Here is a 72089-nt window from a genome sequence, read left to right as displayed (position 1 = left end):
ACCTGTGTGATCCTCCTGTCTCAGCCTCCCAAATGCTGGGATCACAAACATGCGCCACCACACTGGGCTCCTGCCCTATTTTTTATTCTTTAATTTGAAACAGGGTCTCACTAAGTTGTGGAGGGCCTCGCCAAGTAGCTGAGGCTGTTTGTGAACCACGATCCTCCTGTCTCAGCCTCCTGAATGCTGGGATTACAATCATGCGCCACCACGCCCGGCTCTGTTCTCTTCATTTTTAACTAAAGAAACAATCTAGATATAACTTGCCATGTTTTCAGAGTCTCCATTTACTAAGGATCTCTCCCCATGAGCCCATTTCCATTTACCTATTTCATTTTCATCGGATTTGTTTATTAATAGATAGAAAATTGGCATTTTTGTAATTGACTCTTCCCATACTAAATATAGATTTTAATGCTTATCAGAAAGCGTTTATTATTTTCTTCAAAAGAACTTGTACATGTGTGTGTGTGTTGCTGGGGATGGAACCCAGAAGCATTCTACCTTGGAGCTACATTTCCAACCCTATTTTTCTTTCTTTTCTTTTTTTGGTGATACTGGGGTTCCTGGACAGCCTTCTACCTCCAGGCTACATTCCCAGACACCTATTTTTTATATTTTTATTTGTAACAGGGTCTCTTAAGCCAGCAAGGCTGGCTTCGAACCATGTGATCCTCCTGTCTCTGCCTCCCAAGTGCAGGGATTATAAGGGTGCACCACCATGCCTGGCTTCTATTTTTTATTTTTTATTTTGAAACAGGATCTCACTGACTGGCAAAGGACCTCACTAAGTATCTGTTTCACTAAATTGTAGAAGGCCTCGTTAAGTTGTTGAGACTCCAACCTGTTATCTTCCTACCTTAGCTTCTGGAATTATAAGCATGTCCCACCATGCTGGGCTTGAATTTGTGTATTTTTGAGCTGAAATTGGTGGCATGCACTCGCAATCCCAATGCTTGGGAGGCTAAAATAAGAGGATCACAGGCTTGAGGCTAGCCTTGGCGACTGAGTAAGGTCCTGTTTCAGAATAAAAAATAATAAGGCTGAGGGTGTTGCTCAGAGAATGCTGCGGGTTCAATCTCCAGTGCCAAGAAAAGGGTGTGGGGGCTGGAGCCAGGCGTGATGATACACATTTGAAATCCCAGTTCTTTGGGAGGCTGAGGCAGGAGGATCCCGGTTTAAGGGTAGCCTCAGCTACTTAATGAGGCCCTTCCCAACTTAGTGAGATAATGTGTCAAAAATAAAGAATGAGACAGGAGGGGTGGTTCAAGGAACAGTTTTAGCTACTTAGTGAGGCTGTTTGCAACTCAGTGAGACCCTGTTTCAAAATAAAGAATAAAAATAGGCTGAGGGTGTCGCTCAGAGGTAGAATTCCCCTGGGTTCCATCCCCAGTAGTGAAAAAAAAAGAAAAGAAAGAAAGAAAGAAAAAGAAAGAAGGAAAGAAAGAAAGAAAGAGAGAAAGAAAAAAAACTGTGATTTTTTTTTTTGTGTGTTACTCAGGGTGGAACCCAGGGGCTTTTCTACCTCCAGGCTATACTCCCAGACCTGTTTTATACTTTATTTGGAAACAGGGTCTCACTAAGTTGCTGAGAGCCTCACTAAGTAGCTGAGGCTGGCTTTGAACCTGTGTGATCCTCTTGTCTCAGCCTCCCAAGAGCCAGGATTGCAAGTGTGTGTGAAACTGTGATTCTTTTGTCTCAGCTTTCCAAGTACTAGGATTACAAGTGTGCACCATGACGTGCTGCTCCTTCCCTTTTCTTTCTTTCTTTTTTCCTTCCTCCTCCTCCTCCTCCTCCTCCTCCTCCTCCTCCTCCTCCTCCTCCTCCTCCTCCTCCTCCTTCTTCTTCTTCTTCTTCTTCTTCTTTTTTTGGTGGTACTGGGGATGGAACCCTTCTACCTTCTACACTCCCAGACCTATTTTATATTTTATTTGGAAACAGGGTCTCTTAAGCCAGTGAGGCTAGCTTCGAACCTGCGCGATCCTCCTATTTACGCCTCCCAAACGTGGAAATTAAAAGCGTGCACCACCACGCCCGGCCTTTTTTTTTTTTTTCTAAGGTCTGGATGGAACCCCGAGGCATTAGACCTCTGAGCTATAGACCCTGCCCTATTTTTTATTTATTTTGAAACCCGATCTCACTGAGTTGCAAAAGGCCTCACCAAGTAGCTTAGGCTGTCCGAGAACCACGATCCTCTGGTCTCAGCCTCCCAAATGCTGGGATTACAAGTGTATGCCACCACGCCCAACTACAACCGGCTTTTTTTTTTTTTTTTTTTTTTTTGGTGGTACTGGGGATGGAACCCAGGGGCCTTCTACCTCCGGCTACACTCCCAGACCTATTTTATATTTTATTTGGAAACAGGGTTTCTTAAACCAGCTGAGGCTGGCTTTGAACTTGTGTGATCCTCCTGTCTCAGCCTCCCAAGCATGGGGATTTACAAGCCTGCGCCACCACGCCCAGCTTGCTTGCTTGCTTTTTTCTTTTCTTTCTTTCTTTCTTTTTTCTTTCTTCCCTTCTTTCTTTCTTTCTTTTTTTTTTTTTTTTGTGGTACTGGGATTGAAAACAGGGGCATTCTACCTTTGAGATACATTCCAGCCCTATTTTATTGTGGAAATGAGAACTGAACCCAGGGGCATTCTACCTCCTAGCTACAGCCCCAGCCCTATTCTGTATTATTTATTTTATTTTATTATTATTATTATTATTTTTGGTGGTACTGGGGTTCCTGGAAGCCCTTCTACCTCCGGGCTACACTCCCAGACCTGTTTTTACATTTTTATTTGGAAACAGGGTCTCCTAAGCCGTGGCTGGCTTCCAACCTGCGTGATCCTCCTGTCTCTGCCTCCCAAGTGCAGGGATTACAAGCGTGCGCCACCATGCCCGGCTGTATTATTTATTTTTTAAACAGGGTCTCACTAAGTTGCTGAGGGCCTCACTAAATGTTGAGGCTAGCCAAGAACCTGTGATCCTCCTATCTCAGCCTCCCGAGTATTGGCATTACAAGTATGCACCACCATACCGGGCTCCTATTTATATATATATATATATATATATATATATATATATATATATATATATATATATATATGGTGGTACTAGGGGTGGAAGCCAGGGGCTTTCTACATCCGGGCTATATTCCCAGACCTATTTTATATTTTTTATTTGGAAACAGGGTCTCACTAAGTTGCTGAGAGCCTCATTAAGTAGCTGAGGCTGGCTTTGAACCTATGCCATCCTCCTGTCTCAGTCTCCCAAGTGCGGGGATTACAAGCGTGCACCACCACACCGGGCTTCCTATTTTATTTTTGAAACAGGGTACTACTGGGTGTGGTGGCATACACCTGTAATCTCACTATTTGAGAGGCTAAGATAGAAGGATCACAAGTTCAAGGACAGGCTTAGTAACTTAGCCAGGCTCTCAGTCACTTAGTGAGACCCTATTTCAAAAAAAAATTTTTTTTTTTTTTGGTGGTACTGGGAATGGAACCCAGGGGCCTTCTACCTCTGGGTTATAATCCCAGACATATTTTATATTTTATTTGGAGACAGGGTCTCTTAAACCAGGTGAGGCTGGCTTTGAACCTGTGTGATCCTCCTGTCTCAGCCTCCCAGGCACAGGGATTACAAGCGTGCGCCACCATGCCTGGCTCTATTTCAAAATTAAAAATAAAGGCTGGGAAGCTGGGCTTGGTGGCGCACACTTGTAATCTCCACCCTGTTTCCAAATAAAATATAAAATAGGTCTGGGAGTATAGTCCAGAAGTAGAAAGGTTTCATCTCCAGTACCACCAAAACAAATAGAAAGAAAGAAAGAAAGAAAGAAAGAAAGAAAGAAAGAAAGAAAGAAAGAAAGAAAGAGAGAGAGAGAAAGACTGGGCATGGTGGTGCATGTGGAGGATTTCAGGTTCGGAGCCAGCCTCAGTAGCTTAGTGAGGCTCTCAACAACTTAGTGAGACCCTGTTTCCAAATAAAAATATAAAATAAGTCTAGGGGTATAGCTCAACGGTAGAAGTTCCCTAGGTTCCTTCCTCAGTACCAGAAACAATTTAAAAATAAAATATGAATGGAATGTACCTCAGAGGTAGAATGCCCCTGGGTTCAATCTCCAATACCCCCCAACAGTAAAGAAAATGAACAGGGTCTCACTAACTTGTTAAAGGTTCAGCAACTTAGCAAGGCTTTCAGGAACTTAGTGAGACTCTAATTCAAAATAAGAAATAAAAAAATACGGCTGAGGTTGTAGCTCAGATAGAATGCTCACACATCCTGGGATAGCTGCGTGTTATTCAAATAGTAACTGATGTTTAGCTTTGGAATATTTATTTATTTATTTATTTTAATTTTTTGGTGATACTGGGGTTCCTGGAAACCCTTCTATCTCCGGGTTACACTCCCAGAACTATTTTTTTATTTTTATTTTTATTTTTTTGCGGGTCTGGAGATGGAACCCAGGGGCATTCGACCTCCGAGCCACACCCCCTGCCCTATTTTTTATTCTTTATTTTGAAACCGGGTCTCACTGAGTTGCAGAGGGCCTCACTAAGCAGCTGAGACTGTCCGCAAACCGCGATCCTCGGGTCTCGGCCTCTCAAATGCTGGGATTACAAGCGTGTGCCACCACGCCCGGCTCCAGACCTATTTTTTAATTTGGAAACAGGGTCTCTTAAACCAGCAAAGCTGGCTTCAAACCAGTGCCATGCTCCTGTCTTCACCTCCCAAGCGCGGGGATTACAAGCGTATGCCACCACGCCTGGCATATTTATTTATTTATTTATTTATTTATTTATTTATTTAATTTTGTTGTTGTTACTAAAGGTTGAACCCAGAGGGATTCTACCCTTGAGCTATACTACAACACTATTTTTTTTTTTTTTTCGTGGTGCTGGGGATTGAACACAGGAGCATTCTACCTGTGAGATACACCTCAACTCTATTTTATTTTATTTATTTATTTATTTTATTTTTTGTGGGTCTGGCGATAGGACCCATGGACATTCGACCTCCAAGCTACACTCCCAGCCTATTTTTTATTCTTTATTTTGAAGTAGGGTCTCACTAGATTGTGGAGGGCCTCAATAAGTAGTCGAGGCTGTCTGCGAACCGAGATCCTCCAGTCTCAGCCTCCTGAATGCTGGGATTACACGCGTGTGCTAGCATGCCCGGCTTCTATTTTACTTTTTATTTGGAAACAGGGTCTTGCTAAGTTGTTGAAGATCTTGCTAAGGCTAACTTTGTTGAAGTTACTGGAATAGTTTTGAACCTGCAATTCTCCTGTTTTAGCCTCCTAAATATTGGGATTACAGACGTGTGCTGCTACACTGGCATTTATTTGGTTTATTTGTTTGTTTGTTTGTTTGTTTGTTTTTGGTACTGGAGATTGAACCCAGGGGCATTCTATCTCTGAGGTATACTTCCCAGCTTTTTTTTTTTTTTTTTTTTTTTTTTGGTGGGTCTGGTAATGGAACCCAGGGCCACTCTACCTACAAACTACACCCCCTATCCTATTTTTTATTTTTTACTTTTCGGGTCTGGGGATGGAACTCAGGGGAATTCCACCTCCAAGCTACACCCCCTGCTCTAATTTTTATTCTTTATTTTGAAATAGGGTCTTACTAAGTTGCGGAGGGCCTCACTAAGTAGCTGAGGCTGTCTGAGAACCATGATCCTCCTGTCTCAGCTGATAAATTGGGTCCTGCATTCCTGTGACTTTGTGTCACGTGACTTCTGCATGGGTGGGGGGGGACCCCGCGAGAATTGGGCGTTCCTGCGAGTAAACCCCCCATCTCGCGAGAGGCATACCTTGAAAAAGAGAACCCACGGTCCTCTAGCTTTGGACAGGCGCGCAGGCCCCACGGTGCCTTGCCCTGACCCCCGGGAGAGCCGTGCCATTAAAACTTTACCTGCCACGTGTACCGGACCTCTCTCTTGTTTTTCACACTCTGCCGTACTCACATTATTTTTTATTTACTTCACATTTTTTATTTTACTTAACATCAGCCTCTCGAATGCTGGGATTATAAGGGTGCGCCACTATGCCCAGCTGTCCAGCACTTTTTTTTGTGTGTGTGTGTGGTACTGGGTTTCCTGGAAACCCTTCTACCTCCGGGCTACACTCCCAGACCTATCATATATATATTATTTGGAAACAGGGTCTCTTAAGCCAGCAAGGCTGGCTTCAAACCAGTGCAATCCTCCTGTCTCCGCCTCCCAAGCACTGGGATTACAAGTGTGCGCCACTACGACAGGCCAGCCCTTTTTTTAATTAAGTTTTTTTGTGGTACTGGTGATGAAACCCAAGGGCATTCTACCTCTAAGCTACATCCCCTCCTGTCTTCTCCTCCTCCTCCTCCTCCTCCTCCTCCTCCTCCTCCTCCTCCTCCTCCTCCTCCTTCTTCTTCTTCTTCTTTTTATTTATTTATTTATTTTTGGTGGTACTGGGGATGGAACCCAGAGGCTTTCTATTTCCAGGCTATACTCCCAGACCTATTTTATATTTTATTTGGAAACAGGGTCTCACTAAGTTGCTGAGAGCCTCACTAAGTAGCTGAGGCTGGTTTTGAACCTCTGTGATCTTCCTGTCTCAGCCTCCCAAGTGCAGGGATTACAAGCCTGCACCACCACACCCGGCTTTATTTTATTCTTTTTATAAATATTTATTTAGTGATGGGCGTGGTGGCGCAGGCTTGTAATCCCTGTGCTTGGGAGGGGGAGACAGAAAGATCAGCTGGTTTGAAGTCAGCCTCTCTGGTTTAAGAGACTTTGTTTCCAAATAAAATATAAAATAGGCCCGGGAGTGTAGCCCGGAGGTAGAAGGGCTTCCAGGAACCCTGTTAAGTAAAATTAAAAATTATGCGAGTAAAGTAAAAAAAAAATGTGAGTACGGCGGAGTGTGAAAAACACATGGCAGGTAAAGTTTTAATGGCACAGTTCTCCCGGGGATCAGGGCGAGGCAGCATGGGGCCCTCGCGCCTGTCCAAAGCTAGAGGACGCAGGCTCTCTTTTTCAAGGTATGCATCTCACGAGATGGGGGATTTACTCGCGAGAACGCCCAATTCTCACGGGGGTTTCGGCCCCCCCTTGCCCGTGCAGAGGTCATGTGACACAAAGTCACAGGAGTGCAGGACCCAACTTATCAAACCCCAGTACCACCAAAAATTTATTTATTTATTTATTTATTTATTTATTTATTTATTTATTTATTTATTTTTGGGCCTGGGGGTTGATCCCAGAGGCATTCTACTCCAAGATACATCCCCAGTCTAATGTTTATTTCTTATTTGAAAACCGGGTCTCACTAGTTTGCTAAGGCTGGCTTTGAACCTGCAATCCTCCTGTCTTAGCCTTCTAAGTACTGAGATTACAGCACCACCATGCCTGGATCAATTGTTTCTATTTTATTTTATTTTATTTTACTTTTTGTGGAACCAGGGATGGAACCCAGGCATTCTATCTCCGAGCTACACCCTCAGCCCTATTTTTGATTCTTTATTTTGAAATAGGTTCTCACTGAAGCTGTCCATGAACCTGTGGTCCTCACTTAGTTGCAGAGGGCCTCACTGAGTAGCTGAGGCTGTCAATGAATGGTGACCCTTGATCTTCCTGTCTCAGCCTCCCAAATGCTGGGATTACAGGCGTGCGCTGCCACGCCAAGCCATTTTTATACATTTTCTATGAACAACTCTGTTGGATTGTGAATGTCACATCTTCACTTTTCTTTTTTGCTAGAGTTTTTTTTTTTTGTTTGTTTGCGGTACTGAAGATGTAACCCAGGGGCATTCTACCTCCAAGCTATACCTCCAGCCTTATTTTTTATTCTTTGTTTTGAAACAGAATCTCACAGAGTTGCAAAGGGCCTCACTAAGTAGTTGAGGCCTTTCCTTAAACCGTAATCCTCCTATCTCAGCCTCCCAAATTCTGGGATTACAAAAGTGCACCACCATGCCTGGCTTCCAAGAGTAAACAAAATCAAATCTAACAGTTTCTCCAGCTAATGGAAATTTAGTTGTAACAGTGTTTAGTCTATAGCCAATGGTGCTATGACATTTTATTTGAAACCTGATTTTGTATGGTTAGTTATAGTGACACAGTCTTTGGGGATTCAAGCCTTTAGGAAGGAAAAGGTCACGCTGTTTGTTGGCTATGGCTCTCCTTGCCCCCCCCCTCGCTTTTTTTTTTTTTTTTTTCTTTTCCTTTCTAACCCCTTACCTCTGTGTCAAATGTGAATCAGCTTCCTAAATCCACAATTAGCCAGGGAAGAAATGGAGCAACCTGGAAGATAATGCCAGAACTAATCTTTGTCATTTAACTGACATTCTTAAGGCGTTTTTTGTTTGTTTTTGTTTTTTTTCTACACCAATCAGATCATTCTGAATCTACAACCTTAGTTTTGACTTGGGGTTGGTTCTTTCTTTTTAGACTGGGTCTTGCTATGTTGCCCAGGATGATTCAAACTTCTGGACTCAGGATCTTCTTGCCTTAATTTCCTGAGTATCTCAGATTCCAGATGATGCTGGCTTCACTTGGTGATTTAATTGTTTTTTTTCTTTTTTCCCTGCGGGTCTAGGGATGGAACTTGCCTTATTATTTTTTTTTGAATATTCTTTATTTTGAAACAGGTTTTCCTAAGTTGTGGAGGGCCTCACTAAGTAGCTGAGGCTGTCCTTGAACCATGATATTCTGGTCTTAGCCTCCTGAATGCTGGGATTATAAGTGTGCACTACCACACCAGGCCCCCTTTTAGTTTTAGAACAGGGTTTCTCCAGGCATGGTGGTGGTGAGTCAGGAGAATTGAATGTTTGCAGCCAGTCTCAGCAACTGAGTGAGACCCTGTTTCAAAATAAAGAATAAATATTAGGGCTGGGGGGGTAGTGTGGAGGTAGAATGCTCCTGGATTCTATCCCTAGAACCTACAACAAAAAACAAAACAATGGGAGTCTGAGACAGGAGGATTGCAGTTCGCAGACAGCCTCAGCTACTACTTAGTGAGGCCCTTTGCAACTGAGTGAGACCCTGTTTCAAAATAAAGAATAAGCTGGGCGTGGCGCAGGCTTGTAATCCACGTGCTTGGGAGGCTGAGACAGGAGGATCACGCAGGTTCGAAGCCAGCCTCAGCTGGTTAAAGAGACCCTGTTTCCAAATAAAGTATAAAATAGGTCTGGGAGTGTAGCCCGGAGGTAGAAGGACCCTGGGTTCCATTCTCAGTACCACTACCACCAAAAAAAAAAAAAAAAAAAAAAAAAAGAATAAAGAATAGGGCTGGGGGTGTAGCTCAGAGATAGAATGCTGCTGGATTCCATCCCCAGCATGGGAAAAAAACCAAAAACCAAAAGCCAAAACAAAACAAATAAAAAATAAACAGAAATAAACAAATAAAAACCACAAGCAAGCCAGGTATGGTGGCTCAGGCTTGTAATCCTAGCATTTGGGGAGCTGATACAGGAGTATCTAGGTTCACAGCCAGCTTCAGCTACTTGGTGAGACCCTGTTTCAAAATAAAGAATAAGCTGGGTATGTTAGTGCATGCTTGCAATCCCAGCATTTGGGAAGCTGTGATAGGAGGATCTTGGTTTGAGGACAGCCTCAGCTAATTTCTGAGGCCCTTTGCATCGCTGTAAGACCCTGTTTCAAAATAAAGAATAAAAAATAGGGCTGGGGGTGTAGGTCAGAGGTAGAATGCTCTTGGGTTCCATCTTCAGTACCGCACAACAAAAACAAAACACACACACACACACACACACACACACACACACACACACTCAGGATCTCACTAAATTGCTGAGTCTGGACCAGAACCTGTGAACCTCTCATCTCAGCCTCCCAAGTACTGGGATGACAGGTGTGTACCACCTCTACCAGCTAAGCTGAATTTCTAACTTAATTCTCAAGGAGGATAATTATGAGATTGTGTGTGTGTGTGTGTGTGTGTGTGTGTGTGTGTGTGTGTGCAGATCTGGGGATGGAACCCAGGGGCATTTGACCTCCAAGCTACACCCCCTGCCCTATTTTTTATTCTTTATTCTTTTTTTTTTTATTTTTGGGTGGTACTCGGGGTGGAACCCAGAGGCTTTCTACCTCCGGGCTATACTCCCAGACCTATTTTCTATTTTATTTGGAAACAGGGTCTCACTAAGTTGCTGAGAGCCTCACTAAGTAGCTGAGGCTGGCTTCGAACCTGTGCGATCCTCCTGTCTCAGCCTCCCAAGTGTGGGGATTACAAACGTGCGCCACCACGCCCAGCTTTATTCTTTATTTTGAAACCGCTCTCACTGAGTTGCAGAGGGTCTTACTAAGTAGCCGAGGCTGTCGGCGAACCGCGATCCTCCAGGTCTCAGCCTCCGGAATGCTGGGATTACAAATGTGCGCCACCACGCCCGGCTTCAATTATGAGATTTAAGCGCACCCCACTTGTATGCTTAAATGTTTTTTTTTTTTTTTTTTGCAGACCCGCAAAAAAAAAAAAGTTAAAAGAATTATTAGAGTGAGTAGGGTGTGGTGGCATCCGGGAGGCTGATACAGGAGGATTTCAGATCTTGGCCAGTCTCAGATACTTAGTGAGGCCCTTTGCAACTCAGTGACACTGTTTCAAAATAAAGAATAAGCCCCAAGTGGTGGCCACATTTGTAATCCCCCAAGCTTGGGAGGCGGAGACAGGAGGATGGCGCAGGTTCGAAATCAGCCTCGCTGGCTTAAGAGACCCTGTTTCCAGTTAGGCCGGTGTCGGGGCCTGTGAGGCTGAGATTGGAGCCTGCCAAGGGGTTAGGCCGGTGCTGGGGCCAGCAAGGCCGGGATCAGAGCCTGCGGTGAGGCAAGACCAGTGCTAGAGCCAGCGAGGCCGGCATCAGATTCTGTCAGGTGGCCAGGCCAGTACTGGGGCTGTCAAGAGTAGGATGGGAACTTGCAATGCGGCACACACAGAGAAATATCACAGAAAATAAAAAACCAGATGCTTTCCCTAATATGCAAAAACTAGGAAGAAATAAGTAATAGGAGGAGATCTAGTTGAAGAAAGGGCCCTATAGAGGAGCAATTAAGGTGACCAAGCAGAGGGGATGGGATGGGTAAGGATGGAATCTCTTTAAAACTCATGATGTACGTAAACAAATGTATCAAAGTTAATCACCAATCAAGCATGGGATTGAGGGAGGGGGAGCGAATGGGATGGGGATTGGATAAAGGCTAATTGGATGATGTGTGCTTGTATATCCTCACAAGTCTTGTATTCCATTGTGATGTATGACTACAATGCACCAATTAAAAAAAAAATATATATATATATATATTTTTTTTTAAAAGACCCTGTTTCCAAATAAAAAGTATAAAATAGGTCTGAGAGTGTATCCCGGAGGTAAAAAAAAAAAAAAAAAAAGAAAGAAAAGAAAGAAAGAATAAGCTGCATGGCAGTGATCGTTTGTAATCCCAACATTTGGGAAGTTGAGACAGGAAGATTACAGCCTCAGCTACTCAGTGAGACTCTTTGTAACTCAGTGAGATCCAGTTTCAAATTAAAGAATAGGCCAGGTGTGGTGGCACGCTTATAATATCAGTACTTGGGAGGCTGAGATAGAAGGATTGCACAGGTTCCAAGCCAGCCTCGGTTACTTAGTGAGGCTCTCAGCAACTTAGTGAGACCCTGTTTCCAAATAAAGTATACAATAGGTCTGGGAATATAGCCCGGAGGTAGAAAAGCCCCTGGTTTCCACCTCCAGTACCACACACTAAATAAATAAATAAATAAATAAATAAATAAGAAAATATAGGACTGGGAAGCCTGGCATGATGGCGCACACTTGTAATTCCAGCACTTGGGAGCTGAGATAGGAGGATGGAGCAGGTTTGAAACCAGCCTCAGCTACTTAGTGAGGCTCAGCAACTTAGTGAACCCTGTTTCCAAATAAAATACAAAATAGGTCTAGGAGTATAGCCTGAAGGTAGAAAGCCTCTAGGTTCCATTCCCAGCAACACACACACACACACACACACACACACACACACACACACAAAAGGTATGTGGGTGTAGCTCAGAGGTAGAATGCCCCCTGGGTTCCATCTCCAATGCCGCAAAAAAGAAAAAATTAAGAGTAACATACTAATATTTGTTAAAAAAATAAAAGATAAAATCAAAGTTCCCGTTTACCATGGCTTTTATCACTTTTCTTTCCGAGGCAAAACTATTACCAGCCTCTTGCGGGCTCTTTCCCAGTATTTTTCCTATGCATTTTTTTAAAACTCTACATACACCTATAGTTTCTTTGTATGTAAATAACATCTCCTTGTTTTAAAGGCAAGGAAAGTAAGACTCTCGGGAGACAGGTGCTGACAACTTTTCTGAAGCCCGCTGTGTCAGACCTGCACCCAGCGCCTTCTGGGCTGCGGGTTCCGAGCTCCGCGCTTTCTCGGTGGGTTGCCCACGCAGGCTCTGAACTGAGCTGATGGAGGTTGGGAGCCGGTACCACAGCAGCCTCCTGACGAGGATGCAGGATTTGTATTTTGAGGGGAGCTGCAGGAAATCTAGCAGAGCGCAGCGGAGTCGCAAAAAAGGAAAACAAAAATTGTTCACTGGCAGTTGGACCTGATAGTAAAGCTTGTAAGGTTGAAGTGCCAAAGAGCCGACCAGGCGCCCAGCCGGAAGCCGCCTCGGCCCCGCTGAAGGCGCGAGCTGCGAGCCGGGGCGCCGGGGGCGGCGCCGCGCCGAGCGCCGGGCCTGGTGCGCGTGCGCGGCGCGGGCGGGGGCGGCGGGCGGGGCCGCGGCCGGCGAGCATGCGCGGTGCGCGCGGCGCGGTGGGGGAGGGCGGGCCGTGTGTGTCTGTGTTGTTGTTCGGCGGCGGCGGCGGCGGCGGTAAGATGGCTGCCCACGGGGGCTCCGCGGCGTCCTCGGCGCTGAAGGGGTTAATCCAGCAGTTCACCGCCATCACCGGTAAGAGACGCGGTTACGGGAAGAGTGGGGTCCGGGGTGGGCGGCGGGCTGCCCGACACCCCCGCCCTTCGCGCCCGCCTCCCGCGGGCTTTCCCCACCGCTCCCGTCCTCCCTCCCTCCCGAGCGGCGACGACGCGTCGGGGTCTCGGGTTCAGGCGGGCGACAGCCCCCCCCCCGGCGCCCCCCGGCCCTGGCGCTCGGCCCCCTTGCCGTTCTGGGGGAGACCCCCACGCCCCCTGCCAGCCCAGACCTGGGGATGGGCCGGGCCCGCCCGCCCCCGCCGGCCCGGGGACCTGGGGCGGGAGGAGTGGGGGCCGCGCCCGGGCCGCCGCCCTCCGGCTCCATCACCTCTCGGCCCCGTGCGGCCCGCGGAAGGGCGCCGCTGCCCCTCGCTCCCCGGCCCGCCGCCCCGGCGGCGCGCCCCGGCCCCGGCCCCGGCCCCGGCCCCGGCCCCGGCCCCGGCCCCGGCCCCGGCCCGTCCTTCCCCTCCCGGGGCCCCTCCGAGCCTTCGCCGCGGCCCTGGCGCGCCCCGGCCCCGCTGCCGGGACGCCGGCGCCGGTGGGTTCGGCAGCGCCTGTACACGTCCCCGGGGTCAGGCCGCCTGAAAAGGGGTGCAGAGGAGGTCCTTAGGGGCTGAGGCTTTACGAGAAGAACGAGGGGTCCCCCAAGCTTAGCCGGGAAGGCCTGGAGGAGTCCTGGTTGGCGTTTTCCACCTCCCATAATATGTCATAAAGACCGAGATCACGGCGCCAGAGCCTCCTGGTGCTAAAATAGGCATGGCGGTAGAAACTTACTTGAGTGAAATCTGTTTCTGGGTGTCAGTATCCCCCAAACCTTAGGCCTAGGTTTTTCTTTCCTTGTGGACCCCAGTGAAGGGCACATGTAGACTCTTACTGCCTGGAGGAAAGGCCCTAAGCCATTCTATGAATCGTCTATGTCTTGTTTCTCTCTGGTGGTGCTGAACTTTTTTTGCATGAGTTATTAGAGGGCGGAGCAAATGATGAAGTTCTCTGTGGAGTGATTTGAGAGAAGAGTACTCCATGTGCCTGAGTGTAATTTTGCCGTTCTAGTTTGTCATTTTGGAAGGAGGTCAGAATGTTAGTTCTTCTCGTAACAGATCTATATTTTCTCTGGTAGTTTATTATATACAGAGAATTTCCACTGTTAAAATTCCTAGAGTTTGACATGCAAGATCTGATTAAGTACATTTTTCATTGTTTGAACCATTACAGGTTCTATGCGAGTAACCGTTTTATAATTAAAGCTAGTTTTATTTTTTGCTTTGCAATGATAAATAGATGTTTGAATTATCTGTTTTGTGGCATGAAATATGATGACAAAGTTAGTAAGGTAAAATCAGGATGAGGAATGTAATGTTAACAGTATTTTGAAAGTTTGTGACTGGATTATTGAATTTAAGATATAGTGGAATTCGGATATAGGCTCCTATCTGTAATACCATTTATTGCGAAGCTGAGACAGGAGGATCACTGTTTTGTTTTGTTTTTTGCCGTACTGGGGATGGAACCCAGGGTTATTCTACCTCTGAGCTACACCCTCAGCCCTGTTTTTCCTATTTTTTTATTTAGAAACAGGGTCTCACTGAGTTGCAAAAGACCTCACTAAGTAGCTGGGGCTGTTTGTGAACCCCTGATGCTCCTCTCAGCCTCCCAAATGCTGGGGTTACTAGGGGGGGCTCAGGATTGCTGTTTTGAGGAGAGTCTCAGCAGCAAGCGGTAATCAGGCAAGCTAGCCAGACCCTGTGTCAAAACAAAACATAAGGGCTGGGGGTGTTTGGGGGGTTGGGTGTGGTGGTACACAAACCGTAATCCCAGCGCTTGGGAGGCTGAGACAGGAGGATTGCACGGGTTCAAAGCCAGCCTCAGCTACCTAGTGAGCCTCTCAGCAACTTACTGAGTCCCTGTTTCCAAATAAAGTATAAAATAGATCTGGGAGTATAGCCTGGAGGTAGGAAAGCCCCTCGGTCCACCCAGGATACCACCCCCCCCAAAAAAAAGAGGATCATAGATTAGAGAACAGACTCAGCAAGTAGTGAGAATCTTGAAACTATTTCAAAAAATGAAAATAAAATAGGTCTGGGTCTGTGGCTTGGAAGTAGAAAATGTCTCTGGGTTCAATTCCCAGAACCGCCATCAATCAATCAATCAATAGTCTTAAGCCTGATGTGGTGGTGCACACTTGTAATCCCAGTATTTGGGATGAGACAGGAGGATTGCGGTTCAAGGACAGCCTCAGCTACTTATTAAGGCCCTTTGCAACTCAGTGAGACCCTGTTTTATTTATTTATTTATTTATTTATTTATTTATTTATTTATTTATTGCGGGTCTGGGGATGGAACCCAGGGGCATTTGACCTCCGAGCTATACTCCCTGCCCTATTTTTTATTCTTTATTTTTTTTATTTTATTTATATTTTTTTGATGGTACTGGGGTTCCTGGAAGCCCTGCTACCTCTGGGCTACACTCCCAGACCTATTTTTACATTTTTATTTGGAAACAGGGTCTCTTAAGCCAGTGCGCGCAGCTGGCTTCGAACCTGCGCGATCCTCCTGTCTCTGCCTCCCAAGCGCGGGGATTACAAGCGTGCGCCACCACGCCCGGCTATTCTTTATTTTGAAACTGGGTCTCACTGAGTTGCAGAGGGCTCACTAAGTAGCTGAGGCTGTCCGCGAACCGTGATCCTCCAGGTCTCAGCCTCCTGAATGCTGGGATTACAAGCGTGCGCCACCACGCCCGGCAGACCCTGTTTTATAATAAAGAATATAAAAGTAAAGCTGGGCGTGGTAGCGCAGGCTTTTGTAATCCCTGCTTTCGCTTGTAATCCCACCTTTCAGGAGGCTGAGACTGGAGGATCCAGTTCAAGGACAGCCTCAGCTACTTAGTGAGGCCCTTTGCAACTCAGTGAGACCCTGTTTCAAAGTAAAAAAGAATAAAAAATAGGACAGGGGGTGTACCTTGGAGCTTGAATGCCCCTGGGTTCCATCCTGTAAAATACCTGTAAAAAAAGAATAAAAAATAGCGCTGGGGCAGCCAGGCGTGGTGGTGCACACTTGTAATCCCAAAATTTGGGAGGCTGAGACAGGAGGATTGGGGTTTACAGACTCAATGAGACCATTTCAAAATAAAGTGTAAAAATTGGGGCTGTGGTGTCATTTGGAGATAGAGCCCCCCTTGGTTCCATTCCCAGTACAAAAAAAAAAAAAAAAAATTAAAGTCTGAGTTTGCAGCTAGCCCAGAGGCAAAATGCTCTGGGTTCCATCCCCTACCATGTGAGTCTTACTTACTTACTTTATTTATTTATTTATTTATTTATTTTTTATTTATTTATTTTTGAGGTACTGGGTATGGAACCCAGAGGCATTTTACCTCTGAGCTACACCCTCAGCCCTATTTTTTATTCTTTATTTTGAAACAGGGTCTCAGTGAGTTGTAGAGGGCCTCACTAAGTAGTAGCTGGGGCTGTCCTCAAACTGATCCTCCAGTCTCAGCCTCCCAAATGCTGGGATTACAAGTGTGTTCCACCATGCCCCGCTACATTATTTATTTATTTACTTTTTTTTTTTTTTTTGAGGTTTGGGGATGGAACCCAGGGGCATTCTACCTCCAAGCTATACCCCAGCCCTATTTCTTATTCTTTACTGGGATTAAAAGCATGCACACCAAGCCTGGCTCCTAAAAGCAGTTTTTAATGTTTATTTTATTTATTTATTTATTTTTGCAGTACTGGGGATGGAACCCTGGGGTATTCTACTACTGAGCCCTCAGCCCTATTTTTTTATCTTTATTTTGAAACAGAATCTCACTGAATTGAAAAGGGCCTCACTCACCAAGTAGCTGAGTAGTTGAGGCTGTCCCTGAACCTGTGAGCCTTCTTGTCTCAGCCTCCCAAATGCTTGATTACAAGCATGCACCACCACGTCCTATCTATCTATGTATCTATCTAATCTATTTGCGGTACTGGGGATGGAACCCAGGGGTATTCTACCGAGCCACACTCCCAGTTTGTTTCTTTTCTTTTCTTTTTTGGTGGTACTGGGAATGGAACCCATGGGCCTTCTACCTCCGAGCTACACTCCCAGACCTATTTTATATTTTATTTGGAAACAGGGTCTCTTAAGCCAGCTGAGGCTGGCTTCGAACCTGCATGATCCTCCTGTCTCAGCCTCCCAAGCGTGGGGATTACAAGCATGTGCCACCATGCCCGGCTTTTTTCTTTCTTTCTTTCTTTCTTTCTTTCTTTCTTTCTTAATAATTTCTTTTTTTTTTTTTTTTTTTTTTTTGCGGGTCTGGGGATGGAACCCAGGGGCATTTGACCTCCGAGTTACACCCCCTGCCCTATTTTTTATTCTTTATTTTTGAAACCGGGTCTCACTGAGTTGCAGAGGGCCTCACTAAGTAGCTGAGGCTGTCCGCGAACCGCGATCCTCCAGGTTTCAGCCTCCCGAATGCTGGGATTACAAGCGTGCGCCACCACGCCCGGCTTCTTAATAATTTCTTAATTTCTTAATAATTTCTTAATTTCTTTGTGGTACTAAGATGGAATCTAGGGGCATTCTACCTCTGAACTACACCCCCAGCTCTAATTTTTTTTTTTTTTTGAGGGTCTGGGTATGGAACCCAGGGGCATTTTGACCTCCGAGCTACACCCCCTGCCCTATTTTTATTCTTTTATTTTGAAACTGGGTCTCACTGAGTTGCAGAGGGCCTCACTAAGTAGCTGAGGCTGTCCGCAAACTGCGATCCTCCAGGTCTCAGCCTCCAGGAATGCTGGGATTACAAGCGTGCGCCACCATGCCCGCCTTTATTTTTTATTTTGAAAACAGGGTCTTACTAAGTTGTGGAGGGCCTCACTAAGTTACTGAGGCTGGCAGCAAACCTGTGATCCTCCTGTTTTAGTCTCCCAAGTACTGGGTTTACATAGGTATGCCCCACCATGCCCAGCTTTAGAATGTTAACTTTGTACATACTAGAGCTTGAAAACTTTTGGTTCAGCCTGAGTATTTAGAGAGAGATAACTGGGATGAGAAAAGTAAGAACAGGCCAATTCAATGAGTTTGAGTTTGCAAGACAGCTGAGCTGGCAGAGATATGGAGAAATTAAGAAGTCAAAGAGAATAAATATCCATTACCCATTCCTAAACCTTGAGGGTGAGGAGGGAGGGGAGGCCAAGAACTTTACAGAAAGTTGGGTATTTGGTATTTTGTCAGCAAAAATGAAGGGACTGATTTGACTAAATTTGTCATTCAAATCCTGCAGATGATGACATCAGGAGGTACTACCAAAGGACCTTCCTAGATCACATAGACCCTTGTAGCTGGGGTTGAGTTAAGAGCAGAGAAATGTCAAATAGGAGAGGTAAATAAGGCCAAATTTTGTTTGCAATTGAAGGGAGATTAAGACTTTTCCAGTTGGCAATATAGAACTGTTGAAGTAAGGGAGACAAGCAAATTATTATTCTTTGTTGTTATTATTAGTGGTACTGAGATTTGAATTCAGGGACATTCTACCTCTGACCTCTAGCCCTATTTTTTAATTTTTTATTTTTTTATAGGTCTGGGGGTGGAACCCAGGGTTATTTGCCCTCCAAGCTACACCCCCTGCCCTATTTTGTATTCTTTATTTTGAAACAGGGTCTCACTAAGTTGCGGAGGCCCTCATTAAGTAGCTGGGGCTGTCTGTGAACCTTGATCATCGGGTCTCAGCCTCCCAAATGCTGGAATTACAAGTGTGCGCCACCACACCCGGCTTATTTTTTAGCTTTAAAATAGGATCTCAAGCCGGGCGTGGTGTCGCACGTTTGTAATCCCAGCATTCTGGAGGCTGAGATTGGGAGGATCGCGTTTCACAGAGAGCCTCAGCTACTTAGTGAGGCCCTCTACAACTTAGTGAGACCCTGTTTCAAAATAAAGAAAAAATAGGGTAGGGGGTATAGCTCGGAGTTCAAATGCCTCTGGGTTCCATCCGCAGACCCACAAAAAAAAAAGAAAAAAGAAAAAAAACCCCAGTAAATTGCAAAGAGCTTCACTGAACTCACTGAATTGGTAAGGCTGGCTGCAAACCTGCCATTCTCTTGTCTCAGTTTCCCAAGTACTGGGATTACAAATATACACCACTACGCCTGGCCAATCACATTATTACATTATTTTGTAGTACAGGAAGTGTATCAAGGGGACCATGATTAAGAGCAAGGATGTGCAATAATTCTTCAAAGAGATGTTGAAGCTGGGTACAGTGGCACATGTCTGCAATCCCAGTATTTGGGAGGCTGAGCTAAGAGGATTGCAGGTTCGAGGACAGCCACAGCAATTTAAGGAGATTTCTATCAAGACCCTGTTTCAAAACAAATAAAGGGGTTGGGCATTTAGCTCTGAGGAAGAATGCAATAACACCAAAAATAAAAAAAAAAAAGGAAGAAAGAAAGAAAGAAGCTGTTGAAGGTTCGTACTGAAGGTTTTATATTGAAGGTTTGTAGCATGACCAGAGAGAAGAGGTCCAATAAGAGGTAGTAAGAGTTAAATTGTTAGATGTGTGGATTGTTTGATATCATGTTCTTAGTTGGGGAAGAGAAGAATCTAAGAAAGTTTCTAGCTGGGCATGGTGGCGCACGCTTGTAATCCCTGTGCTCGGAAGGCTGAGATAGGATCACACAGGTTCAAAGCCAGCTTCAGCTATTTACGGAGGCTCTCAGCAACTATTTTTTATATTTTATTTGGAGGATCGGGCAGGTTCAAAGACAGCCCCCCTGGCTTAAGAGACCCTGTTTCCAAATAAAATATAAAATAGGTCTGGGAGTGTAGCTCAGAGGTAGAAGGGTTCCATCCCCAGTACCACCAAGAAAAAAAAAAAGAAAGAAGGAAAAATGGAAACTATGCCAGTTAAACAAAACTCCCCATTTCTCATTCCTCCCTTCCCTAATCCCTGGTTTCTGTCTCTATGATCTTTGACTAATCTCACTACCATATTCAGAATGTTTGTCTATTTATGACTTTATTTTATTTAGTGTAAGAGCCTCAAGCTTCATCCACATTGTAGCATGTCAGAATTTCCTTCCATTTTAAGGCCACATGCATAATATTCTATTGTAATGACTACATTTATCCATTTTTCAGTCAGTGGATAATTAGGTTGATCCCATGTTTTAGCTACTGGGAATAATGGTGCTTGAAAATGGAAACATAAATCTCCTTGAGATTTTGCTTTCAACTCTTTTGGGAATCCTCAGAAGTGAACATTTTAGGCCAAATGATAATTTCCTTTTTAATTTTTATTAGGTACTGTCACACTGTTACTCATGGTGACTCTGCCGTTTTTATATTTCCAACATTAGTATACTAAGGTTCCATTGCTCCACACATCCTTCACAGTATTTGTTATTTCTTTTTTTTCCTTTCTTCATTTCCTTTGGATACTAATCATCTTAATGGATGTGAGATTTTACCAAAACAAGGTTTTTGGCTAACATAAACATGTAAATTTTCTAGAGATTTGACTTGGCAAGCTGAGTCAGGAGGATCATAGTTTGGGAAACTTAGGCTCTGTTTCAAAATAGAAAATAGAGCTAGGAGTGAAGCTCAGAGAACCTGGGTTCAATCTTAGTACCATAAAAAGAGTTAAGTGAAATGATTAGATTTTGGAGGGGATTTATTAATTTAACATTAAATTACACACTATTGCATATAATAGTTTTCCACTGATGTTTCATGGAATCATTTCATTCTTTTTCTTTTACATCTTAGTTACATGACTTTGTTAGCTTATGTGAAAAAGTGGCAGCTACTCTGTCATCTACAGACATTTTTGGAACATGCCATTTTTATTTCTCTTTCTATTGAGATATAACCATTTAAATTTTTTGATGCTGTTATTGAAAGTTTTTTTTTATTAAGTCTATTTTACCCAGATTCCCATTTGCTGTTTGTGATTTTCACAGTATAACTATATTGCTTTATACATTATCTTTGTGTGTGTGTGTGTGTGTGTGTGTGTGTGTGTGTGTGTGTGGTATGAGATGGGGGTTGAACCCAGGGATAGTCTACCTCTGAGCTACACCCTCCAGCCCTATTTTTATTTTTAATTTTGAATCAGTGTCTCACTTAATTGCTGAGGCTGGTCTTGAACCTATGATCCTCCTGTCTCAGCCTCCCAAGTACTCGGATTACAAATGTGCACCACCATGCCTGGCTTATGAATTAAATTTAAAATACAAACATATGCACATAAAATATATAGAAGTGTTTCAATGGTTCTGACCCCCTGTCCCCTTGTGTATTATCTAGCAAGCTAAAGTACTATGAGATGTTGCTAAGTGAGTTTATTAGTCATTGATCATACACAAGCACAAATGTGAAGCTAGTTGCCAGGGATACCAGGACAAGATAATCAACTCCTGTGTTTAAGAAATTTCAGTTCTTGGTGGGTATGGTTACATAAACTGATAATCCCAGTAGTTGGAAGGCTGAGACAGGAGAATATCAGGTTTGAGGCCATCCTCAGCAATTTAGCAAGATAGTGAGATCCTTTTCAAATAAAAAAATACCAAAAGGGATAGGGGTATAGCTCAGAGGTAGAATGCCCCTGGGTCCAGTCCCCAGTAACAAAAACAACAAAAAAACAAAAACAAAAGTGAGTAAGGTTGTGCATGCTTGTACTTGTACTTGGGAGGCTGAGACAGGAGGATCACAGGTTTGTGGCCAGCCTTAGCTATTTAGTGAGGCCCTGTGCAATTTAGTGAGACTTTGTTTCAAAATAAAGAATAAAAGTGGTGCATTGAGGCAGAGGCAGAAGGATCATGCAGATTCGAAGCCAGCCTCTCTGGCTTAAGAGACCCTGTTTCCAAATAAAAATATAAAAATTAGGTGTCTGGGAGTGTAGCCCAGAGGTAGAAGGGTTTCCAGGAACCCCAGTACCACACACACACACACACACACACACAAAAAAAAAAAAAAAAATAATAATAAATTAAAAGGGCGTGGTGGTGCATGCATGTAATCCCAGTACTTGGGGGGACTGAGACAGGAAGATTGTGCAGGTTCGAAGCCAGCCTCAGCTACATAGTGAGGCTCTCAGCAACTTAGTGAGACCTGTTTCTAAATAAAATATAGGTCTGGGAATGTATCCCAGAGTTAGAAGGCCCCAGGGTTCTATTGCAAGTGCAAAAAAAAAAAAAAAAAAAAAATAGGGCTGGGGGTGTAGCTTGGAGGTAGAATGTGCCCGGGTTCCATCCCCAGTACTGGGGGTGGGGGAAGAAGAGAGAGAGAAAGAAAGAGGAACCAGAAATTAAACCAGCATCTATCTTTATCAGTATATCCCATGGATATATTAGAACATTATCACAGGATTGTGTTTAATACACAAATTTATAGATTAACACTTCTGGGGATTCTCATTATGCCTGAATTAGGTGAGGAGGGAAAGGTAAGTGTGTAATTTAGGTTTTTGTATTGTTTTAGTACAGGAGATGAATCTAGGGGTGGTCTACTTTCCTAGTTATATCCCCAGCCCTTTTCAAATAGGGCTGAGCCTGGCCTTGAACCTGTGATCCTCCTTTCTCAGTTCCTAAGTACTGGGATTATAAGCTTGTGTCACCATGCCTAGCTGCATGTAATTTGGTTTAACATAGTAAATTGTGTAGGATGGAGAAGGGGAGAGTCAATGCCAGAGAAGCTGAATCATTATAAAGGACTTTGGAGATCATAAAGACTTTTTCATCTATAGATGTCAGAAAGCCATTGAAGAATTTCAAACCAAGGTGGAGGTGAGTGGGTGATACAATCACCCTTGTATTTTGGAGCATATGCTAGCAGCATGGTGGAAGATAGAATGACCATCATTTAAGAACCTAGTATAAGCCGGGCTTGGTGTGGTGCATGTTTGTAATCCCTAGCATTTGGGTGGCTGAGACAGGAGGATCACAGTTCGCAGACAGCCACAGCTAATTAGTGGGGCCCTTTGCAACTCAGGGAGACTCTGTTTCAAAATAAAGAATAAAAATAGAGCTAGGAGAATAGCTTGGAGGCAGGTTCCATCCCCTGTACTGCAAAAAAAAAAAAAAAAAAAGAAAAGAAAAATGAACGGGACCTGACGTGGTGGTGCATGCTTATAATCCCAGTAGTTGGGAGGCTGAGACAGGAGGATCACAGGTTTGCAGCCAGGCTCAGCTACTTAGGCCTTCTGCAACTTAGTGAGACCTTGTTTCAAAATAAAAAATAAAAAAAATAGGGCTGGGGACCTAGCTCAGAGGTGGAATGCCCCTAGGTTCAATCTCCAGTAATGCAAAAACAAACAAAACCAAAAAACAGTACTTTTGCAATGTACTATTAGGCTGCTGGCAAGAGACTAAGATTGGAACTGAAGTTGGAAATGAAGATATTAGCTTTTATGTAAACCTTCATCCTGCCCAAATTGAATAGTTTTGAGTTTGTTTGTTTGTTTATTTATTGGTACTGGGGAAGGAATCCAGGGGCATTCTACTTCCGAGTGACACTCCCAGCCCTATTTTTTATTCTTTTTTTTTTTTTTTTTTTGCGGGTCTGGGGATGGAACCCAAAGGGCATTTGACCTCCGAGCTATACCCTCTGCCCTATTTTTTATTCTTTATTTTGAAACCGGGTCTCACTGAGTTGCAGAGGGCCTCACTAAGTACCTGAGGCTGTCTGCGAACCGCAATCCTCCATGTCTCAGCCTCCTGAATGCTGGGATTACAAGCGTGCGCCACCACGCCCGGCTCTATTTTTTATTCTTTATTTTGAAACAGGGTCTCACTATATTGAGTTTTCATTTTTATAGTCTTAGAAGGCACAGAAAATAAGGCCTAAGGGCCTTCCAAAGGCAAGTAATCTAAAAGGAAGTCCCTTTCTTCATGAAACAGATTTTGATGTTTTAACTTTACAGGGATGTGAATATGGGTGGAATATCTGTTTGAATAGATATCTAATAAGGGTTGTTGCAGGTTTACATTTCCTGGGCATGGTGGCACACGCTTCTAATCCCAGAATTTGGGAGGCTAAGACAGGAGGATTGCACAGGTTCAAAGTCAGCCTCAGCTACTTAGTGAGACCCTGTTTCCAAATAAAGTATAAAATAGGTCTGGGAGTATAGCCCGGAGGTAGAAAAGCCCCTAGGTTCCACCCCCCCATGCCACCCAAATAATAAACAAGTAAAAAAATTAAAAAATAAATACATTTCCTTTTTTGTTGTTGTTGATGATACTGGGGATGGAACCCAGCTGCCTCCAACCTCAGGGCTACACTCCCAGACCTATTTTATGTTTTATTTGGAAATGGGGTTTCACTAAGTTGGAGAACACCTCACTAAGTAGCTGAGGCTGGTTTTGAACCTGTGCTATCCTCCTGTCTCTGTGCGCTGCCACACCTGGCTTCCTGTATGGCTTTGGAAAACCTTTGAAGTAAAGAATTTTTTTTTTTTTTTTTTGGTACTGGGGGTGGAACCCAGGGACTTTTCTATCCCAGACCTATTTTATACTTTATTTGGAAACAGAATCTCACTAAATTGCTGAGAGCCTCACTAAGTAGCTGAGAGCCTCATTAAGTAGCTGAGGCAGTGCGATAACTCCTGTCTCAGCCTCCCAAGTGTTGGGATTACAAGCGTGTGCCACCATGCCCGGTGAAGAGAATACTTTAAGTGATCCCTTAGCCAAGCATGTCTGTAATTGTACTTAGGAGGCTGAAACAGGAGGATTGCAGGTTTGAGGCCGACCATAGCAGTTTACAAAGACTCTCAACTTGGGTTCAATCTCCAGTACCACCCCAAAATAATAATAAAATAGGGCTGTGGCGCGCGCGCACGCGCGCGCGCGCGCACACACACACACAAATTGACAGAAGATGTAAGGCCCTGGGTTCAAAAAAGGAAAGAATAAAACATAATCTCAGGTAGAAGAAATTCATTGAATCCCAATGTAGATTAATAAAAGCAGTCCTAATAAATCAAAGTGTGAGACTTCAGAAGCCCAAAGACAGAGAAATCTTAAAAGCAGCTTGAAAGAAACATCAGATTGCATAAAAATCTTTTTCTGTGGTGTGACAGCTGATTTCCTGGCAGCAGCAACAGAAGCCAGAGGACAGTGGATGCTGTCTTGAGTGTACTCAGAAAATAGCTGTCAGCTTTGAAATGGAATGCCCAGTAAAACTGCCTTTCAGGAATAACAGCAAAATAAAGACAATTTTAGACAAAAACTTAGAAGAACATTTATACCAACAGAAGAATCTAAGGAATGAAGAAAAATCATCCCAAATGGGAGCCTGAGGTGCTTTAGCCACTAAGTATTAAATCAGAAAGATCCTATACTGTACTTTCTATTATTAGACATTTATGTTTCCAATTTTTCCATAAACTGAAGCTACTCTGGACATACATAAGGACATGTTTATACATGTAGTATTTTATTTAAAGTAAAATTTTGATTAGAAGCCCACATTACTGGAGTTTTTTTTTTTTTTAAAGGATGAGTATTTTTGTTTCTTGGTACATGTTGTAGTTTTTTTTTTTTTTTTTTGTGGTACTGGGAATGGAACCCAGGGGCATTCTACCTCTGAGTTATACCTCCAGCCCTATTTTTTATTCCTTATTTTGAAACAGGATCTCACTGAGTTACAAAGGGCTTCACTGAGTAGTTGAGGCTGTCCACTAACCGCGATCTTCCGGTCTCAGCCTCCTTAATGTTGGGATTATAAGTGTGTGCCACCATGCCTGGCTTTGGGGACCCTATTTTTTTTTTTTTTTGGTGGTCTTGGGGGTGGAACCCAGAGGCTTTCTACCTCCGGGCTATACTCCCAGACCTATTTTCTATTTTATTTGGAAACAGGGTCTCACTAAGTTGCTGAGAGCCTCACCAAGTAGCTGAGGCTGGCTTCAAACCTGTGCGATCCTCCTGTCTCAGCCTCCCAAGCGCAGGGATTACAAGCGTGTGCCACCACGCCCGGCTTTTTGAGACCCTATTTTAAAATAAAAAATAAAAAAGGTTGGGCGGGTAGCTTAGAGATGGACTGTCCCTGGGTTCAGTTACCAAGTATAAAAATTCATTCTGAAAGGGAAAGAATTAATTTGCTTGGGAATTCTATATCTTAATAGAAGGCGAATGTAGTAAGGTTCTTTTGAGGAGGTACTGAAAGTTGAACCCAGAGGCATTCTACCTATGTGCTATACCCCTAGAACTATGTATGTATTTATTTAATTTGGAAAGTGTCTTGATAATTTGCTGAGGCTAGCCTTAAACCTGCAATTCTCCTTTCTCAGCCTTCAAAGTAGTAGGATGATAGGCATGTACCACCAGCTAAGAAGGTATCTTTTTTTTTTTTTTTAATTTTATTTTTGGTGGTACTGGAGTTCCTGGAAGCCCTTCTACTTCCGGGCTACACTCCCAGACCTATTTTCTTTTTGGAAACAGGGTCCTTTAAGCCAGCGTGTCTGGCTTCAAACCTGCGCGATCCTCCTGTCTCCGCCTTCCAAGCACGGGGATTACAAGTGTGCACCACCACGCCTGGCCAGAAGGTATCTTTTTAACTTTTTCCCCCTTTCCTTTTGCTCTTTCAGGTGCAAGTGAGAGTGTTGGGAAACATATGCTTGAAGCCTGCAACAATAATCTGGAGATGGCAGTCACTATGTTTTTGGATGGGGGAGGAATTGCTGAGGAGCCCAGTACCAGTTCAGCAAGCGTCTCCACTGTCAGACCACACACCGAGTATGAATTGTTTGTTTATTGCTAGGCGCTACCCCTTATCTAAGTTAACTAGTAGCAATTTTATCAATGTTAGATCACTTTTCTGGTTTTGAAAAAAAAAAGGTTGAAAGCCTCTGGAAAAATGTTTTTGTACTTATATACTTTAATTCTCTAGAGCACTGTCATATCTATTATTTAATATTCCCTTATCAAAGAACTGTATGGGCTTCATGTGAAGTCTGGGAGGCTAAAAGCAGGGTAGAACTGCTTGGCCAGGATGAGTCTGTGACCAGGGGCCAGGCAGGAGTGCTCCACAGTAGCCAAAACAAAAATGTTTGTTCTTTACTCTTTGTAAGCCATTAAACTATCTATTAGGTGGTACTTTATTTCATTTAATCTGTTTATGGAAGGACTTGGAGATGTAGTTAGTGGTAGAGCACTTGTATAACATGTGAGACTCTGGGTTTGATACTCAGCACTGGAAGAGAGAGGTTAATATCTATGTGGACATCATCAAGAATACATTTATCATGATTACTGTGAGTCCTAAAAGCCATTAAGTCTGGTGCTCATTTTACTTGTTATTTTGAAATGCATTCACAGTAGTTAACAAAAAGAAAATAGGGATCAGAAAACAAATAAGAAAATTGATTTTGCTATCATTCCACCATTTTTTTTTAATAGAGAAGAAGTCCGTGCCCCAATTCCTCAAAAGCAGGAGATATTGGTGGAACCAGAACCTTTGTTTGGTGGTAAGTCCACTCATTTCCCTTATTTAACCTTTTTCTTTAAGGTTTTAACTAAGTAATCAAGAGATAAGAAGGCTTTCTCAGAGATTACTACTTCAAGTATAGTTAGTTCTTATCTTGTACTTTTCTACTACTCTCTGGAAAGTTACACAATTAATTCACAAAAAACGAAGCAGATTAAATAATTTATGTTTTTAAAGGCCAAAAGGAAGAAAATTAGTAAAAGGAATTGATGCCTTGTATGTAATAGGAGCAAATCTATTATTAGATTAGAGACATTTTTTATTTTCTGAATACCTATTTGACTGCCATAGTTTTTTTGGTAGGTAAACTAGGATAGAGAATTTTTTGGGGGCGGGGGTGCTGGGGATTGAACCCAGGGAGATTCAACCTCTGAGCTACAACCCCAGCCCTATTTTTAATTCTTTATTTTGAAACAGGGTCTCCTAAGTTGCTGAGGGCCTCACTAGCTGAGAGGCTGGCCGCAAACCTGCAATCCTCCTGTCTCAGCCTCCCAAGTACTGGGATTACAAGCATGTGCCACCATGCCCAGCTGAAGAAATGTTTTAAGAAAAGGATGAAAAAAATGATATAAAACATATCTTTTAGCCAAGCCTGGTGGTGCATGCTTGTAATCCCAGCATTTGGGAGGCTGAGACAAGAGGATCACAGGTTCTGGGTCAACCCAGCTACTTAGTGAGGCCCTTTGCAATTCAGTGAGACCCTGTTTCAAAATAAAGAATTAAAAATAGGTCTGGGAGTGAGGCTCAGAAGTAGAATGCCTCTGGGTTCCATCCCCAGTACAAAAAAAAAAAAAAAAATCTCTTTTTGTGTGGGGGTCTGGGGATGGAACCTAGAGGCATTTGACCTCCAAGCTACACCCCCTGCCCTAATTTTGTATTCTTTATTTTGAAACAGGGTCTCACTGAGTTGCAGAGGGCCTCACTAAGTAGCTGAGCCTATCCTTGAACTGTGAGCCTCCTGTCTCAGCCTCCCAAATGCTTGAATTCTTTATATCTTTTGTTTTGAAAAAGCACTTTAGAGCTGGATATGGTGGTATCTGTCTTTAATTCCAGTACTTGGGAGGCTGAGACAGAAGGATTGTAGGTTCAAGGCCAACCTCAAAAACTCAGCAAGACCCTGTTTCAAAATACAAAATCAAAAAGGTTGGGAGTATAGCTTAGGTAGAATATCCTTGGGTTCAGTCCCCAGTATTCCCTACCCCCCCCAAAGAAAAAAGTGAAAAAGCACCTTCCTGAGTGTTTCTATAAGATAGGTCTTTAACTTGGTATCTTTGGAGTTTATGGTATCAAGAAATAAAATAATATACATTTATCCCATGATATCTACAAGATATTCATTGCAGGACCCTCACCCTCATAATTTCCCCCTGTTATGCATACCAAAATCTGTGAATGTTCAAGTCTCTGCTGTAAAATGGCTTAGTGTTTGAAAATAATTCTTTGTGCTATCAAAGAATAATTAATAATAGTATCAACAATATTAATAATACTGATACTATTAATTATTATTTAAGTTATCACTAGATTACTTGTAATACCCCATACAGTGTAAATACTTTGTGAATAGTTGTATTGTGTATGGAATAATAAGGAAAAGGTCTGTGCATGTTCAATACAGAATGAACCCTTTTTCTCCTTGTTTTTTGCTTTTGGTTGATTCACTGGAGACAGAGGGTGCCGATTCTGTTTCTAGATCAAGAAGCCAGATGTTGTGCTGTTTGTCTGTAATCCCAGTACTTGGGAGGGTGAAATAGGATTGAGGTTTCAAGGACAGCCTCAACAACTTGGTAAAGTTCTCATCAACTTAGAAAGGCCCTGTTTCCAAATAAGAAATAAAATTGGGCTGGGGATGTAGCTTAGAGGTAGAATGCCTCTGAGTTTGATCCCAGTACCACAATAAAAACAAATAAATGGAGAGGGAAACAATAAAGCCTAAATAGTGTAATAATTCTTTCTGAACTATGCAGTCACTGTGCTGTTGATATTACCAGAGGTAATAAAGTACTGTTCATATTTTTTCATATAAATGCTATTAATTGATTTTGGAGCTAAAGAGTAATACTCTTAGAAGCTTTATCTTTTTATTGTGAGGAATAAGAATCTTTGAGCAGTAAGACTATAGGAAGTGAATTCTTTGCTACCTTGGTATTGAACTGAGAAACCAAACTTATTTTTTATCTCTAAATTGGCATACAGTGAGGTAGAAGAGAATGACTTAGGAAGTCAGTCTTTACCTTTCATTATTAGACCATATTATAACTTGATAAGAATCTTTGGAGAACTGTTTTCTTCTTAGCATAGTACTGATTTAGAACATAATTTTTGTTTTTGTTTTTGTGTATGTGTGGTACTGACAATTGAACCCAGGGACATTCTTTCTCCAAACTATACAAATACAAATGGTCTTGCTAGATTGCTAAGTCTCACTGTGTTGCTAAGGCTGTCCTCGAACTTGTGATTCTTGCGATTCTTTTTTTTTGTTTTGTTTTGTTTTGTTTTGTTTTGTTTTGTTTTGCAGGTCTGGGGATGGAACCCAGGGGCATTCGACCTCCAAGCTATACCTCCTGCCCTATTTTTTTTATTCTTTATTTTGAAGCCGGGTCTCACTGAGTTGCAGAGGGCCTCACTAAGTAGCTGAGGCTGTCCAAAAACCAGAATCCTCCAGTCTCAGCCTCCGGAATGCTGGGATTACAAACATGCGCCACCAGGCTCTGCCACCACACCCGGCTTTCTTGCGATTCTTTGTCTCAGCTTCCCAAGTACTAGGATTGCAAGCTTGTGACACCCTGACTAGCTAAAACGTAATATATATATATATATATTTTTTTTTTTTTTCTTTTCAGTACTGGGGATGGGATTCAGGGGCATATTACCTTTGAGCTACACTCCCAGCCCCCTTCCTTCCTTCCTTCCTTCCTTCCTTTCTTTGTAGGTTTGGGGATGGAACCTAGGGGCATTTGACCTCCAAGCTACACCCCCTGCCCTATTTTTTATTCTTTATTTTGAAACAGGGTCTCATTAAGTTGCAGAGGGCCTCACTAAGTAGCTGAGGCTGTCCATGAACCAATCCTCCAGTCTCAGCCTCCTGAATGCTGGGATTACAAGTGTGCCCCACCACGCCCGGCTACCCAGCCCTATTTCCTATTTTTTGTTTTGAAATGGTCTCATTGAGCTGCAAAGGGCCTCACTAAGTAGCTGAGGCTGTCCTAGAACCACGATCCTCCTGTCTCAACACTAATGCTGGGATTACAAGCGTGGGTCACCACACCTGGCTCAAACATAGTTCTTAAATTGTGGTCTCATACTTGATATTGTTCAGGAGTCTTCAAGGTCAAAACTGTGTGTGTGTGTGTGTGTGTGTGTGTGTGTGTGTGTGTTTGTGTGTGTGTTACACTGGGATTGAACCCAGGAGCATTCTATCTCTGAGCTACACCCCTGGGCCCTTTTTTTTTTTTTTTTAAATAGGGTCCCACTTGGTTGATGAGTCTTGCTACTTGCTGAGGCTGTCCTTGAACCTGTGATCCTCCTGTCTCAGCCTCCCAAATACTGGGATTATAGGCCTGTGCTACACTACCTGGCCCCCAAACTTATTTTATTTTTTTAGAAATAAATGAATACAGCTTGTCTTTATTTGCAAATGACATAATTATTTCCTTAGAAAAATCCAAAGAATACAAAAAAGCAATAATACAAAAGCACCCTGAAACTTATAAATGAGTTTACTACGGCCACAGGATATAAGAGCAATACACAAATTTCAACTGTACTTCTGTATATTATCATAATTTAAAACCAAAATTTAAAATACCAGATTTATAGTGGTTCCAAAAATCTTAAATACTAAGTATAAATGTAACAAAATAGGTATAGTAAAAACTACAAACCACTAATGAATCAAATATCTAAATAAGTAGATAAAATAGCATGTTTATGGATTGAAAGACTCAAAGTAAAAATAGCAGTTCTTCTCCAACTGGTCATTGGGTTTAATGCAGTTTCAATCAAAGTACCAGCAAGATTTTTTTTTTTTTTTTTTTTTTTTTGGTGGTACTGGGGATGGAACCCAACCCTTCTACCTCTGGGCTACATCCCAGACCTATTTTATATTTTATTTGGAAACAGGGTCTCTTAAGCCAGCTGAGGCTGGCTTTGATCCTGTGATCCTCCTGTCTCAGCCTCTCAAGCTTGGAGATTACAATGGTGCACCACCATGCCCGGCCCAGCAGGATTTTTTGTATAGACAAGCTGACTCTGAACTTTATATGGAAAGGCAAAAGAACTAGAATAGGTAAAACCATTATGGAAAATAAATAAACTTGGAGGAAATTATACTGCCTAAGTATAAGTCATTACTGTAAAGCTACATTAAGAAAGTGTGGTATTGGCAAAGGAAAAGATACATAAATCAGTGGAACAGAGCTCAAAATAGATTTAAACAAATGTAGCCAATTGATTTTGACAAAGGTGCAAAGCAATTCAATAAAGAAAAACCATCTGGGTATGGTGGTACTTGTTTGTAATCCCAGCACTTGGGAGGCGGAGACAGGAGGATTGGGATTCGCTGATGGCCTCAGCTACTGAGTGAGGCCCTCTGCAACTTAGTGAGACCCTGTTTCTTTTTTTCTTTTTTTTTTTTTTTGCGGGATTGGGCATGAAACCCAAGGTCACTCGACCTCTGAGCTATACCCCCTGCCCTATTTTTTTATTCTTTATTTTGAAACAAGGTCTCACTGAGTTGCAGAAGGCCTCACTAAGTAGCTGAGGCTGTCCATGAACCGCGATCCTCTGGTCTCAGCCTCCCGAATGCTGGGATTACAAGCATGCGCCACCACGCCCGGCATGAGACCCTGTTTCAAAATAAAGAATAAAAAATAGGGTAGGGGGTATAACTTGGAGGTCAAATGCCCGTGGGTTCTACCCCTAGACCTGCAAAAAAAAAAAAAAAAGAAAAACCAGTTTTTCAATAAATGGTGACGTATAAATTGGGCATCATATGCAAAAAAGTAAAGGTTCATCTAAACTTCACACCTAGCCGGGCGTGGTGGCATACGCTTGTAATCCCAGTGCTTGGGAGGCTGAGACAGGAGGATCACACAGGTTCGAAGCTCTCAGCAACTTAGACCCTGTTTCCAAATAAAGTATAAAAATAGGTCTGGGAGTATAGCCCAGAGGTAGAAAAGCCTGTGGGTTCCACCCCCAGTACCACAAAAAACAAACAAACAAACAAAAAGATTTCACACCTTATACAGTTACCTCAAAATGAATCACAGATGTAAATGTAAAACTATAATTTGTAGCTGGGCGTGGTGGCGTACATTTGCAATCCCAGTACTTGGGAGGCTGAGACAGGAGGATCACAGGTTTGTGGCCAGCCTCAGCTACTTAGTGAGGCCCTCTTTAACTTAATGAGACCCTGTTTCATTTAAGAATAAAGTCGGGCATGGTGGCGCATGCTTGTAATCCCCGTGCTTGGGAGGTGGAGATAAGAGGATCCTGCAGGTTCAAAGCCAGCCATGCTGGCTTAAGACACCCTGTTTCCAAATAAAAAAGTATAGCCAGGCGTGGTGGTACACGCTTGTAATCCCTGTGCTTGGGAGGCTGAGACAGGAGGATCGCACGGGTTTGAAGCCAGCCTCAGTTACTTAGTGAGGCTCTCAGCAACTTAGTGAGACCCTGTTTCCAAATAAAATATGAAAAAGGTCTGGGAGTATAGCCTGGAGGTAGAAAGCCCTCTGGGTTCCACCAAAAAAAACACACAAACAAATAAAAAAAATATAAAAATAGGTCTGGGAGTGTAGCCTGGAGGTAGAACGGTTTCCAGGAACTTCAGTACCACCACCAAAAAAGAAAAAAGAATAAAAAAAATATGACTAGGGTGTAGCTTGGAGGAGAATGCCCCTGGTGGGAGGGGGGGGGATAACTTTACATACTTTACAAGAACATTTCTAGAAATAGAAAATCTTGTCAACTTGGAATTAGGCAAAAAGTTCTTCAGACATAATACCTAAAAACACATAAAAAAAAAAACTGATAAACCAGTCTTCATCAAAATCAAAACATTTGCTGAGCATGGTGGTGCACACCTGTAATCTCAGTACTTGGGAGGCTGAGATAGAAAGATCACAGATTCAAGGCCAGCCTCAGCAACTTAGGAAGACTTTGTTTCAAACTAAAAATATAGTAGAGCTGGTGGTGTAGCTCAGAAGTAGACTGTGTCTGGGTTCAATCCCAGTACCACAAAAAGTCAAAACATTTGCTTTCTGAAAGACACTGTCATGATAGTGAAAAGATAAACTACAAAATGGAGAAAACATTTGCAGAACATGTATCTGGCATACAATTTTAACCAGAATATATAAAGAACCTTCAAATCTCAACGGAAAGCCGGGCGTGGTGGCGCACGCTTGTAATCCCCAAGCTTGGGAGGCTGAGACAGGAGGATCGCACAGGTTCGAAGCCAGCCTCAACTGCTTAGTGAGGCTCTCGGCAACTTAGTGAGACCCTGTTTCCAAATAAAATATAAGATAGGTCTGGGAGTGTAGCCCGGAGGTAGAAAGCCTCTGGGTTCTACCCCTAGTACCACCAAAAAAGGCACAAATCTCAACGTAAGTAATCAGATAACTAAAAAATCAGGCAAAAGGCTTGGCTAGATTACCTTACCAAAGAGAATGCATGGCAAATGGACACATGTAAAGACAGTTGACATGTTTGCTTTAGTTAAAGGCATATTAAAATCCCATTGAGATATCAATACACATCTAACAAAATTGCTGTTAAAAATATTGACAAAAGCCAGGCATGTCACAACATACCTCTAATCCTAGATACTCAAGAGGCTGAAGCAAGACTGATTACTTTGAGGCCAGCTTGAGCGACATAGTGGCAACTGGTCTAGGATGTATGCAAACCCCCTAGAGGTGGCGGCCCTGAGCCCTGGCCACCTCCCTGGCTCCTGATGGGGTCCTCCCGCTCACCCCAGCTGTGGTTCCCCAGCCCTATTTTTTATTCTTTATTCAGAAACAGGGCCTCACTGAGTTGCTGAGGCTGTCTGCGAACTGTGATCCTCCTGTCTCAGCCTCCCAAATGCTGGGATTACAAGCATGTGCCATCTCACCCGGCTAAATATTATTTATTAAGTGAGCAGTATATGATATTACCAAATTGTACATTGGTTAAAAGATCTATTCATAGTATAAGATGGATTGTATTAGGTATTTATTGCTGTGTAACAGATGGAGACAGAATTAAGGCGCTGGAAATAAACCTTTGTGACCTCACAATTTCTTTGGTTCAGGAATCCAAGTGTAGCTTAGTGGATGTCTTTGGTTAGAGTTCCTCAAGAGAGTGCAGTCAGGGTGTCATCCAGAATTATAGTCATCTCAAAGTTTGAGTGCAAGAGAGGATCTCCTTCAGAGCTATTTATTAGTGTTATGACTTTCTTACACAGCAAATGAGAAAGCAAGAGAGGGCTAAGCTGGAAGCCACTTTCCGTTTGTAATGTAATTTTGTAAATGACATTTTATTTATTTTTGGGGGGTACTGGGGATGGAACCCAGGGGCATTCTGCCTCCGGGCTACACCCTCAGCACTGTTTTTTTTTAATTTTTTATTCTTTGGTTTGAAACAGGGTCCCACTGAGTTGCAAACGGCCTCAGTAAGTAGCTGAGGCTGTCTGCGAATCCCGATCCTCCTGTCTCCGCCTCCCAAGTGCTGAATCCAGCACTTGGATATCATATCCCATCTATCTATCTATCTATCTATCTATCTATCTATCTATCTATCTATCAGTACTGGAGATGGAACCCAGGGGGCATTCTACCTTCAAGCAATACCCCCAGCCTATTTATTTATTTATTTATTTATTTATTTATTTATTTATTTATTGTGGTTCTGGGGATGGAACCCAGGGGCATTCAACCTCCAAGCTACACCCCCTTTCCTATTTTTTTATTCTTTATTTTTAAACGGTCTCACTGAGTTGCGGAGGACCTCACTAAGTAGCTGAGGTTGTCCGCGAATTGCGATCCTCTAGTCTCAGCCTCTCAAATGCTGGGATTACAAGCTTGTGTGTCACCATTCCTGGTGTGTTTTTAGTGTGTGTGTGTGTGTGTGTGTGTGTGTGTGTGTGTGTAATCCAGGGGCATTCAACCACTGAGCTACACCCCTTGCCCTAATTTTATTCTCCTTTTTTTTTTTTTTTTTTTTTGGTGGTACTGGGGTTCCTGGAAACCCTTTTACCTCTGGGCTACACTCCCAGACCTATTTTTATATTTTTATTTGGAAACAGGGTCTCTTAAGCCAGCAAGGCTGGCTTCAAACCTGCGCAGTCCTCCTGTCTCTGCCTCCCAAGTGCGGGGATTTTAAGCGTGCACCACCATGCCCAGCTTTATTTATTTTGAAACAGGGTCTCGCTGAGTTGCAAAGGGCCTCACTAAGTAGCTGTGGCTGTCCACACACTTTTTTTTTTTTTTTTTTCAGATCTGGGGATGGAACCCAGGGGGCATTGCACCTCCAAACTATACCTCCAGCCCTATCTTTCAGTCTATTTATTTGTTTATTTTGATGGTCCTGGGGGTGGAACCCAGAGGCTTTCTACTTCCAGCCTATACTCCCAGACCTATTTTATATTCTATTTGGAAACAGGGTCTCACTAATTGCTGAGAGCCTCACTAAGTAGCTGAGGCTGGCTTTGAACCTGTGCGATTCTCCTGTTTCAGCCTCCCAAGCGATGGGATTTCAAGCGTGCACCACCATGCCCAGCCAAACTGTGATTATTTCTGTCTCAGCCTCCCAAATGCTGGGATTACAAGCATGTACCACCACACCCTGGTTTGGAAATTACATTTTATCAAATCACCTGCCACATTGTATTTGATACTACTCATACTCAGGATATTCACACATAGGTTACAAACAATGGGAGATAGAAATTTGTTGGTTAAGTTTGTGTTACTATAAAAAATACTTGAGGTAATTAGTTTAAAAAGAGGAAGAGGTTGAGAGGCTGACACAGGAGGATTGTAGGTTCAAGGACCTCCTCATTAACTTAGTGAGATTCAGAAACCTAGTGAGACCTGGTTTCAAAATAAAAAATAAAGCTGGACATTGTGGCACATGCTCGTAATCCCAGTACCTGGGAGGCTGAGACAGAGGATCACAGGTTTGTGGCTAGCCTTGGGTACTTAGCAAAGCCCTCTGAAATTTAGTGAGACTTGTTTCAAAATAAAGAATAAAAAATAGGGCTGGTGGTGTAGCTTGGAAGTAGAATGCCCAATTATCACAAATAAATACATAATACAAAAATAATAAAATTAAAAATAAGCTGGGCATGGTGGTACATGATTGCAAACCTCTCTGAGAGAGGAAAATCACAAATTCAAGCTCAGCCTTAGCAACTTAGGTCCTCTGCAACTTGGACTCTGTTTAAAAAATAAAAATAACACTGGATGTGGTGGCACACGCTTATAATGTCAGTACTTTAGAAGCTGAGACAGGTGGATTGCAGGTTTGAGGACAGCTTCAGTAAGTAGAGAAACTTAACAATTTATTAAGACCCTGTTTTCAAATAAGAAAATCAGGCTGGGGGTGTAACTTGATAGTAGAATGTCTCTTGTTTCAATCCCTGGTACCACAAAAGTAAATAATATAGTTGGGTGTAGTGGTACATGTCTGTAATCCCAGTACTTGGGAGGTCCAGGCATGAGGATTGCAGGTTTGAAGACAGACTTATCAAGTAGTGAGATTCTCAGCAACATAGCAAGACCCTGTTTTAAAATAAAAATAAAACAAGGCTGGGTATGTGTAGTTCAGAGATAGAATGCCCCCCTAGGTTCATTATTCCCCAGTACCACAAAAAAAAAAAAAAAAAACACAACAAAACAGAAATAAAATAGGACTGGAGTTATATCTCTAGAGTTAGAATGACCCTGGTGTTCAATCCTCAGTACCACAAAAACAAAGAAACAAAAAAGAGGGTTTTTTTTTTTTTTTTTTTAATTACAGTTTTGGAGATTTCAGTCCCTAGGCATTTGGCCTTGTGGCAAAGCAGAATATCATGGAGGGAGTTCATGGCAGAATATCCTGCTTATCCAGTGGTAGTCAGGAAACAAAAAGAAAGGAATAGAGTGGAGTCCCACAATCCTCTTCATGGGCATACCATTCAATGGTCTAACTTCTCTTTCTAAGATCGCACCTCTCAAAGGATCCATCACCTCCCCGTTAGTGCTGTGGGCTGGACAGGTGTTTAACATGTTGGCCTTTGGGGGACATTTATCTAACCCATAGCAAGGAATAATTTTGGCCCATTTTAGAGACTGTCTACTACCTAGAACAATGAATTTTAATGGGTCAGTATGAAAAGCTCATTGATAAAAATTTTAGATTGCCCTTTGCCATAGATCTTCAGGAAACTACCAGTAGTTGAGTTTTGGTGTAGTATCAAGGAAGAATATCCACAATTATCTAAAAATATTATTAAAATACTCACCTTTTTTACAACTACATATCTTTGTGGGGGTTTTAATTTTCTTCCTATACTTGAGCTAAAAGAATTATCAGTAGATTAGCCAGGCATAGTGGTTCACTCCCATAATCCCAGTACTTGGGTGGCTGAGATAGGAGAATCCCTAGTTTGAGGCCAACCTCAGCAATTTAGTAAGGCCCTATTTCAAAATAAAAATAAAAGCTGGGCGTGGTGGCACATGCTTGTAATCCCAGCATGTGGGAGGCTGAGACAGGAGGATAGTGGTTCACAGACAGCCTCAACTATTTAGTGAGGCCCTTTGCAACTCAGTGAGACCCTGTTTCAAAATAAAGAATAAAGAATAGTACTGGGGGTGTAGCTTGGAGGTAGAAAGCCCTTGGGTTCCATCCCCAGTAGTGCAAAAAAAGTAAATAAAAATGAAAAAGTAATAAAAATAAAAATAGAATTGGGCTGTAGCTCAAAAGTAGAATGTGCTTGGTTTCAGTCTCTAGTTGTGCCCTCCCCCCTTTGCAAATAGCAGTAGAGATCTAAAATAATGCAGAAGATAATCTAAAAATCTAGGGTTTTTTTTCTTTTCAGTATTAGGATTAAACTCAGGGCTGCTCTGCCACTAAAAATTTTGAGATAGGGTCTTGCTAAGTTTCTCAGTGTGGTCTTTAAATTTTTAATCCTCCTGCATTAGTCTCATGAGTAGCTGGGATTATAGGCATATGCAACCACACCTCATCACTTTCCCCAACTTTTTGTTGTTGTTGTTGTTGTTGTACTGAGGATGGAACCTAGAAGCCTTATACCTCTGAGCTATAACCCCAGATCTATTTTATATTTTATTTGGAAACAGGGTCTCACTAAGTTGCTGAGAGCCTCACTAAGGTTCATTAGGGCTCACTGTTGAGGTTGGCTTCGAACTTGTGATTCTCTTATCTCAAGTATTGGACTGATACACTTTTTAAAGCAGCTATTCTCTCTCTTAACCTAAAACATCCTTGCTTTCTTAGTTATGGGTGAAAACTATCAGATGAGCCGGGCATGGTGGCACACACTTGTAATCCCAGCATTTTGTTTTTGTTTTTGTGGTACTGGTAATGGAACCCAGGGCCATTCTACCTCTGAGCTACACACCTGGTCCTGTTTTTTTATTCTTTATTTTGAAACAGAGTCTCACTAAATTGGGAAGGGCCTCACTGACAGCTGAGGCTGTCCACAAACTACAATTCTCCAGTCTCCACCTCCCGAATGTTGGGATGATGATGATGATGATGATGATGATGATGATGATTTTGGTGGTACTGGGGGTGGAACCCAGAGGCTTTCTACCTCTGGGCTATACTCCCAGCCTTTTTTTTTTTTTCTTCAAATTTTATTTTATATGGAAACAGGGTCTCACTAGGTTGCTGAGAGCCTCACTAAGTAGCTGAGGCTGGCTTCGAACTGGGAGATCCTCCTGTCTCAGCCTCCCAAGCACGGGGATTACAAGCATGCACCACCACGCCCAGCCCGAATGCTGGGATTATAAAAGTGCGCCACCACGCTCAGCTAATCCCAGCATTTGGGAGGCTGAGACAGGAGGATCTAGGTTCTCTGACAACCACAGCTACTTAGGCCCTTCCAATTTAGTGAGACCCTGTTTCAAAATAAAGAATAAAAAAATAGGGCTGGGGGTATAACTTGGAGGTAGAATGACCTTGGCTTTCATCCCCAGTACCCCACCACCACTATCAGATGACTAGTTTTGTGTGTGTGTGTGTGTGTGTGTGTGTGTGTGTGTGTGTGTGTGTGTGTGTTACTGGGGGTGGAACTCGGGCATTTCTGGGCTATATACTCCCAGACCTATTTTATACTTTATTTGGAAACAAAGTCTCACTAAGTGGCTGAGAGCCTCACTCAGTAGCCGAGGCTGGCTTTTATTCTAACCTGTTGGATCCTCCAGTCTCAGCTTCCCAAGCACTGGGACTACAAGTGTACACCACCACACCCTGCTCAGATGACTAGTTTTAAGAAAGCATTAATAAAGAGGCTACAGTACTTCTCCTAGAAACATGTATTTCAAATAAGATTGCTTAATCAAAAATAGTTTCAGGGTTGAAAAGAATAACATTTCTAAATTTTTTGAAGCCAGGCGTATTCTACCTCCAAGATGCACCCCCAGCCCCTTTTTATTTTTTATTTTAAAACAGGATATAAGCTGGGCATGGTGGCACATGCTTGTAATCCCCATGCTTGGGAGGCAGAGACAGGAGGATCGAGCAGGTTCAAAGCCAGCCGTGCTGGCTTAAGAGACCCTGTTTCCAAATAAAAAATATAAAATAGGTCTGGGAGTGTAGCTGGGAGGTAGAAGGCCCCTGGGTTCCATCCTTAGTACCCCCCCCCAAAAAAAAAAAAAAAAGTACTGGGATTACAAGCATGTGCCACCTGGCCCAGCTAATTAAACCCAGGGGTGTTACACCTAGCAATAACCACAGCTTTATTTATTCACTTAATTTATTTTGGTGCTGGAATTTGATCCTAGGGATATTCTACCTCAGAACCATACCTCCAGGTAGAGAGAGAGGGAGAGGGAGAGGGAGAGGGAGGGAGGGGGAGGGGGAAGAGGAGGGGGAGGGGGAAGAGGAGGGGGGAGGGAGAGGGAGAGAGAGAGGGAGAGGAAGAGAGGGAGAGAGGAAGAGACAGGGAGAGGGAGGGGGAGGGAGAGAGGGAGGGAGAGGGAGAGGGAGAGAGGGAGGGAGAGAGAGGGGGAGGGAGAGGGGGAGAGAGAAGGGGAGGGAGAGGGAGAGAGAGAGTGAGAGTTTGTTTTACTAGGGATTGAACCCAGGGTGTTTTACCTCTGAGCTTCATCCCCAGCCCATTTTTTTTATTCTTTAGTTTGAAATAGGGTCTAAGTTGCAGGGGGCTTTACAAGTTACTGAGGCTGGCCATGAACTATGATCCTCCTGTTTTAGCCTCCCAAGTACTGGAATTACAGGCATGCACTATGCCCTGGCTTCCTCAGTTCTTTTATTTTTATTTTTTTATTTTGGAGATTGCACCCACAGACATTATACCTCTAAGCTGTACCCCCATACTGATTTTATTATTTGGCAACAGGTCCCACTAGGTTGCTGAGATCTCTTTAAGTCCTCCTCAATTTTTTTTTTTTTTTTTTTTTTTTTTGGTGGTACTGGGGTTGGAACCGAGAGCCATTTTCCTCTGAGCTACACCCCCAACCCTATTATTTTTTTCTTTATTTGAAACAGGGTCTCACTGAGTTGCAAAGGGCCTTACTAAGTAGTAGCTGAGGCTGTCCTTGAACCACAATCTTTCTGTCTCAGCCTCCCAAATGCTGGGATTATAAGCATGCACCACCATGCCTGGCTCCTCAATTCTTTTTAAATAGGAAAAAAGAAAGGAAGGAGAAAAAGAAGGGAGGAAGTAAGGAGGCAGGAAGAAAGGAATTTATTTTTGTACTGAGGATTGAACTCAGGTGCATTCTACCTTTGAGCTACACCTCCAATCCTATATCATTTTTTATTTTGAAATAGGATCTCACAAAGCTGTTTAGGTTGGCTTTGAACATGTTCAAAGCCTGTTCAAGCCTCCCAGGTATTGGGATTGTAGGTGTGCCACCAGACCTGACTCTTAGCTAAATTTTAATTTTTTTTTTTTTTTTTTTTTTTTGGTGGTACCAGTGATGGAACCCAGGAGCTTTCTGCCTCCGGGCTATACTCCCAGACCTTTTTTTTTTTTTTTTATTGTGGTACTGGGGGTGGAACCCATGGGCTTTCTACCTCCGGGCTACACTTCCAGACCCATTTTATATTTTATTTGAAAACAGGGTCTCACTAAGTTGCTGAGAGCCTCACTAAGTAGCTGAGGCTGGCTTCGAACCCGTGCGATCCTCCTGTCTCAGCCTCCCAAGCGCTGGGATTACAAGCGTGCGCCACCACGCCCAGCTCCAGACCTATTTTTTGTATTTATTTGAAAATAGGGTCTCTTAAGCTAGAGAAGGCTGGCTTTGAACCTGCGTGATCCTCCTGTCTCAGCTTTCCCATGGGCGGGGATTACAAGCATGTGCCACCACACCCAGCTTTAGTTAAAATTTTAAAACAAGGCTGGGTGTAATGGCACACACATAAAAAAAAATTAAAACATTCAATTTAAGTACAAATATTCGGTGTAAAACTAAAACATGGATTTTACAAAATCGTTTCTTCAAGAGATAAAATTGTGATTTTTTTAAACATAAATACTGACACATGATGCTAGCTGTGGTGGTCCACACTTGTAATCCCAGTACTTGGGAGGCTGAAACAGGAGGAGCATTGTACTTTGGCAGCCAGCCTCAGCAATTTAGTGTGACGCTCCCCATCCTAGTGAGATCCTGTTTCAAACTCAGAGGTAGAATGCCTCATAGTTCCATCCCTGGTACCACAAAAAAAAAAAAAAAGAAAGGAAAGGGATAAAAATGAAATTTACACCTGGCAATAAAAATGAAAATTTTAATACATAGTTTGCATTTTTTATTGTTCTGCTTTTTATTTGCTTCTTGAATGTAATATCCCATGTAATTACAAATGCAGGCTATTGGAAAAGATGCTTTGACATGAAGGGACCATTATATTCTCTATCTTATCCTGTTACTAATCATCCTTTACTGATGGTAGTGCCTTGTTCTGGTTACAAGCTAGCCAGTCAGTTTTATCATAGCTGACTTTATATTAATTATATTGAAAGAATTATTAAAAGTTCTTAATTAGCCAGGTGTGGTGGTACATGCCTGTGATACTGGTACTTAGGAGGCTGAGATAAGAGGATCTATAGGTTTGAGGCCAGCTTCAGCAATTTAGCAAGGCCCTCAGTAACTTAGACTGTGTTTCATGAAGAAAAAAAAAGGATAAAAAAATAAAGCAAGATGTGGTGGTACATGCTTGTAATCCCAGTACTTGGGAGGCTTAGACAGGAGGATCACGTTTCATGGCCATCCCCAGCTAAGTAGCCCTCTGAAATTTAGACCCTGTTTCAAAGTAAAGACTAAAAAAAATAGGGATAGGGTTGTAGTTTGGAGGTAGAGTGCCACTGAATTCAATCCCTAGTACCACAAAATAAATAAATTAAATAAAAAATAAATAAATGGTGTGGAGGTGTAGATTACAGATAGAATGTCCCTGGGTCTATTCTTAGTTTACCCCTCCCCAAGAAATTCTTATTTCTTATGGACATTAGTGATTTGGTAATTTTTTTAGGTTTAGAATACTTTCATATGGAGGGTAACATTTTGATTGTGGCATTCTAGATCTTTATCTGCAAAATACTTGAAGACTGGATAGGAAATACTATACAGGAGTAGCAGAAGATCCTGGTTCTATTTTTTTTTTTTTTTTTTTTTTGGTGGCGTTTCTGGGGATGAAACCCAGGGGCATTTGACCTCCGAGTTACACCCCCTGCCCAATTTTTTATTCTTTATTTTGAAACAGGGTCTCATTGAGTTGCAGAGGGCCTCACTAAGTAGCTGAGGCTGTCCACGAACCGCGATCCTCTTGTCTCAGCCTCCCAAATGCTGGGATTACAAGCGTGCGCCACCATGCCCGGCTTCCTCTATTTATTTTTCTGTCATTAAACAATTATGTATTTGTGGGGAGACAGTTGTTTTTGGTATTTATAATTCTGCTTTTTTTTTTTTTTTTTTTTTTGGCGGGTCTGGGGATGGAACCCAGGGGCATTTGACCTTCAAGCTACACCCCCTGTCCAATCAATTTTTTATTCTTTGTTTTTTTTGAAACCGGGTCTCACTGAGTTGCAGAGGGCCTCACTAAGTAGCTGAGGCTGTCCGTGATCTGCGATCCTCCGGTCTCAGCCTCCCAAATGCTGGGATTACAAGTGTGGGCCACAATGCCCGGCATAATTCTGCATTTCTATCCACTCATTAAGAGATAGTGACATTAAGACATTATGATAAGACATTATGGTTCAGAACTTAGTTACTCAATGTGTTATACCAAAGAATAATAAAATCCCTTAGGCTGTCTTGAACCTGGGTATTTGCAGCATGTATGTTACTTCATCTCAATGTGAAGTCATTCTAAAAATCTTTCTTCCTAATATCACCATTGGATTTTTAGCTTTTTATTTGATCAGGTTTCTCTTAAATGATTTTTTTTTTTTTTTTTTGGTGTACTGGGGGTGAACCCAGGGGTTTTTCTACCTCTAGGTTATACTCCCAGACCTATTTTATACTTTATTTGGAAACAGTGTCTCACTAAATTGCTGAGACCTTCACTAAGTAGCTGAGGCTGGCTTTGAACTTGTGGGAACCTCCTGTCTCAGCCTCCCAAACTCTGGGATTACAAGCATGTGCCACCACTCCTGACTTTAAATGGATTTTAATTTACTCATTTGAGGCTGGCTTTGAACCTGGGCGAACCTCTTGCCTCAATCTCCAAGTACTGGGATTATAAGCATGTGCTACCCCGGCTTTATTCTTTATTTTGAAACAGTGTCTCACTGAGTTGTAAAGGGCCTCACTAAGTAGTAGCTGAGGCTGTCCGTGAACCGAGATCCTCTTGTCTCAGCCTCCCAAATGCTGGGATTACAAGCATATGAAACCACACCTGGCACCCCTAGTCCTTTTAATTTTTTGTTTTGAAACAGTGTTGCTAGGTTGCTTGAGGCTTGTCACAAACCTGAGATACTCTTCTCAGCCTTCCAGTTCTGGTATTATAGGTGTGTACCACCTGTATTTTATTTTTTATTTTAAAACAGAGTCTTCCTAAATTGCTGAGGCTGGCCTCCAACCTGAAATCCTTCTGTTTCAACCTCCCAAATGCTGGGATTATAGGTGTGTGCCACCATGCCCAGCAAAAAAACATTTTTTTTTTCTTGTTGGTCCTGGGGATTGAACCCAGGGACATTCTATCTCTGAGCTGTACTCTCAGTCATGTGTGTGTGTGTGTGTGTGTGTGTGTGTGTGTGTGTGCGCGCGCGCGTGGGTGTGGTTTTTTTTTTGGTGGTACTGGGGTTCCTGGAAACCCTTCCACCTCCGGGCTACACTCCTTGACCTATTTTTATACTTTTTATTTTGTAAACAGAGTCTCAGTGTGTCTGTCTGTCTGTCTGTCAGTCTATCTCTCTCTCTCTCTTTTTTTTTTTTTTTTTTCCTGGTGGTACTGGGGTTCCTGGAAGCCCTTCTACCTCCAGGCTACACTCCCAGACCTATTTTATATTTTTTTATTTGGAAACAGGGTCTCTTAAGCCAGCTCAGCTGGCTTCAAACCTGCATGATCCCCCTGTCTCTGCCTCCTAAGCGCGGGGATTACAAGCATGAACCATCACGCCCAGCTTTATTTGTGTTTTGAAATAGAGTTTTGCTAAATTGCTGAGGCTGATCTCAAACCTACAATACTCCTGTCTCAGCCTCCCAAATACTGAGATTATAGGTGTGTACTACCATGTCCTGCTTCCAACAAAAGTGTTTGTATTTTTAGAGAAAGCACCATTCTGAGTGTTTTCAAACAAGAAATAAGCCAGGCAGAGTGGTACATTCTTATAATCCCAGTGACTTGGGAGGCTGAGATGGGGAAATCTCAGGTTTGTGGACAGTCTCAGCAATTTAGTGAGGTCCTCCACAATTCAATGAGACCCTATTTCCTCTCGGGTAGAATGCCCTTGCCTCTGGGTTCAATCCCCAGTACCACACATACAAAAAAAAAGTATAGTTAAGGAAATTTTTAGAATTAAATTTTAAAATGTTTAAATTTTTTATCAATTTTATTTTTCCCTCTAAAGCTCCTAAAAGACGACGGCCTGCACGATCGATATTTGATGGTTTCCGAGATTTTCAAACTGAAACTAGTAGGTATCTATGGACCAGTTTATCATCTCTTTCTTCCCCTCCCTATTAAAAAGAAAAAGATGAATAATATTAGGCCTGATTACTTTGAGTATTATCTTTAAAAAGTGAAATTGTGAATTCAGTCTATTTCTGATTAATTCATTCTGAAGTGAATTGCTTCGAATTCTAACCTATTTGGATATAGAGGAGTAATAATGGAGATGGAGATAATGTAAAAAATATGATAATTACCCACTTAATCACCTTTTCAATGAGCACTTAAAAGCTGACATAAATAAACTGATTTCCTTCAGAATCCTGTCTATTGATGGAAAAAATGACTGTAACGAAAATAGTTGTCATAGATTGAAAAAGAGATGAAAAAGCCACACCAAAGTATCACTGTTAATATTTTGACTATAGGTGTTTGGAATAAGGGTGTGTGTGTGTGTGTGTGTGTGTGTGTGTGTGTGTGTAATAGTGAATGGTACTGGGATTGAACCTAGGGATATTTTACCTTTGAGCCACACCCCCAGCTTTGTTTTATTTTGAAACAGGTCTCTCACTAAAGTCTATCCTCGTGTGTGTGTGTGTGTGTGTGTGTGTGTGTGTGTGTGTGTGTGTGTGTGTCTGTTGAATAGTGTATGGCACTGGGATTGAACCTAGGGACATTTTACCTTTGAGCTACACCCCCAGCCTTATTTTATTTTGAAACAGGTTTCTCACTAAGGTCTATCCTCAAATCTCTGGTCCTCCTTCCTCAGTCTCCTGAGTAGCTGGTATTATATTCTGCACCAGGAGGCCCATCTTGGAATAAGTTTATCTTTTTGTGGAATAAGTTAGGAGAATCTTGGTCTTACACTTTTTGAGAATTTAGTGTTGAGTTGCCATTGGAACACTTAAGTTTACAGAATACATGAAAAATTCTTTGGACTTTGCTTGAATTTTTTAGTTGATTTATGAGCTCTTTGAGACATAAACAGGTCTTGTATCTTTGGAAAGATTTGAAGGAAAACCTAAACTGACTCAGCCCATCAAGGGAATTTGTGCCCTTCCAGTAGAAGGTAACAGCAGTGATCATTATCCCTGCTGCCAACATCTTTAAAGATTGGAAGTGTGGTTAGAAACAGCAAACAGAGCCGGGCGTGGTGGCGCATGCTTGTAATCCCAGTACTTGGGAGGCTGAGACAGGAGGATTGCAGGTTCAAAGGCAGCCTCACCAACTTAGAGAGGCTGTTAACAACCTCGTAGAATCTGTTTTCAAATAAGAAATAAAATTGGAGCCAGGCATGGTGGTGCATGGCTATAATCCCATTACTTGGGAGGCTGAGATAGGATTTCAGGTTCTCCATCCAGCCTCTGCAACTTAGAGCCTGTTTCAAAATAAAAGAATAAAATAGGACTGAGATATACATCAGAGGTAGAATGCCCCTGTGTTCTACCCCTAGTACCACAAGAAGAAATAAAATTGGGCTGGTTGGGAAGCTTGGCAGTAGAATTTTTTTTGGGTTCAATCTCCAGGACTGCTACCCCCCTCCCCATAAAAAGGACAAAAAATGTATTAAGAACTAGAAAAATGAGGTTGAATGCTTTCATTTACTAAAGTAAGTATCTGAATTTGTTAAAGAAATTATTTTGATCAGGTGACTTTGGTGGTGGTGGTCCTGCAGATTAAACATGTGCCTTGCATGTGCTAGGCAATTATTCTATCCCTTGCTACACTACCCCAGCCCTAAGTGATTTTTTTTTTTTTGTACTAGGGCTTGCACGCAGGACCTTCTACCTCTGAGTTATACCGTAGCCCCTTTTATTTTTTGTTTTAAAACAGGGTCTTGCTAGGTTACTGAGAGTCTCACTTGTTGAGGCTGGTTTCATTTTTTTGTTTTGTTTTGTTTTGGTGGTACTAGGGGTGGAACCCAGAGGCTTTCTACCTCCGGGCTATACTCCCAGACCTTTTTTATATTTTATTTGGAAACAGGGTCTCACTAAGTAGCTGAGGCTGGCTTTGAACCTGTGCAATCCTCCTGTCTCAGCCTCCCAAGCACGGGGATTACAAGTGTGCGCCACCATGCCCGGCTTGAAGTTGGTTTCAAATCTATGATCTTGTCTCAACTTCCAAGTACTGGGGTTATACGTTTCTACCCACCATGCCTGGCTCCCAAGTAAAAATTTTTAATTTTCTGCTTTTATCCTTTGGATAAGGAATAACAAGTCTTAATTCTCCATTCTCAGCCTCCTCATTGGTATTTCTTTTCAGAATCAGCACTAGATATTTGCATTTTAGGTCAAGCATTGTTCAGTAATTCCTTCAATTGATAAAGGGGTTTTTATTTCACAGTTAATGTTTTTTTTTAATTTTACAGCTAATTGAAACTTTCTTCATCCTTCTGTGTTGCAGTTCGGCAAGAACAAGAATTAAGAAATGGAGGAGCAATAGATAAGAAACTAACTACTCTTGCAGATCTCTTCAGGCCACCCATTGACTTGATGCATAAAGGCAGCTTTGAAACAGTAAGTTATTGGCAATTCTATGTTTTAACTATGAATCCCTTTGCTTTTTAGGGGGAGGAGGTACTGAGGATGGAACCCAGGGGCAGTCTATCTCCAAGTTAAGCCTCCAGCCGAATTTTTTTATTCTTTATTTTGAAACAAGGTCTCACTAAGTTGTAGAAGGCCTCACTAAGTAGCTGAGGCTGGCCATGAACCTGGATCCTCTTCCTCCTGTCTTAGCCTCCTGAATGCTGGGATTACAAGTGTGTGCCACCATGCCTGGCTTCTTTTTGCATTTTTAGTGCTTTTTTCTTTTTTTTCTTTTTTTTCTTTTTTTTTTTTGCGGGTCTGAGGATGGAACCCAGGGGCATTTGACCTCCGAGCCACATCTCCTGCCCTATTTTTTTATTCTTTATTTTGAAACAGGGTGTCACTGAGTTGCAGAGGGCCTCACTAAGTAGCCGAGGCTGTCCGTGAACTGCAATCCTCCAGTTTCAGCCTCCCGAATGCTGGGATTACAAGTGAGCGCCACCACGCCTGGCTTTTTTTTTTTTTTTAAGAGCAGAAATAATCTGTTTTTAGTATATAAGGAAGTGGGATCTTTTTTGTGTATATGGTACTGGGAATGGAAACCAGGGGCATTCTACCTCTGAGCTATATATATCCCCAATCCCTATTTATTCTTTTATTTTCAAATTATTTTATTTATTTGATTTTGAAACAGGACCTCACTGAGTTACAGAGGGCCTCACTAAGTAGTAGCTGAGACTGCGAACCGCAATCCTTCTGTCTCAGCCTTCCAAATACTAGGATTATAGGCATGCACCACCATGGCTCTAGTGTGGCATTTATTTATTTATTTAGGTACTGGAGGTGGAACCCAGGGGCTTTTCTACCTCCGGACTACACTCCCAGACCTATTTTATACTTTATTTGGAAACAAGGTCTTACTAAGTTGCTGAGAGCCTCACTAAGTAGCTGAGGCTGGCTTCAAACCTAAGCATTCCTCCTGCCTCAGCCTCCGAAGCGCTGGGATTACAAGCATGTGCCACCACGCCCGGCTTCTAGTGTGATTTTTATTTTTTTTTAAATTTTTTTGGTGGTACTGAGGGTGGAACCCAAAGACTTTCTACCTCTGGGCTATACTCCCAGACCTATTTTATATTTTATTTGGAAACAGGGTCTCACCAAGTTGCTGAGAGCCTCACTAAGTAGCTGAGGCTGGCTTTGGACCTGTGTGATCCTCTGTCTCAGCCTCCCAAGCGCAGGGATTACAAGCTTGTGCCACCACGCCCGGTTTCTAGTGTGATTTTTAAAAAATATATCTGAGCATATCTAAACTAGGTGTGGTGGTGCACACTTGTAATCCCTGTACTTGGGCCTGCCTTTCTTTCTTTCTTTCTTTCTTTCTTTCTTTCTTTCTTTCTTTCTTTCTTTCTTTCTTTCTTTCTTTCTTTCTTTCTTTCTTTCTTCAGTACTGGAGATGGAATCCAGAGGCATGCTACTTCTGAGCCCAGCCCTTATTTTATACTTTTTTATTTTGAAACAGAGTTTCTAGACAGCTGAAGCTGTCTAGAATGCTGGGATTATAAACTTGTGTCATCATGCCTGGTTTGTAATCCCTGTATTTGGGAAGCTGATATAGGAGGATCATAGGTTTGAGGCCAGCCTCAGCAAGTAGTGAGACTTTCATCAATCTAACAATATCCTGTTTTAAAATTAAAATAAAAAAGGGCTGGGGGTGTAACACAGAGACAGAATGCCCCTGGTTTCAGTCCCCAGTACCAAAATAGAATAATATCTCTGAAGTTATAGAATATAGTCTCCCTTTTAGCCTTTTTGGTTTCATCTTGGCTAAACACAAAATAAAACTTCCCAGAACAGGTCTCCGTGGTTTCTGCTAACTTATAGGCTTAATGAGGGCAAGAGGAATGTGTTTCTTTTCATTTTGGTACTCCTTGGCATCTAGTTGCTGGCATTTAATAGGAATACATTATTTTAAATGAATGGATTCAGTTAGGATTTGGGATACTCTTGAGGTGTTCATGCAGATGGCTTTTGTGCACTGAGTAGCATGTTAATACTTTTTTGAATCAAATAATATTTGATTCAAAATAACATTTCCGCTGATGCAAAACACTAAATTTAGCCGGGCGTGGTGGCGCACACTTGTAATCCCCGCACTTAGAAGGCTGAGACAGAGGATCGCGCAGGTTCAAAGCCAGCTGCACTGGCTTAAGAGACCCTGTTTCCAAATTAAAAAAAAAAAAAAAGGTCTGGGAGTGTAGCCCGGAGGTAGAAGGGCTTCCAGGAACCCCAGTATCACCAAAAAACAAACAAACAAACAAAAAACCCTAAATTTTCTGGTAAAGCTGAGCTTGGTAGTGCATATCCCTAGCCTCTTTGTTTTGTTCTGAAACTGGGTCTTGCTAGGTTGCTAAGAGTCTCACTACTTCTTGCTGGGGCTGTCCTTGAACCTGATCCTCTTGCTTCAGCCTCTCAAGTACTGGGATTACAGGTATGCACTATCCCTGGTTCAGCCACAAATTTGAAAATGAGCTTTGCTTATGTGTTTAAAAAAATTGTCAGCTGGGTATGGTGGTGCACGCCTGTAATCCCAGTAATTGAGAGGCGGAGACAGGAGGATTGCAGATTGAAAGCCAGCATCAGCTATGTAGTGAGGCCCTTTGCAACTCAGTGAGACCCTGTTTCAAAAAAATAGAGACTAAAAAGTAGGGCTGGGGTTGTAGCTTGGAGGTACAATGCCTCTGAGTTCCATACCCAGTACTGCTCAAAAAAAAAAAAAAAAAAAAAGGTAGGGAGCTGGGCTTGTAGTTCAGAGGTATAATGCCCCTGGGTTTCATCTTTCATCCCCAGTACTACCAAAAAAAAAAAAAAATTGGGCTGGGGATGTAGCTTGGAGAGCTTGGAGGTAGAATGCCATTGAGTTCCATCTCCAGTTCTGCAAGTAAATAAATAAATAGTCATTTAACACACTCTTATGCTAGCATAAACTACTTAGAAAAAGGAATTGAGCTGTAAACTTGTTATTCAACTTTAATTTTCTGGATTATAAACCGTGAAAATGTTGACTGCATATAACAAAACTCAAATATTGGTAATTTCACTATATAAGGTTTATTTTTGTCATGTAACAAGCCTGTAGCTGAGAAAATCATTGATGTTCATTAGCTCAGAGGGTCAGCTTAGCCATCTCAGTTTTATCTTTTCCTGGTGGTCTTAACATGAGAGCTGCCAATCCTTTGTAGTGTTTTGATTATAATACAAGCATCGAAGAAAACTGCAGAAATGGCATATTTTCTGTTTTTATTAACTTCTGAGTTGCCCTAGGGTTACTCTAGTAACTATGAGCTTGATTTAATTTGGTTATTTTGGACTAATAAAAAACACTTGCTCTTTTGTTTTTCATTGAGGAAAATTGTAAATTTCTTTTGTATTGTCCTTTGAATTTTGTTATAGCAGTTTTTACTTTGCATTTCATAACCTATATTGTTTGCAACAATATTCTTTTTAAAAAGGTATACTATAAATGTAGCTATATATAGTTTTTAAATGATAAAAGAACTTCAGAAAAATCAGACATTTTATTTTGATTAATGGCAGTATATCTATTAGTTTTATAAAAAATAGGGGAATAAATTTGGCATGGTAGCATGTGCCTATAATCCCAATACTTGGAAGGCTAAAATAGAAGAATCATGTGTTTGAGGCCAGCATGTGGTAATTTAGGGAGCCTGTATTTCAAAATAAGAAATGGAAGCCAGACATGGTGGCACATCCCAGTAATTCCAGTACTTGGGGAGGCTGAGACAGGAGGATCGCACAGCCAGCCTCAGTTGGCTTCAATCAGGATTACAATCGTGTACCACCATACCTACCTGATTTTACTTTTTGTGGTACTGGAAATGGAGCCCAGGGGCATTCTACCTCTGAGCTACATCCTCAGCCCTATTTTTTATTCTTTATTTTGAAACAGGGTCTCACTAAATAGTTGAGCCTGGCCACAAACCGTGATCCTCTTGTCTCAGCCTCCCAAGTACTGGGATTACAAGTGTATACCACCACACCCAGCTTTGTAAGCCTTTTTTTTCTTTTTCTTTTTTGCGGGTCTGGGGATGGAACCCAGAAGCATTTGACCTCCAAGCTATACCCCCTTTCCAATTTTTTATTCTTCATTTTGAAACAGGGTCCCACTGAGTTGCGAAGGGCCTCACTAAGTAGCTGAGGCTGTCCGCCAACTACAATCTTCAGCCTCCCAAATGCTGGGATTACAAGTGTGTGCCACCACGCCCGGCTCTGTAAGCCTTTTTTTTTCTTTTCTTTTTGGGTTTGGGGATGGAGCCCAGGGGCATTTGACCTCCAAGATACACCTCCTGCGCTATTTTTTTTTTAAATTATTATTCTTTATTTTGAAACCAGGTCTCACTGAACTGCACGGGGCCTAAGTAGCTGAGGCTGTCCGTGAACCTTGATCCTCAGGTCTCACCCTCCCCAATGCTGGGATTACAAGCATGCGCCACCATGCCTGGCTCTGTAAGCCTTTATAAAACAGAAAATATTTGTAGTCTTACATTTTCTAGTACACCTGTAATGATGTATGTTCAAATGTTATTATATATAATTTATTGATTCTTAATTGGTTTTTTATTTTCCCTATGCCAAATTGATATGAGAAGAATATTGTTCAAGAAAAAATTAAAACTGTCTTTTATATCATGGTTCCTATACACAATTTTGGGATAGAGTTTTCCCATTACTTTTCTGCCATTTCTTCCACATTGAGGAACATTTCATCAGTCTTTGTGATGATGAGAGAAGAGGGGTCAACAACTTTACATTTGTGACTGATGTTTGTGCTTTATTTATTTATTTATTTGGTGGTACTGGGGTTCCTGGAAGCCCTTCTACCTCTGGGCTACACTCCCAGACCTATTTTTACATTTTTTTTTTTTATTTGGAAACAGGGTCTCCTAAGCCAGCGCGCGGCGGCGGGCTTCGAACCTGTGCGATCCTCCTGTCCCTGCCTCCCAAGCGCGGGGATTACAAGCGTGCGCCACCACGCCCGGCCGATGTTTGTGCTTTAAATTAATCATATGGAGATCATTCTCAGACATTCTGTTTTAAAATCTCCTCCTAGCCATGCATGGTGGTGCATGCTTGTAATCCTAGCTCTTGGGAGGCTGAGACAGGAGGATCGCACAGGTTCGAAGCCAGCCTCAGCTACTTAGTGAGGCTCTCAGCAACTTAGTGAGACCCTGTTTCCAAATAAAATATAAGATAGGTCTGGGAGTGTAGCCCGGAGGTAGAAAGCCTCTGGGTTCCACCCCCAGTATTAGCAAAATAAAATAAATAAAATCTCCTCCTAGGAAAACAGCTTGTAAAAGGAAAGAATGTTCAACTGGTTTTACTAGAGTGTGTAGGATGATTTTATAAAATAGTATATGTCTAATAATTTAATATGATACTTGGAAGTGTTATAGAAAATGATGTTAATAAGTAACAGCATTAAGTAATATACACACACCAGTTACATCAATTAAAAAGGAGAGGCATATTTGTTTATAGAGATTGGAAGAGAATAGAATTAGTGACTTGTTGGTATTAATTTTGTGGAATCCTTTTCTGGTAAATATATTTAAACTTACAGGACAAATTCATCCCTTAAAACAACAGTGGTTTAAAAAGAAAATAGTTGATTTTAAACTTGAGAAGTTTTGAAATAGGAATTTTAATCATGTATGCATATGCAAACTAAATAATGTAGAAATACTGAAAACTCTAGATGGCATACTTTTTTAGAAAGCTTAGTATTTATATGGCAAGGACAACTTCAAATCTTGTAACATATCAATCACCAAGTAGAAACTATTTTTAACAAATTTTGTGTATAACTCTTACAGGCCAAAGAATGTGGTCAGATGCAAAACAAGTGGCTGATGATAAACATTCAGAATGTACAAGACTTTGCATGCCAGTGCCTCAACCGTGATGTGTGGAGTAATGAAGCTGTGAAGAATATTATCCGGGAACATTTCATTTTCTGGCAGGTGAGAAGTGTTAATCAAGATTATAGTATTTCAGCTGGACGCAGTGGCGCATGTTTGTAATCCCAGCATTTGGAAGGCTGAGACAGGAACATCATGGTTCGTGGACAGCATCAGCTACTACTTTGTGAGACCCTCTTTCAAAATAAAGAATAATATTTATTTATTTTTTCATTTAAAAAAATTTTTTTGCGGGTCTGGGGATGGAACCCAGAGGCATTTGACCTCCAAGCTATACCCCCCTGCCCAATATTTAATTCTTTATTTTGAAACAGGGTCTCACTGAGTTGCAGAGAGCCTCACTAAGTAGCTGAGGCTGTCTGCGAACCGCAGTCCTCCAGTCTCAGCCTCCCAAATGCTGGGATTACAAGCGTGCGCCACCACGCCCGGCAAGAATAATTTTTAAAGTTATAGTATTTAAGCTGGGTATGGTGGCACATACTTGTAATCTCAATATTGGGAGGCTATGGCTGGAGAATCGCAGGTTCAAGGCCAGCAGCAGTAACTTAGTGTGGACCTCAGCAACATAAAGAATCGCTGTTTCAAAATGAAAAAGTAAGGGTTGTAGCTCAGGGATTGAACATTCCAGGCTTTAACCCTATACCAAGCCCAAACAAATAATTTTATTTTTGTGATGTGGAACCCAGGGGCATTCTACTCTGAACTATACTTCCAGTCCTATTCTTTATTTTGAAACTGGGTCTCACTGAGTTGCAAAGGGCCTCACTAAGTAGCTGAGGCTGTCTGTGAACTGCGATCCTCCTGTCTCAGCTTCTCAAATGCTGTGATTACAAGCGTGTGCCACCATAGCTTAATAGAGAACTTTCAATGGAAGGAGTTTTTACAAACCACTTAATACTCATATCCCACAGTGTCTTGATAGGGTGCATATATAGCTATACTCTTCAACAAAAGTATAATGTTAGCAGTGGACAGAATTTAAAATTTTCTAGAAGCCACATTTTAAAAGATTAAATAAGCCAGGCATGGTGGCACATGCACACAATCCAGTCCTTGGGAAGCTGGGATAGGAGAATCACAGGTTCAAGGAAAGCCTCAACAAGTAGTGAGACTCTCATCAACGACCCTGTTTCAAAATAAAAATAAAATAAAATAGGACTGCAGGAGTGTTGTTCAAGTAGAATGTCCCTGGGGCCGGGCGTGGTGGCGCTCACTTGTAATCCCAGCATTTGGGAGATAGAGACCAGAGGATTGGGGTTCACAGACAGCCTCAGCTACTTAGCGAGGCCCTCTGCAACTCAGTGAGACCTCGTTTCAAAAAATAAAAAGACTAAAAAATAGGACCATCTCCAGTACTGGAAAAATAAATAAATAAGAAATGAATGACTGAGATTAATTTAGTATTTTTATTAAATTTACATATTTATTATATAACTAATATAAAATAATGAAATGTGCCTTTTTTGGGGGTGTTAAATCTTGAAGATATGGCATGTAAGCAGGGCATGGTGGTACATATTTGTAATGCCAGCACTCGGGAGGCTGAGATAGGAAGATCACAGGTTTGAGTTCAGCTCTGGTAACATAGACCTTGTTTCAAAATAAAAAATAAAATAGGACTGTGGGTATAGCTCAGAGGTATGCAATGCCCCTGCATTTTATCCCCAGTACTAGAAGAAAAAAAGACAATGGGTAATGTTTTATAATTAATCTCAGTTTGGACTAGCCAATTCCAAGTGTTTCATATATCTCCTGTGGCTAGTGGCTACTGTTTTGAACAGTATAAGTTTAGGAGATTTTGGAGTAATAGAAAAACATTTGGCTAAAATTTGGATTTTAATTGAGTTTAATAACCTACACCCCCCTCCACCTTTTCTGCCTTCCTTTCTTCATGCGTTTTCTTTCTTCCTTTAGAAATCAGGGCCTTGTCTATGCAAGGCAAGTACTGTGCCACTGAACTACTCCTCCAGCCCTCATATTCTTTACCCATATGTCCTTTGACATATCACTTAGTCTACCTGGTTCTAGTTTGTTTTATATAAGTTATCAAGCTAAGGGTAGATGATCTTGCTCTAATTTTTAATTTTTTGAAGTGGTAAAAAAAATTAACTTCTATTTTTGTTTTTGTTTTTGGCAGTGCTGAGGATCAAGCCCAGGGCTTCACATATGCTAGGGAAGCATTCTACCACTAAACTGCACACACCCCCAGCTCTAGAAAATAACTTCTGAATAAACTTGTTTCCTATTACAAGTTTACTATTAATATTATTAATTTCTGCTCATATTTTACTGGCACTTAAATTGAATTTGTGGGGGCGTACTGAGGATCGAATCTTACTAAATTACTGAGGCTGTCCTGGAACCTGCAATCATTTTGTCTCAACCTCCTAAGTACTTGGATTACAGACCTATACCACCACACCTGGCTCAAATATGGATTATTTTTATTGGGAAAGTTTCTTTTATTCATCAAATATTGAGCATCTTTTTGCCTAGCATTATGCTATGCTAGGCTCTCAGTCTTACAATTTTCGTGATTTATTAAGATATATAGCCAGGTGTAGTGGCCCGTCCTTGTAATCTCGGTATTTGGGAGGCCAAGACAGGAAGTTAGCAGGTTTGTGGTCAACCTCAGCAACTTAGTGAGGCCATCCACAACTTAGTAAGATCTTGTTTCAAAATAAAATAATAAAATAGAGCTAGGCATAGGCCGGGCGTGGTGGCGCACGCTTGTAATCCCCGCGCTTGGGAGGCAGAGACAGGAGGATCGCGCAGGTTCGAAGCCAGCCGCGCTGGCTTAAGAGACCCTGTTTCTAAAGAAAAATGTAAAAATAGGTCTGGGAGTGTAGCCCGGAGGTAGAAGGGCTTCCAGGAACCCCAGTACCACCCAAAAAAAAAAAAAAAAATAGAGCTAGGCATGTAATTTGGGGGTAGGGTTCCTTTCCCAGTAGCTCCCCAAATTATATATACTTGAGGGCAGGAATGACACAGGTCTATAAATACTTGAATAGGAAGAACAATACCGTGTTTGTGTGTGTGTGTGTGTGTGTGTGTGTGTGTGTGTGTGTGTGTGTGTTATATAAGGAGTTGAACCCAGGGAATTCTACCTCTGCCCCAGCCCTATTTTATTTTTAATTTGAAACAGGCTTTTGTTAGGCTGATGAAAGTCACTACTTGCTGAGGAATTCTACCTCCACGCTACACCCCCAGCCCTATTTTATTTTTAATTTGAAACAGAGTCTTGTTAGGCTGATGACAGTCTTACTACTTGCTGAGGCTGTTCTTGAACCTGAGACCCTCCAGTCTCAGCCTCCCAAGTACTGGGATTACAAGCATGCACCACCATGCCCGGCTAGAGCAGTACCTCTTCTGAATTGGAAAAGGAGAAGGAATGGATTGGTATGTTTATGGTAAGTTTCCAGGAGGAATTCAGGCTGGAATTTAAAGGAGCCCACACCAGATGATCTTTAACACAAGAGTAAGATCCTAACACATGTACCAAAGGTGTATTTGGAGAATTTCTATTGGTGTATAACGTGTCTATAGTTGGTCCTTTTCTTGGAAGCTGACCTTTTTATGTTAATATTTTAATAGGTTTACCATGACAGTGAAGAAGGTCAGAGATATATACAGTTTTATAAGCTAGGGGATTTCCCCTATGTTTCCATCTTGGACCCAAGGACAGGTAAGATATCAGTTAAGGCCTTTAATCTCCATTTATTTTTCAATTACCTAAGTGATCGATTTTTTTTTTTTTTTTTTTTTTTTTTTTTTGGTGGTACTGGGGGAAGAACCCAGCGGCTTTCTACCTCCGGGCTATACTCCCAGACATTTTTATATTTATTTGGAAACAGGGTCTCACTAAGTTGTTGAGAGCCTCACTAAGTAGCTGAGGCTGGCTTTGAACCCGTGCGATCCTCCTGTCTCAGCCTCCCAAGCGCGGGGATTACAAGCGTGCGCCACCACGCCTGGCTAAGTGATTGATTTTTAACAGTTGGTTGAATCTAGTTTAAATTTGTAATAGCTTAGGTCAAAGTTTCTTTTTCATTCACTTTATAATTGCTTAAATATCTTGATTTATATATTAAAAGAATTTGTTTATTATAACACTTGGGAATGGTAATATTTTATAATTGTGTAGTTTTGTTCTTTTATAAAATAGTTGGATGTTTGTCTTTTTCATTTTATAAGGGGTCCCATTACATTTTTTAGTATTAAAATACTAAGATTTTTCAGGTATTGGTTGAAATCTCGCCAGAGAAGCAGAAGGTGAACTTGAATTGTTTTATTTTTATTTATTTATTTACTTATTTTTGCAGTTCTGGGGATGGAACCCAGGGGCATTTGACCTCCGAGCTACAGCCCCTACCCTATTCTTTATTTTGAAACCGGGTCTCACTGAGTTGCAGAGGCCTCACTAAGTAGCTGAGGCTGTCCTCAAACCACGATCCTCTGGTCTCAGCCTCCCGAATGCTGGGATTACAAGCATGCGCCACCACACCCAGCTTTGAATTGTTTTATTTTTTTAAGCTTTTCATTTTGTGTGTGTTAATGGGAATTGAACCTATAGGTGTTCTATCTCTGAACTATACCTCCAGCACTATTGAGTATTGAGGTTTTTTTTTTTTGTGGTACCAGGGATGGAACCCAGGAGTATTGTACCTCTGAGGTACACCCCAGCCCTATTTTTTAGTCTTTTTATTTTCAAAACAGGGTCTTATTAGCTGGCCCTGGTGGCGCACACTTGTAATCCCAGCATTTGGGAGGCAGAGACTGGAGGATTGTCGTTTAAGGACAGCCCTGCTACTTAGTGAGGCCCTTTGCAACTCAGTGAGACCTGGTTTCAAAATAAAGAATAAAATATAGGGCTGGGAGTGTAGCTCAGAGGTAGAATGCACCTGGGTTCCATCCCCAGTACTACAAAAAAACTAAAAAATAAAAAAATATGGAAGAAAAAAGAAACAGGGTCTTACTGAATTGTGAAAGGCCTTGCTAAGTAGCTGAGGCTGTCCGTGAACCGCGATCCTTCTGTCTCAGCATCCCGAATGCTAGAATTACAAGCGTGCACCACCATGCCTGGCTGTATTTTTTATTTTGAAATAGAGTCACACTAAGTTATGGAAAGTCTCACTAAGTTTTCTGAGGCTGGCCTCAAACCTGTACTCCTCCTATCTCAGCCTCCCAAGTACTAAGATTACAAGCACGTGCCATCATACCCAGCTTTTTTTAAGGCTTTTGAGATGGAGTCTTACTCTGTTGCCTAAGTAGGGCTTGAACTTGTAGTCCTCCTGCTTTAGCCCCCTAAGTATTTAGGATTACAGGTGTGCACCACTGTAGGTGCTGTGGATTTATTATTAATTGTGTGTTATTTTAGATGCTGCTTTGGAATCTTCTTCCTAAATGGCAAAAGGTAGCCGAGAGTGGTGGTGCATGCCCGTAATCTCAGTTCTCAGGAGGCTGAGACAGTAGAGTCTTAAATTTGAGGACAGCCTTAGCAAGCAGTGAGACTCTCATCAATGTAGTGAAACCTTGTTTCAAAATATAAAATAGGGCTATGGATGCAGCTTGGAGGTAGAATGCCCCCCTCAGTAAAACACACACACGTGCGCACACGATGATGTATCCGTATAACTTAAGCTAGTGAGGGATGGACATAAATGTTCATAGGAAATTTTAATTATGCGTTAAGTCAAAAGAACTTCTTAATCAGATTGTTCAGAGAAAACATTGGTTTTATTATGTTTATTATCTGATTTTAAATCTTTAGGTCAGAAGCTAGTGGAGTGGCACCAGTTAGATGTATCCTCTTTCTTGGACCAAGTGACAGGATTTTTGGGTGAACATGGGCAACTGGATGGACTTTCTAGTAGTCCCCCCAAAAAATGTTCCCGATCAGTAAGTATGAGTAAGAAGTGGTGATGGACAATTAAATGTACTTGGACATAAACATCTAGTGTAAAATGTTTAAGATGAATAAATGAAGGAAACAAACATGGTGGCGCACGCTTGTAATCCCAGCATTTGGGAGGCTGAGAGAGGAGGAATGCAGTTCGCAGATGGCCTCAGCTACTTAGTGAGGCCCTTTCCAACTCAGTGAGACCCTGTTTCAAAATAAAGAATAAAAAATAGGGCTAAGGATATAGCTTGAAGGTAGAATGCCCCTGGGTTCCATCTCCAATACCGCAAAAAAAAAAAAAAAAAGTTTACCAAGGAGAAAACTGTATTATTATCAGCATTATTATCAATAAAACTTTTATTGTAATAAGTTTGGGAGAATTTATTATTTTTATTATTCTATTTTTGTATAGTTTTTTGTTTTGAATGTGATAGAAATTACTGCTAGTTGAAGGGTACAGTGGCGAGCAAGGTAGACATTGTTTTCTTTTTCTTTTTTGGTACTAGGGAATTGAACCCAGAGCCATTCTACCTCCAAATTACACCCCAGCCCTTTTTTTTTTTAATTTGAAACAAGAGTCTCACTAGGTTGCTGTGAGTCTCGCTAAGTTGCCAAGGCTGGCTTTAAACCTGTAATCCTCCTGTCTCAGCCACCCAAGTAATAGGATTACAGGCATGTGCCACCATGCCTAGCAGATCTTTTTTATTATTTAATAATTTTTTTCTTTTTTTTTTCTTTCTTTCTTTTTTTTTTTTTTTGGTGGTGTTGGGGTTCCTGGAAGCCCTTCTCCCTCCAGGATACACTCCCATGGCTACACTCCCAGACCTATTTTTTAACTTTTTTTTTTATGTGGAAACAGGGTCTCTTAAGTCAGTGAGGCTGGCTCGGAACCAGCATGATCCTTCTGTCTCCGCCTCCCAAGCGCAGAGATTATAAGCATGCACCACCACGCCCGGCATTATTTAATAATTTCAAAGAATAGTGTAAATAGTGTTTTGGCTTATACTTAAAACTTTTTTTTTTTTTTTTTTTTTTTTTTTTTTTTTTGCCAGTCTGGGGATGGAACCCAGGGACATTCGACCTTCGAGCTATACCTGCTGCCCTGTTTTTTATTCTTTTTTTAATTCGAAATGGGATCTCAGTAAGTTGCAGAGGGCCTAAGTAGCTGAGGCTGTCCTTGAACCATCATCCTCCAGTCTCAGCCTCTCGAATGCTGGGATTACAAGCGTGCACCACCATGCCTAGCAGAACTTTTATTCTCAGCCAGGCATGGTGGTGCATGCTTGTAATCCCAGCATTTGGGAGGCTGAGACTGGAGGATTACAATTTGCAGACAGCCTCAGCTACTTAGTGAGGCCCTTCGCAACTCAGTGAGACCTGGTTTCAAAATAAAGAATAAAAATTAGGGCAGGGGGTGTAGCTCAGAGGGCGAATGCCCCTGGGTTCCATTCCCAGACCCGCAAAAAAAAAAAAAAAAAAAAAAATTATTTTTGCCTTTTGTCTGTACTTGAAACAGCGCACTAAATGCTGAAATAGGTTTTATTTTTGTTTTTTAAATGTCTCCCCTGATTTGACTTGATAAAGCAAAGTCATCGCTGTCATTTAGCTTAAAATTTGTTAGAAGATATAAATTCAGCAAAAAATAGTAATGGCAAGTTGAGTATGATATTTTTATGCACTATTTGACTAGATTATTTTTGGTTTAATTGTTTTTCTTTCCACCTATGTTTTATGACTGCATCTCACAGGAGAGCCTTATAGATGCAAGTGAAGACAGCCAGCTAGAAGCTGCCATCAGAGCCTCCTTGCAAGAGACACATTTCGATTCAACACAGACAAAACAGGATAGCCGTTCAGATGAAGAATCTGAATCTGAACTTTTTTCTGGCAGTGAGGAGTTCATATCCATTTGTGGCTCTGACGAAGAAGAGGAGGTAGAGAATCTTGCCAAATCCAGAAAGTCTCCCCACAAAGATTTGGGTCATAGAAAGGAGGAGAACAGAAGGCCACTAACTGAGCCCCCCACTAGAACTGAGCCTGGAGCAGCCACAAACCATCAGGGATTGCCAGCTATGGATCCAGAGATACTGGAGATGTCACCTGAAAAATCAGATGGAATAGTGGAAGGGATAGATGTAAATGGTGGGTTAAATTATAGAGATACCTAAACCTTGAATATTACTGAATGGCTCACTTTATTTATTTAGTCTTCTGTCTTAACCTCCTGTATCCCTCCCTTTTTATCCTCAGGACCAAAAGCACAGCTGATGTTACGGTACCCAGATGGAAAAAGGGAACAGATCACTCTTCCAGAACAAGCTAAACTGCTAGTAAGTATGTCTGAGTGGAAGCATTTCGTTAACAAAGAGACTAATTGGAGCAGGTCCAGTTAGTGTTGTTTGATTCTTTGAAATGTGTGTTAGGTATTTAGTTTGATCTGTAATTGGAAACTTAATTGTGGTGATTTTTGCTTTTGCAGTGCATTCTACCTCCGAGCTATACCCCCAGCCCTATTTTGTATTCTTTATTTTGAAACAGGGTCTCACTAAGATGTGGAGGACCTCACTAAGGAGCTGGGTCCTCTTGTCTCAGCCTCCCAAGTACTGGGATTACAAGCATGCACTACCATGCCTGGCTTGTGGTGGATCTTAATTCCAATTAGTCTTATTTCCTTCCCAGATTATTTTAGGCAAGTCACAAAGGGCCGTTCGCAGTCCATGTTTTTGTTTCATGGCTATGTGGAATGCAAACTCACCTGAAATGATTACTTCTGGAAAAAGAGGATTCGGGGTTATTTGAAGACTGTAGTGGAGCTATTCCTAGTAGCTATTACCGCATAGTGGTTAAGAACCAAAAGTTCTGGGTGTGGTGGCACATACCTATAATCACAGTACTTGAGAGGTGGAGACAGGAGAATCACAATTTTTTTTTTTTTTTTTTTTTTTTTTTTTTTTTTTTGGTGGTACTGACTGATGATTGAACCCAGGGACATTCTATCTCTGAGCTGCACCTCCAGCCCTATTTTACATATACATATATATATTTTTGGTGGTACTGGGGATGGAACCCTGGCTACACTCCCAGTCCTGTTTTATATTTTATTTGGAAACAGGGTCTCTTAAGCCAGCGAGGCTGGCTTTGAACCTGTGCCATCCTCCTGTCTCCGCCTCCCAAGTGCAGGGATTACAAGCGTGCGTCACCACACCCAACTTATATATTTATTTATTTATTTATTTATTTATTTATTTATTTATTTATTTATTTATTTATTTGGTGCTGCTGGGGTTCCTGGAAGCCCTTCTACCTCTGAGCTGCACCTCCAGCCCTATTTTACATATACATATATATTTTTTTGGTGGTACTGGGGATGGAACCCTGGCCACACTCCCAGACCTATTTTATATTTTATTTGGAAACAGGGTCTCTTAAGCCAGTGAGGCTGGCTTCAAACCTGCGCGTTCCTCCTGTCTCCGCCTCCCAAGCACATGCCCCGGAGTTATATTTTATTTTTGAAACAATGTCTCACTAAGTTGCTGAGGCTGGCTGCGGGCCTGCAGTCCTCCTGTCTTAGCCTCCCAAATACTGGATTACAAACTATGCCTAGCAGATCACAGATTTGAAGACAGCCTCAGCAATTTAGCAAGACCCTGCTTTAAAATAAAAAATAACTGGGTGTGGTGGCACATGCTTGTAATCCCAGCATTGGGGAGACTGAGACAGACAGGAGGGTCGTGGTTCGACAGCCTCAGCTACTTAATGAGGCAACACATTGAGACCCTGTTTCAAAATAAAAATAAAAAATAGGGCTGAAGGTGTAGTTCGGAGGTAGAACGCCCCTGGGTTCCATTCCCAATACCACAAAAATAAATAAGTTAATTAACTACTTAAGTAAAATAGGGCAGAGAGTATAACTTGGAGGTGGAATGCCCTTGGATTCAAACCCCAGCACCACAAAAACAAAAAGAACCAAGACAGATTCTGTGGGATCTGGCAGATTTTTCTTCTTGTGATTTTCTGGTTCACATCGTTCACTTCTTTGTGTACCTGTGACTTTTATTCACTACTCAACTTGCACATGATATGGTCCATCATAGTGATGCTAAGGGCCTTTCCATCTAAATTCTCCAGTTGATGGTTCTACCCTCTATGTTTTTCAGCTGTGGGAAAGAGAATGAGCCTGATTAGCTTAGTGTAGCCTGTGAATGAACCTCTTAGGTTAGCTGTCATTACCTGGCCATTCCCCTGTGGTGGGGGTAATTGGGCTGATTCTTGAAGTCTATGTGACTGGATACACGTAGGGCCTATCTGCTGGTGCTGACACCCACAGTGTTTCCCTGGCCTAGTGTTTGTAAGTGGACAGAGATGACACAAGGGAACCACTGGGTCCTCCTTATCCACAGTTTTAGTTAACTGTTGTCATCTGTGGTTTAAAATATTAAGTGAAGCCGGTTATGGTGGCACACACTTTTAATCCCAGCGCTTGGGAGGCTGAGACAGGCGGATCATACAGGTTCGAAGCCAGCCTCAGCTACTTAGTGAGGCTCTCAGCAACTTAGTGAGACCCTGTTTCCAGATAAAGTATAAAAATAGGTCTGGGAGTGTAGCCCAGAGGTAGAAAGCTTCTGGGTTCGACTCCCAGTACCACACACACAAAAAAAGTGCATAATTCCAGTAATAAAAAATTTATACTTTTAAAATTTTATATACCAGCTGGGTACAGTGTGACACAGCCTGTAATCCCAGTATTTGGGAGGCTGAGACAAGGGGATTTCAGGTTCAAGGCCAGCCTCAACAATGTAGTGAGACTCTCAGCAACCTAGCAAGATCTGGTTTCAAAAAAGCTAGGGTCATATGTATATTGGAGGTAGAATGCCCCTAGGTTCAATGCACAGTAGTGCATATGCACCTGTTCCTACACACACAGACACGCACACATGCGCGTGCCCTTCTGAGTAGTGTCATGTGGTAAAACCACATGGTCTTACTCCACCCAGGACACGAGTCATCCTTTTATCCATGCTGTGTATCCCTATCTGTTAGTTAATAGCTATCTCCATTATTAGGTCAGCTGTTGAAGTATCACAGTACTTGAATTCAAGTAAATTTTTTCCCCCCCCGGTACTGGGGATGGAACCCAGGGGCATCCTACTATACCCTCAGCCCTATTTTTTTATTCTTTATTTTGAAACAGGGTCTCACTAAGTTATGTAGGGCCTCACTGAGTAGCTGAGGCTGTCCGTGAACTGTGATCCTCCGATCTCAGCCTCCCGAATGCTGGGGTCACAAGCGTGTGCCACCATACCCAGCTTTATGTTCTTATTTTAATTAATAATGTTTCAGAACTTAGAGTGGTGATGTTGGCAGTTTTATTACATTATATTGTTATATGTTCTATTAATCTTTTAATATGTCTTATTAATCATGTGTGTGTAGGGAAAACCATTAGTATATGTAAGATTTGGTCTTAGAACATATCCTTTTGGTTAGAGTACTACTGTATAGACTGTTCTCAAGAAATTTGATTGTGAATGTGGTGGAAAATGGAGGGCAAGAAGTAGAGGGGGAAAGGTGACTGGACCCAGGCGTGGTGACATGCACCTGTAACTCTAGTACCTGGGAGGCTAAGACAGGAATATCACAGGTTTAGGACCAGCCTCAGCAACTTAGTGAGGCCCTGTTTCAAAGAGAAGAAAAAGGCTGAGTATAACTTGGAGGTAGAATGCCACTGGGTTCAATCCCAGCACCAAAAAAAAAAGCCTGGAGAGAGACTGATCATGTGTAGGTCTGATGAGAAGCATCTATAGAAGGGGAGATGTAAAGAAATTGTGCAAGTGGGGATACTCTGTAGTGGTGGGTTTTTTGAAAGACAAGAAGGGAATTGCCACATAGCTGATAAAATTAGGCATAGGTAGAATGAAGAACATACCTTCTGTGATAAAAAGGAAGTAAGGAAAACTGATAAAACATTTAAAAATGATAATTTTTGTAAACATTGGAATTTTTTATTGAGAAGGCAGTGATAACTATTTCAACATCAGTAGTGGTCCTAAGTTATTGGGTATAGTTTTTTTTTTTTGTGTGTGTATGTGTGTGTGTGTGTGTGTGTGTGTGTGTGTGTTACTGGCGGTGGAACCCAGAGGCTTTCTAACTCTGGGCTATACCCCAATCCTATTTTTATATTTTATTTAGAAACAGGGTCTCACTAAGTTGCTGAGAGCCTCAGTAAGTAGCTGAGGCTGGCTTCGAACCTGCGCGATCCTCCTGTCTCAGCCTCCCAAGCATGGGGATTATAAGCGTTCACCACCATGCCCAGATTGGATATAGATTTATTACGTTCCTATCTAAAGAATTATATTGGCCCGTCTACAAAGATAAACTTCAGTTATCTGAAAGAATAACTTATACTTTGTATTTCATCTAATATGATAAAGAGTGGTGTTGGACTGGGTATATATCTCAGTTGTGCAGCACTTGCCTAGCTCATATGAAGTGTTGGGTTCAATCCTCAGTATCTCGGAAAAACAAACGAATGGCTTTATATTTAATTCATTAATATGGTGTTTCCTTGTATTTCCACCTAAATTCTCTATATTTTTTTTCTTTCTCATAGGCTTTGGTGAAGCACGTCCAGTCTAAAGGATATCCAAATGAACGTTTCGAACTCCTCACCAACTTCCCTCGAAGGAAACTGTCTCATCTGGACTATGACATTACATTACAAGAGGCAGGTCTTTGTCCTCAAGAGACTGTCTTTGTACAGGAAAGAAATTAACACCATGGCCTGACCTCTCTCAGCTTAACCCCTTTTCCCTTTGCCTGTGAGATACCATGTCACTAAGTATGCATTTTGGCTCATAGGACCATAGAGCTAAAGTTGGGCAAGCAAGTCACCTGCCTTCTCTTTTATTTCTTGTTCTCACCTATAATCTCTTTCTCTTTTCTCCCCCTTTTCTGTGTGTTTGTTTCTCTTTCCTCTCCTATTCTCTTTTTCTCACATTTGTTTTTCTTACCTATTCTGGTGACCAAATGGAAGTGTACAGATAAGATCTAGTACTGACAGCAGGAAATGGAATAGGTGTTCCAATAAGTGGTCTTTTGCACAGCACGTTTTTGGGATCAAATGATACTATTCTTAGAACTTATTTCCAAAAAATGGCTAGGTTCAGAATAAGAAAGACCTTTTTTTTTTGTAAGCCCCGTTTTAAGCAGAGAAAAGAAATTTTCAACTTGTTTTTGTTTTTCTTCTTCATGTAGGAAATAACATGCAACAATATACCCATGTTTTTGTTTAAATGGAAGAAGCACCCCTTATAATTATTGCTGATTGTACTTAAAATTTCTTTTTCCAAAGAATTCCCATAGTCCCAGATATAAGAGCCGTTTCCATGACACATGTTATTTACAGAATGATGTTGAGTGTAGGGTATGAAGCATGGGTGGCTTTCGGTGTCCTAGCCTGAGACAGCTCTCTTCATTACTACTCCATTAATTATATTGATCCTGCTAGTCCTAGAATGGACATTTAGTGGACATATGTGGTGACTAGGATAGGAAGGTGCTTGCTGTTTTTGCCAGTACAGCATATTAGTTCCTTTGGCTCCTCCATTGTGTGAGCCAAAGCAATCTATAGGAAGGCAGCTGTTCAGAAATCATGCAGTGCAATGGCTTGTCATTGTAACCACTGTGGTTATTGATTGTCCTATGTGCTTATGGCATACTTATGTATGTTTGGGGCGGGGGAGAAAAACATGTAGCTGAGAGTTGCTGACCGTGTTCCTTTGGTTAAAAATAATGGTTCATGTTTACCCCTGGTTTGAATAGTCTCTGAAAAAGGCTCTGCTGACTGACAGACTATATTTCCTCATGCTGTTTCTTTCAGAAGATAACAAAACTGAAGGTCTTCAAGGGGGAGGGAGACCTTTAAACTCAGTCCTTAAGACAGCATTTAGTACAGGGGTTATGAAGATTACCAGAAATCTTCAGGGGTTATGGGAGTTTTCTGCCAACAAAAGCCACATTCAGATTGTAATTGGTGAAAGCTTTTTTCAGTATTATTTAGGAGAGACCATCCTGAATCTATATAATACTGTTTACCTATCAGTTTCACTATATGCTCAAGTTTCACCTTGAGCTTTAAATAGAATCCTCTGGTGGCAAAATCATAACCTGTTATAAAACCATTAATACATAATGATCTGTTTAGTCAGTTGGGGTTTTGGATTGATTCTTCTATCTGAGGAACATAAGTTGCTATTGAGCAGAGACCTTTAGGTAGGTTTCCATCTATTTTAAGATTGCTCTCTTGGCGACTAGGGGATTTTTTTTTTTTTAATGCTGTGTGTTGCTAGTACAGTTATAGAATATGGTTTTTAATGGTTGAATTTTGAGGGACCCTCCCTAAAGGATGAGTTGTGTATCTTCTCAAGGAAATCATGGAAAATTCTGTTATTCTTCAGTGAGTCCTTTTGAATTAATGTTCTTAACATTTTTTTCTGTGTACGTGCTTATGTATAAGTATATAATTGTATAAATATTTATAAATATATTTATATAATTACAATTTCATTTATACCTTGAGTCAAAGTTCTCTCTTTAGATTGTTGACCACTTTTTCATAGGCTCTTGAAGCTTAACTAGCAGCATCTGGTTTATTGAGGAAACATGTTTTTATGTTAATTCCTCAGTTGTAACTCTGCACTTGGATAACATAATGTACTTAATATCTGGGGAATAGAGCTGTATACTGGCAAAGGTACAATGGAGGGTAAGAAGTTTCTTGGTAGTAGTCAAGGTCAGAAATGTAAAGTTTCAGGGAGGTACAGGGTAAGAAGCAAGGGTATGCTCAGTGTTGGGCTCTGATAGCACCCATCTTTACTCCCAGCAAAGTCCCAGCTAAAGCCCAAACCAGCCAAAATTGTGAGGTCAAGAGTTTTCCCTGTAGGACTTTGTTTCATCCTTTTACCTACCAGCTTCTCTTAAAAAACATATCTTGAGAACCTTAAGGTGGCATGTTATAAATGAGAAGATGTGGTTATTTTCAGTGTGCTCAGCACAAGCATATCCATTTATGAGAAACCAAAGTGACTCTTTCCCCTTGGTTGACTGTGAGACAACCAAGTACATACATGACTTAGTAAGAGGGCATGAAGTAGTCATCTGACTTAGCTACAATCAGAATGTCTTGACCATAAGATGTAGAGGATTCTATTTTGAGGCAGAAGTGTAATCGACTTAAGGTGCAGAGAGCGGCTCATAGGGAAGACTGTGGAATGTGCCCTGGAAGAGTAAATGCAGTGTTGCCTTGCTCTTTAATCTACTTAGGGAGCTTGTGTGCTCTGATTGGCCTTATTTTCTCTGCAAGTTGCTTTGTTCTTTGAGGGAGAAGTTTTATTGAATAAATTAAATGAAGTCAGTAAGGTTAGTTAAAAATAGTCATTCCCCTGGTAGGTATTGGAAGTAATTTAAAAAGAGAATGTAAAAGATAAGGGGGAAGCTGAGCATGGTGGCACATGCCTGTAATTCTAGTGCTTGAGAGGCAGAGACAGGAAGATCACAGCTTTGGGGCCTGCTTTAGTGACTTAGTGAGACCCTATTCAAAACCAAAAATAAAAAGAGGTGGAGGTGTAGCTCAAAGCTAGAATTTCCCTAAGTTCAATCCCTAGTAACATATACAGAGGAAAAGAAAGAACAAGATAGACTAGACTTGGAAAGAGACAGAAATATGGAGAAGGTAGAATGAAAACTAGTAAGAATACAAGTGAGAGGAATACTGGAGATTGAATTCAGGGGCATTCTACCTCTGAGCTATATCCCTAGCACCATTTTTCTTTTTTCCTTTTTTTTTTTTTTTTTTTTTTTGGTACTGGGGATGGAACCCAGAGGCTTTCTACCTAAGTTATACTCCCAGGCCTTTTTTTTTTTTTTTTTTTTTTTTTTTTTTTTTTTTTTTTGGTGGTGGTGGTACTGGGGGTGGAACCCAGGGGCTTTTCTACCTCCAGGTTATACCCCCCAGACCTATTTTATACTTTATTTGGAAACAGTCTCACTAAGTTGCTGAGAGCCTCACTAAGAAGCTGAGGCTGGCTTTGAACCTGTGCCATCCTCCTGTCTTAGCCTTCCAAGTACTGGGCATGTACCACCATGCCTGGCTCATTTTTCATATTTTAAATTTTGGAATTTAAAAGCAGACGTGATGGTGCACTCTTGTAATCCCAGCATTTGGGAGGCTGAGACAGGAGGATCTGGGTTCACAGAAAGCCTCAGCTACTTAGGCCCTTTTGCAACTCTGTGAGACCCTGTTTCAAAATAAAAAATAAAATAGTAAAAAAAAAAAAAAAATATATATATATATATATATATAGCTGGGTGTGGTGGCGCACGTTTGTAATCCCCACACTTAAGGAAGCTGAGACAGGAGGATTGTACAAGTTCAAAGCCAGCTCCAGCTACTTAGTGAGGCTCTCAGCAACCTAGTGAGACCCTGTTTCCAAATAAAATATAAAGTAGGTCTGAGAGTATAACCTGGAGATAGAAGGGCCCCTGGGTTCCACCCCAGTACCACCAAAATAAATAAATAAATAAATAAATAAATAAATAAATAAATAAATAAATAAATAAATAAAATAAAAAATAGGGCTAGGGGTATAGCTCAGAGGTAGAATGCCCCTGGGTTTCATCCCCAGTACTGAAAAAATAAAAAATCAGAAAGAAAAAAAATTTTTTTGAAACAGTGTCTCACCAAGTTATGAAGACTCCACCTGTGATCCTCCTATCTCAGCCTCCTAAGTACTGGTATAACATGTGTGTACCACCATACCCAGTGCAAGAAGATACTTTTTAAAATTTTGATTGAGGAAGGAACAGAGAAGAAAAAGAACCAGTGCCAAATGAGGGGAGAACAGAGGACTGATTTGAGTAATGAACATGTGCTGTGTACTTCATGTGCATTTTCTCCTTTAGTCTTCCTGAGAACCCTACAACGTGTATTTTCCCCATGTAGTAAATAAGAAATTCAAGTTCATAGAACTTGTTCAAGGATCTCATAGCCAATACGTGACAAATCAAAACTGTAATCCAGAGTCCACACTCTTTCTAACTGTATGCCATGTTTTCCTACTGCAAGGAGATCAGTTGCCCAAAAAGTTATCATGTGTGGTTTGGCTATGTCAGTTACCATTTGGATTTGTTTCCTTAACGCTAGAGGAAGTAGTTGAGGTAAAGCTTTTGGAATTTGCACTATGCCTATAAACTATTTATGTCATTGTGTTAAGAGGCTAATTATTAATCACTTTTTAAAAATGATGCACTGATGCAAATGTGAAAGAAAAATAACCATAGCATTATTTGCCAAGAATAAATATAAAGGATAAGAAAGGATTTATCTTTTTAACCATTTTTCAGAAAATATATAATTATCTTTTTTCTGTCCCATTCATGGTAGATTATTGAGCCTTCCATTTATGTATGCTTTTAATTTTTCTATGTAATTTTACTTCCTTGACTCTATAAGGCAACAGTTAGTCCTTAATCAAAATTGGAAATATTTTTAAATCTAAGATCTATTTCTTGATTAAACTTTTTAATCTGGTTACAGAGACCCCTCTACCTGAGATAATTTGGAGAATGTATAAAACTTTCTGGAGTTGAACTGTAATTACAAAAGAAGTTGAGAGGATGGAAGGATGAGTGTAGGTTTTAGTTAGGAAAATCTTCACAAAGAAATAAGACTGAAAGGTGGCTAACACTGTATTACAAATCATCTTTCACTAATGTATATTCTTTAGCTCCACCTCTTGTAACTACTAAATTTTAGGACATCAAGTTTATCAGTAACACATAACCAATACCCAAGGAGGAAAGGATTATTGATGCTTAGCACTAGAGATTTTTAACTGGCAGGGATCTCACTTGGACACTTGAGAAAAATATCAGAGGGAGCCACTAGCAACTGAAAAATAAAGATTCAACTTTTCTGCCCATGTGCAATTAAATGTACAGTATATA

At 41.7% G+C, this 72089-nt stretch overlaps 1 protein-coding gene across 2 annotated transcripts; it reads left to right on the top strand.

The window, feature by feature from the left end:
• Positions 1 to 12777: 12777 nt before the first annotated feature.
• On the top strand, positions 12778 to 66858 carry UBXN7 (UBX domain protein 7; the record flags this gene model as incomplete). Of its 2 annotated transcripts, XM_080696050.1 has the most annotated exons (11): positions 12778 to 12916; positions 26489 to 26636; positions 27300 to 27367; positions 45629 to 45694; positions 48073 to 48185; positions 54086 to 54232; positions 57785 to 57875; positions 59958 to 60085; positions 61835 to 62228; positions 62337 to 62416; positions 66697 to 66858. In XM_080696050.1, 11 exons carry the CDS (start codon positions 12844 to 12846, stop codon positions 66856 to 66858), a joined length of 1470 nt encoding a protein of 489 aa, XP_080552176.1. The 2 variants fall into 2 exon arrangements, with proteins under 2 accessions (XP_080552176.1, XP_080552175.1); XM_080696049.1 differs by lacking the exon at positions 45629 to 45694 and having other exon boundaries at positions 12844 to 12916.
• Positions 66859 to 72089: the final 5231 nt, after the last annotated feature.

Source organism: Muscardinus avellanarius (genome assembly GCF_963383645.1).
Source record: "Muscardinus avellanarius genome assembly, chromosome: 5".
Lineage (NCBI taxonomy): Eukaryota > Metazoa > Chordata > Mammalia > Rodentia > Gliridae > Muscardinus > Muscardinus avellanarius.
Note: the sequence above shows the minus strand (reverse complement) of the source record. Positions and strands in the feature narration are given on the sequence as shown.